This window comes from Macaca mulatta, chromosome 11 (assembly GCF_049350105.2).
Source record: "Macaca mulatta isolate MMU2019108-1 chromosome 11, T2T-MMU8v2.0, whole genome shotgun sequence".
NCBI lineage: Eukaryota > Metazoa > Chordata > Mammalia > Primates > Cercopithecidae > Macaca > Macaca mulatta.
The window spans coordinates 60,036,051-60,106,636 of NC_133416.1; the positions used below are offsets into that span (position 1 = coordinate 60,036,051).

At 50.2% G+C, this 70,586-nt stretch overlaps 2 protein-coding genes and 2 long non-coding RNA genes across 4 annotated transcripts; 2 read left to right on the plus strand and 2 right to left on the minus strand.

Moving 5' to 3' along the window:
• Positions 1-3,474: 3,474 nt before the first annotated feature.
• KRT8 (keratin 8) lies at positions 3,475-11,596 on the minus strand (the record flags this gene model as incomplete). Its single annotated transcript, NM_001260545.1, is given in 8 exon segments — positions 3,475-3,861; positions 4,682-4,740; positions 4,900-5,120; positions 5,681-5,971; positions 6,489-6,584; positions 7,054-7,114; positions 8,050-8,258; positions 11,217-11,596. Coding segments are annotated over 8 exon segments (1,452 nt in total). The 3' UTR covers positions 3,475-3,670.
• A 330-nt stretch (positions 11,597-11,926) lies between these two features.
• LOC144332921 (uncharacterized) lies at positions 11,927-28,561 on the plus strand. Its single transcript, XR_013401129.1, has 3 exons — positions 11,927-13,355; positions 21,035-22,508; positions 28,139-28,561. It is a non-coding gene; the product is annotated as an uncharacterized LOC144332921 (long non-coding RNA).
• On the minus strand, positions 18,997-19,792 carry LOC107000868 (uncharacterized). The gene is made up of 2 exons (XR_013401128.1): positions 19,460-19,792; positions 18,997-19,282 (listed from the first exon to the last, which is right to left on the minus strand). It is a non-coding gene; the product is annotated as an uncharacterized LOC107000868 (long non-coding RNA).
• A 24,657-nt stretch (positions 28,562-53,218) lies between the features above and the next one.
• Positions 53,219-57,371, plus strand: KRT18 (keratin 18). The gene is made up of 7 exons (XM_015151792.3): positions 53,219-53,923; positions 54,658-54,740; positions 55,386-55,542; positions 56,119-56,283; positions 56,371-56,496; positions 56,755-56,978; positions 57,192-57,371. The coding sequence occupies exons 1-7, from the start codon at positions 53,507-53,509 to the stop codon at positions 57,310-57,312; spliced, it is 1,293 nt and encodes a 430-aa protein (XP_015007278.1). The 5' UTR covers positions 53,219-53,506; the 3' UTR covers positions 57,313-57,371.
• The last annotated feature ends 13,215 nt before the right edge of the window (positions 57,372-70,586 follow it).

Below are 70,586 nucleotides of genomic sequence, written 5' to 3' on the forward strand. Positions count from 1 at the left end.
TCCCAGCTACTTGGGAGGCTGAGGCAGGAGAATCGCTTGAACCTGGGAGGTGGAGGTTGCAGTGAGCTGAGATCAAGCCACTGCACTCCAACCTGAGTGACAGAGCAAAACTCTGTCTCAAAAAAAAAAAAAAAATTCTTGACACTTTTTTTTTTTTTTTTTTTTTTGAGACAGAGTCTCGCTCTGTCGCCCAGGCTGGAGTGCAGTGGCCGGATCTCAGCTCACTGCAAGCTCCGCCTCCCGGGATTACGCCATTCTCCTGCCTCAGCCTCCCGAGTAGCTGGGACTACAGGCGCCCGCCACCGCGCCCGGCTAGTTTTTTGTATTTTTTAGTAGAGACGGGGTTTCACCGTTTTAGCCAGGATGGTCTCGATCTCCTGACCTCATGATCCGCCCGTCTCGGCCTCCCAAAGTGCTGGAATTACAGGCTTGAGCCACCGCGCCCGGCCTCTTGACACTTAAACGTGTTAAAAATCTAGTATTACTGGCCAGGCGCAGTGGCTCATGCCTCTAATCCCAGTGCTTTGGGAGGCCAACGTGGGCAGATTACTTGAGGCCAGGAGTTCAAGACCAGCCTGGCCAACATGGTGAAACTTCATCCCTACTAAAAATACAAAAATTAGCTGGGCATGGTTGTGGGCGCCTGTAATCCCAGACTCGGGAGGCTGAGGCAGGAGAATCGTTTGAACCCAGAAGGCGAAGGCTGCAGTGAGCCGAGATTGTGTCACTGCACTCCAGCCTGGGTGACAGAATGAGACTCTGTCTCTTAAAAAAGGCTGGGCACGGTGGCTCACACCTGTAATCCCAACATTTTGAGAGGCCGAGGTGGGCAGATCACCTGAGGTCAGGAGTTTGAGACCAGCCTGCCCAATATGGCGAAACCCTGTCTCTACTAAAAATACTAAAAAAATTAGCTGGGCGCGGTGGTGGGCACCTGTAATCCCAGCTACTTCGGAGGCTGAGGGAGGAGAATCTCTTGAACCTGGGAGGCGGAGGTTGCAGGGAGCCGAGATCACGCCACTGCACTCCAGCCTGGGTGACAAGAAACTCTGTCACTCAAAAAAAAAAAAAGCTAGGCACAGTGGCTCACACCTGTAATTCCAGCACTTTGTAAGGTCAGGAGATGGAGACTATCCGGTCTAACACAGTGAAACCCCGTCTCTACTAAAAATACAATAAATTAGCCGGGCGTGGTAGCAGGCGCCTATAGTCCCAGCTATTCAGGAGGCTGAGGCTGGAAAATCGCTTGAACCCAGGAGGCAGAGGTTGCAGTGAGCCGAGATTGCGCCACTGCACTCCAGCCTGGGCGACAGAGCAAGACTGTCTCAAAAAATAGAAAAAGAAGAAAGAAAAAAAAAACTAGTATTGTCAAGAGTCAGGACACCATTTACATAAGCTTAGACTGATTCTACCCCCATGAATGGGGTTTTAAGCCCTGCCTCACAGGATCGTTGGAGAGTTGAAATGAGATGACGCACAAGCAGGTGAAGTGGATATTTAAGAAATATCAGCTTCTGTTCTTCCTGAGTTTCCTCATCTAAATGACAGTTGGATTTCCAGCTCTTCTGTCTGTGTAGTTTCTGAAAGATAAATGGGAGGGATGGTGTCCCCTTAATGCTGGGTGACCTTGATCCCATGGTAGATGTACCAGAACCTGGAAGGAGCAAGCAGGGAGGAAGCTCCCTGGAGCCATCCTGCCTTTCCCTGAGCAAACACCCAGGGCGTGGAAACTATCCCTGGAGACTATCTGGCGGGTGGGGAGGGGAGCGGGGGAGCCCTGGCTGCCTCCAGCATGCCTACTTCTGGGAACAGGGGTTGATAAGACAAGTGACTGGCTTCAGGGAGGATTGGGTGGGGCACAATTGAAAATATTGACTTATGGCACCTATGGTAAGAGATCCTTCTCACTGGGTACTATGACTGCCCCGGGCTCTAACACCACCCACCTGATTCTTGCTGAGGGCCAGGCTACACGTGAGCAGAAGGCAGAAGGTTGGTATTGTTTCATGAATTGTTATTTCAGCTATATATATGTATAAATATTTGCAGGTGGTGATAAAATGAATTTCTTACTGTGGGCCTCTGCCAAAATAGAGCCCCTGCTCTGGATAATGGTGCCGTTAATGTGTACTACCAAAGAGTGAGATCCTCTAAGGTGACAGTGTACAGATCCCTGGGCCTGGCCCAGGGGCTGGGTGGGAGGTATTGGCGGTGGGGGGTTCCTGGGCTCAGTCTGGAAGCCCAGCTCCATCGATGTGGGTAGCTAGTGAGGTGCTGTGTGGTAGCTAGGGAGGTGCAGAGATGGGGCCCTCAGAGGGGAGCCCGGGGGCTGGGAAGCTGAGGGCCCAGGGACAGGAGCCCTTTAGAGAGACCCCACAGCAGAGCCAGACAGGAGCTTCCTGCACCAGCCTGTACCCACTCACAGTACCCTCTGCCTGTCTCTGTCTAATCTCCGTTGGTGTTTCAGAAAGTCTGGAAATGCCCCCATCTCAGTCATGCTAAGGGCTTGTGCACTTAGCCCAATGCCAAATGGACAGGGTGGCTGCCTGGAACTCTGTGCTGGTGGCAGTGGAGCAGGACTGTGGGGATGCACTGCTCCACCCAGCTGTGTCCTAACCCCTCCTGCCCTGAACCTTGGAGGTTGTCTCAAGAGTCAGGCAAACCCCTTCACACACTGTGCACACTCATGCACACACAGTATACCCTCCACATGCAAACACAGAATGCACACACACCCTTTATATCATACACACAGCATATAAAAACGATAGGAAAGGGGTGGTGGCTGTGACTGAGTGGAGCGGGGAAGAGCCCACATATCAAAGCCAAGTCCCATATAATCTTAGCTTCTAGAAATTGTGGGTGTGACACACCCAAAGGCTGAGAATAGACTCTGAACCTCTGAGGGGATGGAAAAGCCAGGATGCCTTAGTCCCTGACTGCAAAGATTGAAGGTGATAAAAAGACATGTCTGGCCACAAGGAAAGACCACGTGCCTGGCCGAGGAGGAGTACAAGCCTGAGAGCTGGACAGCTCTGGGTTCCAATGCCAGATCTGCTCGTTTCTAGGTGAACCAACTGCTTGGCTTTTCTGAGCCTGGCTTTCCTTATATGCAAATAGCCCGGATACCAAGGTGTAGGGAAGCACACTAAGCTCTCTGCTGCTAATGTCCTCAAAACTTGCTCTGCCTGCCTCTTAGGCCTTGCTACACAGATCAAATGAACCCTGGTATTTGAAAGCACACTGTAAACCAGAAAGCACTGTGCACAGGTCAGTGACTATTATACAGGTGTACACGTCTATGGCAACGAGCAAGGTTTCAACAAAGGAGCCTCTTTAGGAACAGTTGAGGGGGTCAGACTTTCCCGCTGTACACCCCCTGCTTCCTGGACCCCTCCCTCCCACCTCGGTCGACATCAGATGCACACACAGCAAGGACGGTTGGCAGAGCTAGCTGAGGTTTTATTTTGGACCAAAAAAAGAAGCAATTGAATTGTTTTATAGCTGGAGGCATGGGCAAGGGGGGTCCCCACGTAGTAAACTCCCCTGTGGGTGGGCTGAGGGCCCTCAGGTGGGTCTCCTGCTCCCAGTGGTACCCTACATAGCGGTCTCCCTCCCAGGCTCTGGGGCAGCACAAGAGGGGTAGGCCGGGAGGGGGTGCCGCAGCTGTTCACTTGGGCAGGACGTCAGAGGACTCGGACACCAGCTTCCCATCGCGTGTCTCGATCTTCTTCACAACCACGGCCCTGGAGGAGCTGGTGCGGCTGAAGGAGCTGGAGCCCGCGCCAGAGCCAAAGCTGGAGCCCAGGCCGTAGCTGAGGCCAGGGCTTGTGAGGCCCCCATAGGCCGAGCTCAGACCACCTGGTGAGGGACAGAGGTAGCCACATGAGTACAGAAGCCCACCCTTCGGCAGGTTCCATGCCCCTTCCCCCTGCTCACTCCCAACACATCCCAGGGATGGGAGGCTAGCCCAGCTCTGCCTGACCACTGATCGCATGGTCCACTACTCCAGCACTGTCAGGGAAAACCAGGAGCAGGGTGGGAAACAGCTGCCATATATATAGCTGTGTGACCTTGGACATTTAACTGGACCTCAGCTTCCTCAACTGAGGACATCTACAGGTGTTATATAAAAAATAAATGACAGCCAGGCCCAGTGTCCCATGCCTGTAATCCCAGCACCGATCACAAGGTCAGGAGTTCGACACCAGTCTGCCCTACATAGTGAAACCTTGTCTCTACTAAAAATACAAAAATTAGCCAGGCACGGTGGCATGCGCCTGTAGTCCCAGATACTTGGGAGGCCTGAGGCAGGAGAATTTCTTGGACCCAGGAGGTGGAGGTTACAGTGAGCTGAAATCACGCCACTGCACTCCAGCTTGGGTGACAGAGCAAGACTTCGTTTCAAAAAAAATTAAATTAAATTAAATTAATAAATCACATAAAGCATGTAGTATACTTAGCACAGTGCCCGGCACAGAGCTATCGTTTATTTGGATGCTTTCTAATAGTAACTCTATTACTGGGGTCCTGAGTGTGTGACCCCCACCCTAGGATTCCCCCAAGAACGTGAATGCTCAGGCTGAGGTCACTGTGAGCGACTGAGCACAGCCCCCTCCCTGGAGCTGAGGCCTCCCTGGGCCCTGCCTCCTGCCCTCATCCCAGGGCCCTGGACACCCACCTGCATAGCCGCTAGTGGTCTTCGTATGAATACTCATGTTCTGCATCCCGGACTCCAGCCTGTACCCAGACACAAGGGGTATCAGGACCAACTCCTAGCCCTTCTTGGCCCAGAACAACAGGATCCCAAGTCCCAAGGGGCTTCAGGGGGCTTCCACCCTCCCCACCCCAGGTCACAGGGATACGGAAGTGGGTCTGGTGAGAGGTCCCCACACCCACCGGCTCTCCTCGCCCTCCAGCAGCTTCCTGTAGGTGGCGATCTCAATGTCCAGGGCCAGCTTGACGTTCATCAGCTCCTGGTACTCACGCAGCTGCCGCGCCATGTCTTGCTTGGCCCGCTGCAGGGCGGCCTCCAGCTCGGACAACTTGGCATTGGCATCCTTAATGGCCAGCTCTCCACGCTGCTCGGCATCTGCAATGGCGGCCTCCAGGGAAGCCCTCTGTGGGGTAGGGGACAGGTAAGCAGGTCAGGTTGGGTATGCCTCCCCTGCTCCCACCCTCCCTTACGGTCCTCCCCACCACCACCTAGGCTGACTCCCCCCAGCTCAAATTAAATGAGACTAAGGAAGCAGATCAGAGAGACATGAGCAGCTTCCAGGTGCTTCCCCTCCACACCCTGCTCAGATCTGTGACACTGTAAGGTCCTCCCATCCTAACTGGACTAGATCCCTGGGTTCTAGACTTTCCTTAAAGCAGCAGAGCTCAACCTTACCCTGATACATATGACTGATTAAAAAAAGCAGACTTGGGAGCATGTATCCCGAGCCCCAACATACCTGCCCCAGCCTCCTTTCACCTCTGTCCTGGCCCAAGGGACCTTCCCTGCATCCCTTAGCTTCCCAGAAGCAGACTGAGAAGCTGAACTGTGGCTGCCCCTCCAACTCCCGAATCCTGGTCTAGGATTCCTTCCCCAACTCCCAGAACCCTCACTCTTCCCACATTATCTCCTCTCACCAGGATGTGTCTAAGGATCCCCTCCCACCCCCGGCCCAGCCCATACCTGGCCTTTGAGGCCCTCAATCTCAGCCTGAAGCCGGCTGATGTTCCGGTTCATCTCGGAGATCTCAGTCTTGGTGCGCCGCAGGTCATCCCCGTGCTTCCCAGCCAGGCTCTGCAGCTCCTCATACTTGATCTGGTACATGCTCTCAGCCTCAGCCCGGCTGCGGTTGGCGATCTCCTCGTACTGTGCCTTGACCTCAGCGATGATGCTGTCCATGTCCAGGGAGCGGCTGTTGTCCATGGACAGCACCACAGATGTGTCCGAGATCTGGGACTGCAGCTCCCGGATCTCCTGTGGGGAAGAGGGCAAGTGGTGAGGCCCTGTCTCTGCACACAGGGAGCCCTTTTCCACAACAGCCTTCCTTAGGGGATAAGACAGGGGCAGCAGAGGAGAGGAGCAGGTGGGAGTCAGGGTTAGGGAGAGGGCAAAGTTCCTGAAAAAGGAACTAGGTGCACCAATAGTAGGTGCACAGAGGGATCCAATGCAACTCAAAGATTAGGAACAAGGGCTTTGGGGACAGAGTTGCTGCTGAATCGCCACACCCTATGATGACCTTGGATATGTTATTTCACTTCTCTGAACCCACTTTCTCGTCTGTAAAATGGGGTTGATGACTCAACCCTCATGCGGGGGACAGAACATATAGACCAATACTAGCTGAGCAAATATTGGTGGCTGTAATTAGTCAGCAGTGGACCTTTGTCTTATTAGTGCGCTGGGGGCTGGGAGGAACCTCTCTGGCTGAGTCTCAGGGTGGAGGCGCTGACAAGGCTGGGGGACCCTCAGTCTCCTGCGACCAAGAACATACCTCTTCATACAGCTGCCTGAGGAAGTTGATCTCATCAGTCAGCCCTTCCAAGCGAGACTCCAGCTCTACCTTGTTCATGTAAGCTTCATCCACATCCTGGGGCATGAGACGAGGGGAGCCTGAGCTGGGTTTCCACACCCAACCCCAACCAAGGGGCTCCCAAGGTCCACCCAATGGCCTGGTCACAGGACTTTCTAATTGCCCACTTTGTGGTTTGATCCAGCCCAGCCTCTGCCCATCACTCATGCATTCTCAGCCCACACACCACCTCTGCTTCCTGCAACACACCCTCTTCCACCTCCTTCTCTAGGAAGGCTTCTAGGGTCAGATCTCCAGTTCTACTGCTCTGTTTTCTGAACCGTGTTCCAACATCACTGTCAAGAGTTCTGTCCAAATGCACCTACCACTCTATACTTGTCTACCTTTCTGTGCACCCAAATGTTGAAATAAATGAGTTTGTCCCACTACTTAGGAATATTTAGGCGCAGAACCCAGAAAGCCTCTTAGTCTGAGTCTCCGAGCCCCAGCCTCCAGTGTCCAGATGGGGGAAGGGAGACTCCCTCACCTTCTTGATGAGGACAAATTCATTCTCCATCTCTGTACGTTTATTGATCTCATCCTCATACCTGTGAGGAAAAGACTTAGAATTAGAGGATGAAGGCAAAAGGGAGGTTGCCCTTGGTCTTTTGGGAGACAGGGACGTTGTGAAAATCAGGAAAATTCGCCGGGCGCGGTGGCTCACGCCTGTAATCCCAGCACTTTGGGAGGCCGAGGCGGGCAGATCACAAGGTCAGGAGATCGAGACCACGGTGAAACCCCGTTTCTACTAAAAATACAAAAAATTAGCCGGGCGCGGTGGCGGGCGCCTGTAGTCCCAGCTACTCAGGAGGCTGAGGCAGGAGAATGGCGTGAACCCGGGAGGCGGAGCTTGCAGTGAGCCGAGATTGCGCCACTGCACTCCAGCCTGGGCGACAGAGCGAGACTCTGTCTCAAAAAAAAAAAAAAAGAAAATCAGGAAAATTCAGTTCGCAGAGATGCAGGATATGAGAGGGCTGGTCCTTCTGTCTTCCCCAGCTACCTTCTCACACCCTCACCCCTCCCTCAGCCTGTGGGAAGCAGGAAATCTCTCTCCAAATCCATGAATACACATCGCATTGGACACCTTAAGAGTGTTAACAGCAGGACCTGACATGAGACCTCAAACAGAACTTGCTGGAGTTTGCTAGAGGTCAAGGGTCAAGACTAAAGAGGGGCCAGAATGTACAACAGTGAGGCCCGTAGGCTATCTCTCCCATCTCAGGTTTACCACATAAACGTTGACACATAATTTGTTCTCCAAATCCAGATAGTTGAGACTGAAAGGGGGTGGGTACTATCAACAATTACGCTAGGACCCCGGACATAAATACAGACTGTTCCGAGCAAACCTCATCATGTGGTCACCCTAATTAGATAGGACTGCAATGCCCACAACAGAGGGCCATGGGGACTTGGTCCCAAGGTCCCAAGGGGTGGAGGAGAGACGGTGACTTCAGTTGGGTGGAGAGTGGGAGTTGCTCACTTGTTCTTGAAGTCCTCCACCAGCCCCTGCATGTTGCCAAGCTCTGCCTCCAGCTTCAGCTTCTCCTGGCCCAGAGTCTCCAGCTGCCGCCTAAGGTTGTTGATATAACTCTCGAACATGTTGTCCATGTTGCTCCGAGCCGTCTTCTGCTGCTGCAGGAGGCTCCACTTGGTCTCCAGCATCTTGTTCTGCTGCTCCAGGAACCGTACCTGTATGAAGTAGGAGAGAGCAAAAAGGTGCACATCAGGCCAGGGCTCAAAGTCTGGAGGGAAGCAAGCAGTCTTTTCTCTTAATCCACTCCCCAAGCAGTAACGTCTCCAGGCCCCAGGAACCTGGTTAGCTGTTCTGGAAGGATCACCTATATCCAGGGGTAGAAAGCAAGGCATGATGGTGAGTGAGGTGGGGAGCAATGTCCCTTAGCACTGGGTGGGGGAAAGAGTTAGAAGGAGCCGGTGAGGGAGTTATGCTAAAACTGCATTTGCAAACTAATAGGTCTAATTTCATTTACATAGATTGTATATTACAGATCAATAAAAATGGCCAAGTTTTCTTTCTTTTTTTTTTTTTTTTTTTTTTGAGATGGAGTCTCCCTCTGTTTCCCAGGCTGGAGTGCTGTGGTGCAATCTCGGCTCAATGCAAGCTCCACCTCCCGGGTTCACGCCATTCTCCTGCCTCAGCCTCCCAGGTAGCTGGGACTACAGGCGCCGGTGACCACACCCTGTTAATTTTTTTTTTTGTATTTTTAATAGAGACAGGGTTTCACCGTGTTAGGCAGGATGGTCTCGAACTCCTGACCTTGTGATCTGCCCGCATCAGCCTCCCAAAGTGCTGGGATTACAGATGTGAGCCACCGAGCCCGGTCAAAAATAGCAAACTTTTCTAAAGATGTTAAGATTGATGCCGGGCACGGTGGCTCAAGCCTGTAATCCCAGCACTTTGGGAGGCCGAGACGGGTGGATCACGAGGTCAGGAGATCGAGACCATCCTGGCTAACACAGTGAAACCCCGTCTCTACTAAGAAATACAAAAAACTAGCCGGGCGAGGTGGCGGGCGCCTGTAGTCCCAGCTACTTGGGAGGCTGAGGCAGGAGAATGGCGTGAACCCGGGAGGCGGAGCTTGCAGTGAGCTGAGATCCGGCCACTGCACTCCAGCCTGGGCTACAGAGTGAGACTCCGTCTCAAAAAAAAAAAAAAAAAAAAAAGATTGAAAAATGGGCCAGGCGTGGTGGCTCACGCTTGTAATCCCAGCACTTTGGGTGGCCACAGCATGCTGATTTCTTGAGTTCAAGAGTTCAAGACCAGACTGGCCAACATAGTGAAGCCCTGTCTCTACTAATAATACAAAAATTAACTGGGCGTGGTGGCGCACACCTGTAGTCCCAGCTACTCGGGAGGCTGAGGCAGGAGAATCACTTGAACTAGGGAAGTGGAGTTTGCAGTGAGCTGAGATCATGCCACTGCACTCCAGCCTGGGTGACAGAGTGAGACTCTGTCTCAAAAAAAAACACACACACACACTTTGTAACTCTTTGTAAACTGGAAGGTATTCTTGGAAGACAGAAATCTTTTAAGAGTACAGCCTAGTTCCCTCCACCACTCTCTGCAAATCGCTTTCTTCCCCAGGTCATTCTGTCCCAAAATTATTTAAAAAAAAAAAATAGTGATTATAACATCTTATCCTAATGTAATGTGGGCCAAGCACTGCTGAACTCTTTACATACGTAAGTTTGAATAGGCAAAAACTCTTGGATTTAGGGGCTCTCGTGTTCATTTTATAGATGAGGAAATAAGACTTGGCAAGGGAGTCCATCACCAGGAACCGGCAGAGCATTGCGAACCAAGAATTCAGATTCCAAAGCCTATGCTTAGCTGCTCTCTATAAGGACCCCAGGGCTAGCAAAACGCAGTCAACAAGTCAAGTCCAGGCACTTGGAGCGCCAAGGGCCCCCGACCACAGGGTTCCTGGGGCTCCGGTTCCTCCTGGCTCACTCTGCCCCAGGATTTCCCTCCTCCCGTTCCCACAATGCCTCCCAGGAGCCAGTCAGCGTGAAGGACCCAATCCTCGGGGCCGCCGGGGGCCGGGGGCCCCTAAGGCAGCGGAGTCCCAGGGCTGCAAAACCCGGCCTGGCTCCTGCTGTGTGAACGTGGAGCCAGGCCGCTGGGGCGGAGCAGGGACAAGACGCGAGAAAGGGACACGGGCTGAATGGGCGAGGGGTGTAGGTGGGCGACTGCGTTATCTGAAGCCATAAACTTAACAGGACGTGAACCCCGGGCGGGGCGTCCCACACCCACAGACTTTGAATCCTGGATGGGCTTTCCGAGGCCAGGCCCTGGCGCCTCCTCCACCCCACCCCAGCCCAGCCCAGCCCAGGCCAACACAGCCCAGCCCAGCCCACCCCACCCCAGCCCACTCCCGACGCCGAGCTCCGCCAGGTGGAGTAGCGCATCCCGAGACGGCTGCCAGCAGCCCCTCACCCCGCCCGCGGCCCCGCCCACGCTGCCGGCGCAGAGGTCAGGGTATGACTCATTCTGTGACCCCCGCACTCAAGCCTCCGGGCGCCAAAGGCCTCAATCAATATTTGCCGGTTTGAACCGAGACATCCACTTCCTTCTCCTAGAATGCTAGAATCCCACCAAACGCCTATGGAAAAAAATTTTTAAAAAATCACAAGGCACCACTGGGCAGCCCTTGGGGTAGTGCCGGGTAAAAGGCGAACCTGGAGGAGGGTAGTCCCAGAACAGCTGGGACTGCCGCAGGGTGATAGCTTAAAAGACGGTCAGAACTCGGGTTGGGGTGAGAACAATAACTGCTATTATTTTCTATAATTTAGGGACAGAATGACCTGGGGAAGAACGGGATTTGTAGAGAGGGGTGGTGGGAACTAGGCTGTACCCTTAAGTTGTCTCTCTCTTCCAAGACCCTCCAGTTTAAAAGGGAAGGAGGAAGACCCAGGATTCATCCCGGCTGTCCAGACCCTCTCCCCACCCTCACCCAGCCCAAACCAACGTGCACGGGAGGGGTGAGTCGGAGGCTGGAAGGGAGAGTGTCGCCAGGGCAAGTGAGGCCCAGCAGGACGCCAGTTGGGGGCTGGAGATGTGCACAGGGACCGGGATTACCAGGAGAAAGGGGGCGCGGGCACAATCCGCCACGCAGGGGGGACCCTCACCTTGTCTATGAAGGAGGCAAACTTGTTGTTGAGGGTCTTGATCTGCTCCTTCTCCTGGGTGCGCACGGCCTGGATGTTGGGGTCCACCTCCAGGTTAAGGGGACTCAGCAGGCTCTGGTTGACCGTGACTGCGGTGATGCCTCCCATGCCGCTGGCCCCACCATAGCCGCCGCCCAGGCCACCCCGAAAGCTGCTGCTTCCCACTCGGGAGAAGCTCGAGGAGCTGATGCGAGCACCGGGCCCACTCGTGTAGGAGCGGCTGCTGAAGGCCCGGGGGCCAGAGGTGGACACCTTGTAGGACTTCTGGGTCACCCTGATGGACATGGTGGAGGCAGGAGAGGAGGCAGGCGGGCCAACCAGGAGGAGATCCTAGAAGGAGCGGAGATGAGGAAAGCTCTCAGGAATGGCCTTTTATAAAAGAAAGCCCAGCCCCGGGGGATGGGGGGGAAAGGCCTCGTACCTGAGTGGCTAGGCCCAGAGGGGGCTGGGCCTAACCCGTCACCTGCCACCTCCCGGCAGGACTCAGGTGGGGGCAGCAGAGAGCTGCTGCCACCCAAGGGCCCGCTCCAACCCTGGAGCCCACTCCAGCACCACCCCCAGAAACCCAGGAAAAGGCAATTCAGTGAATATGAAACTGGAAGAAATCCTGTCCTGGCACAAGCGCCTGTAACAGGGAGACTTGCCTGGGCGGCCCAGCCACTACAACCCTGACTCCTGGGTCTTGTCTCCCTCCCTCCTGGGGGAAATAAACTGGAGGACTGCGAAGTATGGCAAAAAGGGGTTTCCTAGCATTTGGGTCTCCTCTGAGCTGCGGACACCCCAAAGAAACTCTCCTGTGTTCTCCCGGATTGAAGCGATTACCAGGGCCTGCCTGGGCTGGATGACAGAACAGCTGGAGTCCAAAGCCTTGAATCTGAAATCAACCATTTGCTTCATCTCTCCAGGTTACTGTTCTACCCCTAGCACCTGTTGCAATGCCAAGAGGGTCTGGGTAGATATTTGTGGAATGAATGAATGAATAAATAAACATCACACACACACACACACACACACACACACACGCATGCACACAGAGTGGCTGTCATCCCTCTGCATCTGAAGGTGCAAGATAAAAAGAGATCCAAGGCCAGGCGCGGTGGCTCATGCCTACAATCCCAGCACTTTGGGAGGCTGAGGCGGGCGGATCACGAGGTCAGGAGTTCAAGACCAGCCTGACCAACATGGTGAAACCCCATCTCTACTAAAAATACAAAAATTGGCCAGATGTGGTGTAATCCCAGCTACTCAGGAGGCTGAGGGAGGAGAATCACTTGAACCGGGGAGGTGGAGGTTGCAGTCAACTGAGATGGTGCCACTGCACTCCAGCCTGGACAACAGAGCAAGATTCAGTCTCAAAGAAAAAAAAAAGAGAGATCCAACACAGCTCTTTTCCTGAACATAACCCAGGAGCCTCCTCTCCTCCCAAGATCCTAGGATTCCCTGGGCCAGGTGAACACTGTAGGCCTCACTGAAGGGCCTAGAGAATGATGAGCAAGACTAGAAGGCAGAGAACACAGGGGTGGGGGGTGCCAGAGGAGATGGGAGCTATGTCAGGGACTTCATAGTTCTTACTGCTCTTTGCGGGAGTCACTCCCATTTCTCTCAGTGGTGAATAATGGGAAGTGAGACAGGACGGCAGGGGTACAGTAGAGTGACGTGGCACTGGTGGTGCTACCTAGACCCTCCTGCTTTTCCCAGTCTCCCAATGGGCCAGAGGAAATAGAGGAAGAATCCCTGCACCTGTCTCTCTGATCCCATTATCAAAGTGAGTCAGGAGGGCAGGTTGGGACGTAGCATGTACCTGTGGGAGGTTGGAGACTGGGGAGCTGAGCAAGGCACCCCAGGCCTGGGTGGGGCCGGGCGGGGCACGCTGTGGGTGGAAGGCAGGAGGTTTAGGTCCCCAAGGCAGAGATTCCACCTGCAATTACCTGATGGCTGGGGCTGGGTTCTCTGGAAGATACTGCAGGGTGTGTTGTGGGGCCTGGATGAGACTGAACTAGGAGGACCAACAGATGACAGCCAGATCCCCTTGAGGAGAGGGACAAGTGACACACAGCCCTGACCCAGCGAAGGGGATGACCACCTACTAGGAGGACAGAGGTACAGTTTCCTCCCCATCCTTCTCTAGGAGAGACACCCAGGCTCACAGAAAGATAGGCATATAGGACCCCTACCCAGAAGGACAGAGAGACCCAGAAGCCCCCTCCTTGGAGGACAGACATAAACCTAAAAAGACAGACACACAGACAAGCTCTCTTCACAATGCATGCATGCATACACACACACACACACACACACACACACACACACACACCCCACATTGAAGTCCCTTCCGGAAAAATGCACAGATCCCCAGAGTGAGCACAGAGAGTGGCTCCTTCTCCTCCCCTTCCTCCCCTCCCCAGGCCCTGCCCCCTGCTGTGCTGAATGGAGCAAGGGAAATTCAGTTAGCACCTGTTTACACTAGGCCTTCTCCCAGCTCCTTTAAATGATGCCTACTTTTCCGATGCCTACTTTTCCGAAGACTGATTGGAATGCATGCTACCCCCTCCCCAATAAACACCCTCACCCACCAGGGCTGAGAAACTTTTTCCAGAAGACCAAAGGCAGAAAGGCTGGGCCCAGTGCCAAACCTGGGACAGGGAAGGCGGAAGGAGGGAGGGAGGGGCTGGTCAGACGGGTATGGCAGGCCTGGAAAGGGAGGACAGGCGCTCTCCCTATCTTCCCTCCCCCACGCTGCTGTTAGAGGGAGCAGGAGGCACTCAGGTCCTGCTCCTAGGCAGCACAAGGAGCAAAAAAACAGCACTCCAAAGCCCTTCCTGACGTTTCAGTCCCCTCCACCCCACCTTTCTGGATCCCTGGTTCTAGGAGTGTCTCTTGTTTAAGGTGAGGACAAAGGGGGTTTCCAGGGACCCTGCAGTATGCAGGCTGGAGGGCTGACCCAGACCATACCCAGTCAGGGAAAGCCCATTTTTTCTGGGGCAGCCCAGAACAGTCCAGGGCCAGAAGTGTTTGTGTCTCATTTGTCAGCTCTCTATTGCCCAGAGACCCCAGCCAAACCCTCCCCCAGATGCTCCAAGCCCAGCCTGAGTGCAGGAGAAGAGGCCAGAGTTGGCCTCTCTGATGGCCCCTGCCTGGGACTTTGGGGTTAAAGGCAGAAGGGGAAGGCCCCTGGGACTAGGGCCAAGTGGTGAGGGAAGAGAGAACCAGACTGGGGCGGGCCCACAGGTACAACTCCTTGTAAGGCATTGTGGTCTACACACAGCTGCCTGCCCAACAAAAGGGAACAACATGTTTGCGGTGCCTGCCCTACCCAGACAACTCTGCCTCAAACCGCCTTTCCTGGAGAGTGAACCAGGGAAGGAGGAGACACTCCCTGTGGGCCAGGAGTGAGGGTCAGCCCCCCTACTTGTCATGGTGCAGGATAACTCAGAGAAGGACCCGAGACCCTGAGCAGTGGCATTAAGTCTTGGGGCCAGTGGGGTAGGCAGGTAGCTGTTATCATCACTCATGATCATGGGAAGAGATGGTCTGAACAAGTTTTGCTTGGTGTTCAGGACTGATGATCTCATTCGCTGCAGCATTGTTCATAATAGCCAAAGAGTGGGAACAAAACAAATGTCCACCAAATGATGAATGGATTTTTTTAATGTGGCATATCCATACAATCTAATGTTACAGTTAAAAGGAATGAATTACTGATGCATGTTGGGTGTAGATGAGCCTTGAAACCCGTATGCTCAGTGAAAGGAGACAGTCATAGAAGATCAGGTACCCTCTGATTCCATTTGTATCACATGTGCACAACAGACAAAGCATAGAGACAGGAAGTAGATTAGTGGTTGCCTAGGGTGGGGAGGAATGGAGGTGAATGCTAAAGAGCGTGGGGTTTCTTTTTGGGGAGATGAGAATATTCTAAATTTGATGGTGATGGGCAGGCACAATGGCTCTACCTATAATCCCAGCACTTTGGGAGGCCAAGGCAGGAGGATTATTTTAGCCCAGGAGTTTGAGACCAGCCTGAGCAACATAATGAGACCCCCGTCTCTACAAAAAATACAAAACTTAGCTGGGCATGGCGGCACACACCTGTAGTCCCATCTGCTCTGGAGGCTGAGTTGTGACGATCACCTGAGCCCGGAAAGTTGAGGCTGTATGCATTGAGTCAAGATTGTGCCTCTGCACACTAGCCTGCCTGGGAGACAGAGTAAGACTGTGTCTCAAAAATAAATAAATAAATAAATAAACAAATGAATTAGATGATGGTGAAGCTGCACAAGTCTGTGAACATACTAAAAACCACTGAACTGCAAGCTTCAGATTGTTGAATTATATTGTATGTGAATTACAGCTCAACAAAGCTGTAACAAAAAGATAACCGCAAACGCATAAATGAGCTACACATAAAAAGCAGGGCCTTTGTGCCCAGCATAAGGGTCAGGGGAAAGAAGGAAAGAGTTTGTTTTAAGATGCCCCAGGTAGAGGCTTTTTGCCTCTGGGTTAAGGCAGTGACCCAAAAGTACCCGAAATCCCTTTAAACGATGGAGCATTTTAAAATGTTATTGTTGGCATAGAAGTAGCTGCATTTAGCATTGAGACAGCAGAATAATTTGTTTAAATAGGAAGCCACAGGTGGTGGATACACCCCTCAACAAGCAGCATCATGAATAATAGAGTCAATTCGGGTGCTAATTTTATGTTGTGTGCCTCAAGGCTAAAATTTTTCATTGTCAAAGCTTAGCAAATGGTGACTTTTTTGCTCTTGATCAGTGGTGGATCTGATGATTAAAGCCAGCCAGGATGGAAATGGACTGCCTAGAGAGGGAACAAGCTCCTGTCCCTGAAGACATGGAGAGGGACCTTGCTCACCAGCTGTCCATTGGCTCAGTGGGAGGGGGCGTCTCACATTTGCTAGGGTTTGAATTAGAATGTCCAAGTCCCACCAACTCTGAAAGCCTTTGATCCACTTCCACTACCGCAGAGCTTTACATACTGAAGATGAAAATCTGCAAATGTTCTCTGGTTTGAAATTTTGGTTGTGAGAAGAGATACAATTAGAAATTATTAGAACAAGAATGAGGGAGGACAGCACAGCCTTGTTGTGGAGGAAGGAGACACAAGTCCAACAGCCTGGAGATGATGAGGTCTCCCACACTTTTTTTTCTTTTTTTTTAGAAACAAAATCTCGCTATGTTGCCCAGCCTGTCTCGAACTCCTGGATGCAAGCAATTCTTCTGCCTCAGCCTCCCATAGTGCTGGGGTTACAGGCGTTAGCCACTGCACACAGCCTGTCTCTCACACTTTCAACATCCTGTCACCCTCCTCTCCACTGACACCAAACCAAGAAGATCATCCCACTGGGTGAGCATGAAGCCTAGGTGGAAGGTCCCAGCTATGGCTCAGTCCACAGAGTCCTTCCCCTTAACTCTGGTTCTCCATCACATCAAGATTGCCCGTGGGAGATTATAAAAGTACACATGCTCAGGCCACACCCTGTCTGCATTTTCAAGGCTTCCTCTGTGCAGTCAAGAGTCAGGCCTCATGCTTTAGCTCTGGTCCCACCACCAAGACCCTTAGGAACACAATTCCTTCCTCTTCCCAGAGGAAATAGGCCAGAGCTCAAATCCAGAGCACTGCAGCGTTCCTGCTTATAAAGGGTGATATACTCTGTCCCTCAGAAAGGAAAACAGAGTGGTTCAGTCCCCAGAACCTGACACTCCACCACCGTTGGCCAGGGCCACAGAGACAGAGACTGTGAGAGGACAGACACAAATGGGTCCCATGCCTGACAGTGAGGACAGCAGTGCCGGAGACTTGAGTGACAGGAAGTGGATGTTATTGAGAGGATTTCAAGGATTTCAAGGAAACTTCAGAAGCTGACATTGAGATAGGGGAAGCCCTCATGGTGTTCAGGCAACTGGACAGGAGTGCAGGAGAGGAAGGACAAACAGGAAGGACCTGGGGCTCAGCTATAGGCATCCTGCCCACCCCTACCCCAGCCCTGAGGATTCCCCTGGCCTGAGTGCTTAGCACTGGAGCTGATATCCAGAGGCCCACTGTTCTGATTTTCCTGCTGGGCAACCTGAGGACAAAGGTGAGAGTGGCAGGCAGGGACTAGAGGCCTTTATTCCTTCCTGTATTCACCCATTCATTTATCCACATATTTGCTTATCAGACACTAGTCTAAAACATTTCAGGAGATGAGCTATTTGGGTCCTCTCAAACCAAAGGAGGCAGGAGCCTCCTTTAGCCAAAGCGAGGTATTTCCTGAAAGTCCCTGTTGAGAAGTGACCATCAGGCCAGACGTGGTGGCTCACACCTATAATCCCAGCACTTTGGGAGGCCGAGGCGGGCGGAACACCTGAGTTCAGCAGGTGTTCACCCGATTCTGGTATTCCCCGCTTCACCACCACCATCAACAAAAGGTTTATGATTCTATGTACCTTTCAAGGACTCTAAAAAATTTGGCGTCAGTCTGAAAACAATGAGGATTTTCAGGATGGTAGAGGTGAATGATGATAAGCAGGTGTTTTTGAGCAGGTGTCTTTACGTGCGTGTATCCATATAAATCCAAAGCACACATGTTTGATGGTTATCTCCCAGAACAAACAGCCCCCTTAACAGGCCCGTCTCCCACCCTGTGGGCACACAACCTCAGTCTATAGCACACACGCCCTCTTGTCCCTCACACACTCTCTCAGGTTCACATACACCCCACCTGCCCTCTCACTTGCATGGCCTGACACACAGGCCAAGGTGCAGTACCACCTCAGATCCTCATCTCAGGCACAAGCATATGTGTGTACCACCCATCAGAGTTCCGTGCATACCACCTTCCTACGAACATCACACACACACCTGTGCACACACAGCCGTATATAACACACATCCAAACCCAAACACACAGTTGCACGTTTGTTTGTTTTTTCTTTTACACAGACAGAGGTTTCACTATGTTGCCCAGGCTGGTCTCAAAATCCTGGCCTCAGGCTGAGAAAGGGGGCTCACGCCTGTAATACTAGCACTTTAGGAGGCCAAGGCCAGTTGATTACCTGAAGTCAGGAGTTCAAGACCAGCCTGACCAACGTGGTGAAACCCCATCCCTACTAACAATACAAAAATTAGCTGGGCATGGTGGCGGGCACCTGTAATCCCAACTACTCAGGAGGCTGAGGCTGAAGAATCGCTTGAACCAGGGAGACAAAGATTGCAGTGAGCCAAGATCGCCCATTGCACTCCAGCCTTGGTGACAGAGCAAGACTCTATCTCAAAAACAAAACAAACAAAACAAAACAAATCCACCAGGTGCAGTGGCTCACACCTGTAATCCCAGCACTTTGGGAGGCCAAGGCAGGCAGATCACCTGAGGTTGGGAGTTCGAGACCAGCCTGACCAACATGGAGAAAATGTCTTTACTAAAAATACAAAAAAATTAGCCTGGCATGGTGGCGCATGCCTGTAATCCCAGCTACTCTGGAGGCTGAGGCAGGAGAATCGCTTGAAGCCGGGAGGCGGAGGTTGCAGTGAGTTGAGATCAAGCCATTGCACTCCAGCCTGGGCAACAAGAGTGAAACTCTGTCTCAAAAACAAACAAACAAAAAATCCTTGCCTCAAGTGATCCTCCCACCTTGGCCTCCCAAAGTGCTATAACTCCCAAAGTTACAAGCGTGTGCCCCAGCTCCCAGCCAATGGATACACATTCTTGATTGCATATGACTAAAACCCAACTCAAACAGACTTAAGCATAAAAAGATCATTTATTTGCTCTTATAATTGAGAAGTTCAAGGGTGCATTTGGCTTTCAGCCTAGCCAGATAAGGGGCTCAGTGATATCATCAGGCAAAGCTCTTCCTCCCCATCTCTTGGCTGTTTTCCTCCATGTTAGCTTCGTCCTCGGGCAGGCCATCTCCCGGCTGCAAGAAGGGCGACCAGTAAGGGAGAACCTCTTTCCGATGCTTCCTGCTGAAGTTCCAGGGCTGACTCTCACGAGGCTGATGTAGGTCACATGCTCATCTCTGAACCAATCCCTGTGGCCAGGGGAATACAATACTATTATGTATTCTAGACTAGACTAGATCACGTAACAAGACCCTGCAGAGGGATGATCAGCCCCGCCCAACCTATAGAGAAAGGGGGCAAAAAAATGTGATTCGCCAAAAGACCAGGAAGAAATGCTGAACAGGGCCGGGCACCATGGCTCACACCTGTAATCCTAGCACTTTGGGAGGCTGAGGTGGGCGGATCACCTGAGGTTAGGAGGTTGAGACCAGCCCGGTCAACATGGTGAAACCCTGTCTCTACTAAAAATACAAAAAAATCAGCCAGGCATGGTGGTGCATGCCTGTAGTCCCAGCTACTCGGAAGGCTGAGACAGGAGAATCGCTTGAACCCAGGAGGCGGAGGCTGCAGTGAACCAAGATCGCAGCACTGAACTCCAGTCCAGCCTGGGCAACAGAGCAAGACTCCGTCTCAAAAAAAAAAAAAAACAAGAAAGAAAGTAAAAGAAATGCTGGACGGGCAGAAACAACAGATGTTCACTACATACACTAACCAAAATGTACACCAATAAAGAGGTGGAACCAGAGAGGCCAGTTATAAAGATATCCGTGTACACACTGAGCCCTTGTATAAATACAAATACTACCTGGCCAAAGTCTACCTTCTGTACCTTATCAACGGAATATTGATTTCAGATAAATAAATGATTCAGATGTATGCTATAGGACTTCAGGTGAAGGAGAGGGCCCTTAGAACAAGCTGAGCTTAGAAAAGTAAGATATGGGCCGGGCGCGGTGGCTCAAGCCTGTAATCCCAGCACTTTGGGAGGCCGAGACGGGCGGATCACGAGGTCAGGAGATCGAGACCATCCTGGGTAACACAGTGAAACCCCGTCTCTAATAAAAATACAAAAAAACTTAGCCGGGCGAGGTGGCAGGCGCCTGTAGTCCCAGCTACTCGGGAGGCTGAGGCAGGAGAATGGCGTGAACCCGGGAGGCGGAGCTTGCAGTGAGCTGAGATCCGGCCACTGCACTCCAGCCTGGGCGACAGAGCGAGACTCCGTCTCAAAAAAAAAAAAAAAGAAAAGAAAGATATGGATGGAAAGATCTGGAAATGTGATAAACCATTGGACAGGAGCAGGATTCCTACGGAAGAGTAGAAAGGCTAGATACTGGGGAGGAGGGTGGGACTAGGGGTTTCGGAGACCAGACAGAGCTTTCTTCTGCAGGCTGCAGGAAGGGAGGAGCAGGGTGATGAGCTTAAAGCAGTGCTTTAGGAAAATTAAGCTGGCTGGGGTGTTCAGGGTAGATGGTAGGGGCAAAAACTAGGGGCAGGAGACTATAAAGGAGGCTACTGCAGAAAGCAAGTCTGGAGGCCTGTGGTGTGGTAGGAGCAGGAAGATAGGGATAGACTCAAGCTAGAACCAACAGGATGTGGCAGTTGACTGCATGGGCATGAGTCCAAGGTCACTCAGCTGCACTTCCAGCAGCTCCCTGCTGAACCCTAGCACCTTCTGTTCCAGCTAGACTGTTCCATGCACTTGCTATGAGCCACTGGGCTTACTATCATGTCATCCAATCAGTTTTAGACACAGCTCCTTGGAGACAGAGCAGGTTCCTGCAGAGTCTGTGTCAGGTTCCTGTCTCAGTGCCAGCATCTGCCTGGCATGGCACTGGCCCAGAGTAGATGCTGCAGAGTAAATGTGTAGACCTTCCCCTGAACATGCAGTTTACACTTGCCTTCTTAGCTTGGTTCATCCCACACATACCTCTTCCTTCCAGTAACAGCACGATGAGGCTATCTCAAAACCCACCACGGTCCTCAGCAGCAGAAGCAAGTGTGGACAAGCCCGCCTTCTTGCATGCTGACCATTCTGGAGCAGGGTTTGGCTCTTATCTGACTCCTAGGACTGACCGATGCAAGGAGGTGCCTGGGATAGTGAGGAGAAAGGGAACCATATTCCAGTGAGACACAGCACAGGAGTTGGGAGTGCCAGCCCTGGAGAAGAGGTTCCCAACATGTGTTAAACCTCAGGACTGCCTGGAGGAAGAGGGGACGTTCATCTGTGTGACCCAAGGGATATAACCAGCACCAATAGGAAGGATTCCGCCAGAGAGAGACTTCTGCTCCCTGTAATCAATGACTTCCCAAAAGTTGGAGCTTTGTGAAAAGAGAGTCAGCGGCCAGGCACAGTGGCTCATGCCTGTAATCCCGGTACTTTGGGAGGCTGAGGCGGGCAGATCACCTGAGGTCAGGAGTTCAAGGCCAGCCTGGCCAATATGGCGAAACCCTGTCTCTACTAAAAATATAAAAAATTAGCTGGGCGTGGTGGCACACGCCTGTAATCCCAGCTACTCAGGAGGCTGAGGCAGGGAGAAATGCTTGAACTCGGGAAGGTAGGTTGCCGTGAGCCGAGATCGCGCCACTGCACTCAGCCTGGGTGACAAAGCAAGACTCCATCTCAAAAAAAAAAAAAAAAAGGAAGAAGAAAAAGAAGAAGAAGAAGAAAATAAGCCGGGCGCGGTGGCTCAAGCCTGTAATCCCAGCACTTTGGGAGGTCAAGGCAGGTGGATCATGAGGTCAGGAGATCGAGACCATCCTGGCTAACACGGTGAAACCCCATCGCTACTAAAAATACAAAAAACTAGCCAGGCGTGGTGGCAGGCACCTGTAGTCCCAGCTACTCGGAGGCTGAGGCAGGAGAATGGCGTGAACCCGGGAGGCGGAGCTTGCAGTGAGCCGAGATGGCGCCACTGCACTCCAGACTGGGCGACACAGTGAGACTCTGTCTCAAAAAAAAAAAAAAAAAAAGAAGAAGAAGAAGAAGAAGAAGAAGAAAATAGAGTCTGCATCAACTGGGAAGTTCATGAGGAGGGTTCAGGCAGAAGGTCAAGGGGCCTCTACTGTATCAGCTGGGTTGTTGGAGCCTCAGAAACATGTGGGCCTACTGTATGCGCTGCATGCATCACCCCGTTTAAATTCATGAAGATCCCACCAGGCAGAGATGGAAATGTGTCCACATTCACACAGCCGTGAACTGGCGTCTGAGCCCTGCCAGACGCCGCACAGGTGGAACTGCCCCAAGCCTGCCCATGCACGTTCTGCTGCCCCACAGCCATGTGTGACCAAAACCCAAAGGACAGTGGGTGCAACCAAAAGAATTTCGCAGCCACTTCCTAATGGTGTAAAGAGTTACTTCACCAGCTGAAAATGCAGATAGTAACAACTACCTCAGAAGACTGATATGATCATCAGGTAAGGAACAGTGCCTAAAATAGCAGGTTTTCAAGACATGTTAGTTTGACTCTCACCAACTTTCCCTGCTTGTACCCCAGCCTTTCCCAAAGCCTTTCTCCACACAATTTCTCCCATCCCCTCACCACCTTCAGACCACCCTCACCCATGGAACTTGTGTTCACATCACTTTGATACATTTGCCCTGTGAGAGTTTAAGCCTTGTGTTTCCCTGCATGAAATAACCTCCTTGCAGCCGGGCGCGGTGGCTCAAGCCTGTAATCCCAGCACTTTGGGAGGCCGAGACGGGTGGATCACGAGGTCAGGAGATCGAGACCATCCTGGCTAACACGGTGAAACCCCGTCTCCACTAAAAAATACAAAAAACTAGCCGGGCGCGGTGGCGGGCGCCTGTAGTCCCAGCTACTCCGGAGGCTGAGGCAGGAGAATGGCGGGAACCCGGGAGGCGGAGCTTGCAGTGAGCCGAGATCTGGTCACTGCGCTCCAGCCTGGGCGACAGAGCAAGACTCCGTCTCAAAAAAAAAAAAAAAAAGAAATAACCTCCTTGCAGAACGGAACAGTGTCTAATGCCTCTTCCCAGGGTAGGTGGTCAGGTGGAAGGTAACTAGAAGGAGGTGGCAACTGGGTCTATAAGGAGAAGCTTACAGGGTAGCAATAAAGAAATGGCATGTAAAAATCCTCTGTTATGCAAAACAGAAGCTTGCAAATCCAATTCCTAGGGAGCTAGCCATGCAAACGGAGCCCTGCCTACTGACGCCCACTTGCTTTCCCCAACTCTCAACCCACGGCTCCTTTCCTTGCCAGTGATGGTGGCAGTGGTAGTGATTAGGATTGGGAACCATGGTGATCATGATGGCTTTCTTTTCTTTTTTTTTTTTTTTTTTTTTTTTTGGAGACAGAGTCTCACTCTGTCACCCCGGCTGGAGTGCATGTAGTGGCACGATCTCGGCTCACTGCAACCTTCACCTCCTGGGTTCAAGTGATTCTCCTGCCTCAGCCTCCCAAGTAGCTGGGATTACAGGCACGAACCATCACTCTCTGCTAAGTTTTTGTATTTTTAGTAGAGACAGGGTTTTACCATGTTGACCAGGCTGGCCTCGAACTGTTGGCCTCAAGTGATCCGCCTGCCTCAGTCTCCCAAAGAGCTGGGATTACAGGGGTGAGCCACTGCACCTATTATTTATAATCCTAAACTAATCCATGAGGAAGGTAACATTGTTCCCATTTTACAGACAAGGAAACTAAAGCCCAAGGTCCTTCAGTTAGTGTGACAGAGACAGGAATTGAACCCAAGTCTGAAGTAATTTTAGAGCTTGAACATTCTCTTTTCAATTATGCTGTTTTATAGTTAGGATCCAATTATCTCCATTAAGAGATGCAATAATGTCAATAACTCAAAAGGGAGGATTCAAAACATGTTTATTATTTTATTTAGCAATCCAAAAGAGCTATACTACATTTATTTATTGAGCATCTGTACTACCTCTCCTACAGTAGGGATTCTGGCAGACTTGGGAGACTCTCCCCATCAAAATGGACAGCCCCAGCCTGGGCACAGTGGCTCACATCTGTAATTCCAGCATTTTGGGAGGCCAAGGCAGGCAGATCACCTGAGGTGGAGAGTTCGAGACCAGCCTGACCAACATGGAGAAACCCTGTCTCTACTAAAAATACAAGATTAGGCCGGGAGCAGTAGTCATGCCTGTAATCCCAGCATTTTGGGAGGCCAAGACGGGCAGATCACGAGGTCAGGAGATCGAGACCATCCTGGCTAACACGGTGAAACCCCATCTCTACTAAAAATACAAAAAATTAGCCAGGCGTGGTTGTGGGCACCTGTAGTCCCAGCTACTTGGAAGGCTGAGGTAAGAGAATGGTGTGAACCTGGGAGGCGGAGCTTGCAACGAGCCCAGATCATGCCACTGCACTCCAGCCTGGGTGACAGAGCGAGACTCTGTCTCAAAAAAAAAAAAAAAAAAAATTAGCCAGGCATGGTGGCGCATGCCTGTAATCCCAGCTACTTGAGAGACTGAGGCAGGCAAATCACTTGAACCCAGGAGGCAGAGGTTGTGGTGAGCTGAGATAGTGCCATTGCATTCCAACCTGGGCAACAAGAGCGAAACTCCATCTGAAAAAAAAAAAAAAAAAAAAGGACAGCCCCATGAGGGCAGAGACCTTGACTATGTTGTTGACCGTCAGATCCACAGCATTAGATAGGCATCTAACAGGCACTCCACCAATATATGATGAACGAATTCACAAATGGCTGAACCAGCCTGCCAGGTCAGCCTGTGCCCAACCAGGCACAGTGGCTCACACCTGTAGTCCCAGTACTTTGGAAGGCCAAGGGAGGATCACTTGAGGCCAGGAGTTCAAGACCAGCTTGGACAACACAGCAACATAGCAAGACCCTGCATGTGTGCGTATGTGTCTGCAAGAGAGAAAATGAGACAGAGAGACTTAGAGAGCACGCAGCTCAGCTAAAGGAAAGACCTGCTACCCATCACTCTATAACCAACCTGCCCCCCTCCCCATTCCCTGGTCTCTAAGGACTAAGATAACCCCAACCCAGATACAATGACCCATTCATAGGCCATAAGGAAAATCTGCTGACCTGGATGGTGGGAATGGGCTAAGCCTGGGCCAGCCCAGGCCAGTTTAGCCTCAGGGACCTGTTAGTCAAGCTCCCATGGCAACACAACTAATTGTGTGTTTACGCATTCCCTACAGAACTCCAGGCAGAGGCCATCTATTCCCCAAGGCCACATTCTACCTTCTCTCTCCTTCCTTGCCTCCCCAAGTTTCCTGGGTGACCATCCAGGGAACATTAAGAGAAGCTTGAGTAGCAAAAGCAGCCTCCAGAACATGGAAGGCAGAGGAGGGAAAGCCTCTCCGAGGGAGAGGACCAGTACTTTTTGCTCACAATTGTCCAGCTGCAAAAGTCAAACTCCCTAGTCCTCCTCCTGGACCCACAGCCTCATGGCTTCGGTGGTTCCTACATGTCACCACACTAACCATCCATCCCCAGGCCCCCATGGCCTGACCCTATCCTACTTGACTGCCAGGTCCTGCCCTCTTCACTTATGCAGCGCACAGGCCCAGGGTCCCTCCTTCCTCTCTCTCTGTGTCCCTCTAGCCTGGCTCTACCCCCAAGGACTTCCTTCAGGAAGCCCTCCCAGATGGACTATTCCTCCCAGGCTTCTCCCTCCAGCCCTCTAGCCTGGAGCCTCTGATTGTGCATCCCCAGCTCTGGCCTGATCTCCCAGAGCTGGGCATGGGTTCAGCTATTCCCCCATGGCCTAGGAGTTTCCCTAAGGTGGTAAAGCTTTTAATTCTTACAGAAACTATAAAATAAGCATTATCTGCATTTTAGAGTGGAGAAAACTGAGCCTCAGGATTAAAAGCAATGTGTGCTGCTTGGCACAGTGGCTCACACCTATAATCCCAGCACTTTGGGAGACCAAAGTGGGAGAATGGCTTGAGGCCAGGAGTTCAAGACCAGCCTGGATAACATAGCAAGACCCTGTCTCTACCCTCCTCCTCCACAAAAAAAAATTGTTCTAATTACCCAAGCAGAGTGGTGCACACCTGTAGTTCCAGCTACTTGGGAGGCTAAGCGGGAGGATAACTGGAGCCCAAGAGTTTGAGGCTGTAGTGTACCATAATTGCACCTGTAACAATGGCACTGGATGACAGAGTGAGACCCTGTTTCAAAAAAAAAAAAAAAATGTAGCAAATGGGAGAACCAGAACTGGACCCTGTCTGCCTCCAAAGCCATATCTCTCCTCCCTACCTTATACCTCCCTCTTTCCCTGAAGACAGTACCATATGCCAGGCACTCCCTGTACCATAGGTTTTTATAACCGCATTTACTCCTCACAATTAAATCTATCAGGAGGCCGGGCGCGGTGGCTCACACCTGTAATCCTAACACTTTGGGAGGCTGAGGTGGGTGGATCACTTGAGTTCAGAAGTTCAAGAACAACCTTGCCAACATGACTGAACTCCGTCTCTACTAAAAATACAAAAATTAGCCAGGTGTGGTGGCACATGCCTGTAATCCCAGCTACTCGGGAGGCTGAGGCAGGAGAATTGCTTGAACCCAGGAGGCAGACATTGCAGTGAGCCGAATTTGCATCACTGCACTCCAGCCTGGGTGACAGAGCAAGACTCCGTCTCAAAATAAATAAGAAAACAAACCTATGAGGAAAGTACAAATAGCCTCATTTTACAGATGAGAATATGAAAGCTCAGAAACTTTCTATCCACTTCTTAAGTCATGTAGCATGCAAGGGCGAGGGTCAGAATTCAACCCAGTTCTTCTGGCTCCAAAACCCAAAGTTTAGTTTCCCAGTCCCCTGGATCTAGGCAGACAGGCTGGGAGATGCAGGAGGCAGGAAGGCAGATTCTGCAGCAGGCATGAGAGCTTGAACGGATCGGCCAGCACCTCCGATAAAGGAAGGTGCCTTCCAGAAGACCTTCAGGAGCTTCCTCGCTGATCTGGGGAGACTCAGGAGGCCCAGGACAGCTGAGTGAGGGCTCGGTAGCCAGGCTCCCAGCTCTCTGCCCTCCCACTCACCCTGTGAGCTGAGCCTCCCTCACATCACTGCACTTCTGCAAATTCCTACCACTACCTCCAAAGTGCTCTAGGATGTGTGATTAAAATCAGAGTGTTCTAAGGTTTATGATGAAAATTAAATGAAATTAAGTTAAATTTTTGTTTTGAGAATTGTTTTAGACAATTCCTAGAACAATGTGCAGTAGGAGGAAAACATAAGTTTGGAAATAAAATAGCCTATGTCTCAACTCTGTCGCTTAATTGCTGTGTGACATTGGACAAGTTACCGCTCCTCTCTGAACTACAGCGGCCTCATCTATATAATGAAGGGGCAGGACCATTTATTTCTAAATTATTTTTATTATTAATTATTAATTTTTGAAATTATTTTAAAAGTATCTGTATTATTACATTTAAATTAATATGGATTTTAGAGCTTTGAATTGCCTAAAGTGCTTGCAGTGTAGTGAGAAAAGCATTATACTTTTTTTTTTTTTTGAGACGGAGCCTCGCTCTGTTGCCCAGGCTGGAGTGCAGTGGCATGATCACGGCTTGCTGCTACCTCTGCCTCCTGGGTTCAAGCGATTCTCCTGCCTCAGCCTCCCAAGTAGCTGGGATTACAGGTGCCCACCACCACGCTTGGCTAATGTTTGTATTTTTTCAGTGCAGTTGGGATTTTACCATGTTGGCCAAGCTGGCCTCAAACTCCTGACCTCGGGTGATCCGCCTGCCTCAGCCTGAGCCGAGGTGTGAGCCACCCACCGCACCTGGCCAAAAGCATTATACTTAAAATCATACTTGATTTGGGCTCTCAGCTTTTGTTCTCTCATCTGTAAAATAAATTAGATTGAGGCTGCAGTGAACTATGACAGGCCACTGCATTCCAGCTTGAGTGACAGAGCCAGACCCCGTCTCGAAAAAATAAATAAATAAAAATTTAAAAATAAAATTAATTATATGATGATGTTTGTAAAGCTAATTGTTGTATAGGACTCTACTGTGATGGGAAAAGACCATGCACTCTTCTCTAAGAATTCACCCTTCCTTCTCTCTTTTGCCTTCCTCCTCTCAGCTGAAGGGCTCCTGGAGTGAAGCGGATCCTCAGCTGTACTCTCTGGTCTGAGGCAACAGCCAATGCACAGAGGAGCATCCTCTCCTTAACTAAGCACTGAAAGGAAGTGAAAGGGTAGACCGAAGGAAGGACTTGCTAATTCAAGGAGTCATTGGAGCAGAAGTGAGTGACCAGGAATGGGGAGGGTGCTTCTGTGGAAAAGGAACAGGGCTAGGCCCCCTTGTCACTGGTCCTAGACCAGATCAGGCCTGCCCAGAAGCCAAGAAAAAGATGGGGTATAGACCTCCATGGGGCAAGGCCAGGATGATGGAGGGGATACCTTCAGGGGAGGAGGTGCTAGGCAAGTTTCTGAAAATGGTGCGTTCAGACAGCTCACTACTTCCTGTGGTAATTCCTGGAAAAGACTGAGTAAGACAAGGTCAGGCGCGGGAGGAATGCAGCTGGAGGAGGTGTGTATGCACAGTCTCCCCAGAGTGAGCCTGTCCAGAGCCTTAAACCTTATCTCCTTCCTCTGAAGAGCTGGGATCGCTATCTCTGGCTCCCAGGGGCTCCGGCTGAGTCAGGGCTGGAGGCTGGGAGAGATTGTGGGCCCCGAAGCATACCTAAAACTGTGGGACCATTCAGCACTTAGGTATGAATGGAATCATATAGGTCTGAAATGCTCACCATTTTCGGAAACCTGTTCAACACCTCCTCCCCTGCAGATATCCCCCTGCATCATCCTGGCCTTGCCCCATTGAGACCTGAAGTGTGGTACATTCAGGAATGAGATTGGAGCAAAAGGGATCTCTTTGGCAGAGGTGGGGTCAAAGAGATAGTTTAGGATGATTCATCTCCACAAAGGTAGATTCCTACCAGCCAGCCCCAGGCCAGAAATTTCCCCTTTCAGGAAAGCTGGGCTCCAGGGCTGGGTAATTCTATCACCTCAATTATCCCTCTGTTCCTGTTTTAGGGGTTATGCACAGTTCTTAATGGGGCCTAACAGCTTCTTTGTCTCTTCCAGCCCTCTATCTTAGAGGACAGGAGGTGGAACCTGCCAACAGAGGGACCCAGGTTCACATTCCAGGGCTGCCTTTCTCTCCCCCTCCGGGCCCAGTACTCTGAGCTGGGCCGCGGGTAGGGGACGAAGGAGGAGAAAGGAGGCAGTGTTCTCATGTTCTCTGTGTCCCTGAGAAATTCCCCACCTCCCTGCCAAGCTCCCTCCTAGCAGGCTGGTGAGACCTGCCCTGGAGACAGGCTGGTGCGAGAGGCCCCCTCTGCAGAGTGGAAGGGGGTGACATCATTGCCTGTCCTGAGCCTCCTAGACATATACACACTCTCCCTCTGCCTGGTGTGTCCCTGCCCCCTAGCACCTCTCCTGCTCGCTCAGGTGTCCTCTCCCATGCCCAGCCAGATTGATCTTCTACAAACATTGCTTTGATCCTGTCACTCCCCAGCTCAGAGCTTCCCGTTGCCTTCAGAATAAAGGTCAAATTCCTCATCTGGTGGCTGAGGCTCAGCCTTCCCCACCTGGCACTAGCTGCCTTCCCCACCCCACCCCAGGACTGTGCCCTCCTCTCTTGAAGCACCTCCTTGTCACCTGCACCTGTTGAAACCTTACCCTTCCTGCAGGTCCTGGCTCCAGTTCACCCCATTCATTCCGCAAACATTTGCTGAATGAAAATCATGCATCAGGCACCTCCCCACAAAGTCTGCCCCAGTCACCTCTGCCAGAAGTGGCCACTCCTATAGAGACCCCAAGAACAGGGCTTTGTTACACTCCTGGACTGGATTACACTTGCTGTGGGCATGTCTGAACTCCCCTCCCTGATTGCAAACCTGATCCACAGTCATTTAGCATGCATTGAACATCCACTATTAATGAGGCATTTTCCATATTTATCTCATTTGACCCTCACAAGGACCTTGGGAGTTCAGTCTTCTTATTGTTATTTACAGATGACGAATCCAAGGCTCCGAGAAGTAATGTGCCCAGCAAGTAGTAGTCAGGGCTCAAACCGGAGTCCTGGACCCTAAGTCCAGGGCCTGCACATCAGCATTAAGGCACCTTCCTCAAAAGTAGGGGCACGTCTTATACATGTTTCTGCTTCCCTCCACACCCAGCACAGGAACTTGTTTGATTCACTGAATGAATGAATGAATGAATGAATGAATGAATGAATGAATGATTCAGTTCTACCCCATGAGTCCTCTTCTCTACTCTGACCCTATCTCCTCTCTCTCACATTGCTTTTCTCCTATCTTCTGTCCTTTACCCTGGACCCCAAGGATTCCCACCAAGGGAGGAAAGAAGCTGTGATTGTTTCATGGATAGCAGAGATGGGAGCTAAGCCTCAGAAGGGGGTCCACAGCCTGGACACACCCCAGGGAGGAGATTCAGGACAGGAAGACCCCTTCCCCTTCACCACCACTCGGTTTGATAGACCCAGGAGAGTCCTAGTCCTTCTCTCCAACCCTCCCCAATTCCAGCAGGAAATAGGTGGGCCCGAGGGAGCAGCAGGACAAGCCAGAGAACAGTGAGAGGGTGAAGAGGGGCCCAGATTCAGTGACTCACCACCCTCGGGCCTCCCCGGGGGAAAGGGCGGGGAGTCTGGACACTTGGAATTCCTGCCTGTCCCTAGGGAGACCCTTGGGTGTTAGGAGGCTGAACAGGAGGAGGAAGAGCTCTGTTTGTCCCAAACTAAGGGGTGGCCATGGCAACAAGGCCGGAGCCATCGGGGCTGGGAGCAAAGGTCCTAGCCAGGGGTGGAGTCGTGAGGGCCCTGCTGCCTGCCTGCCAACTGGGCCACTGTCCACACCATGCCAGCCAGGACTTCTCTGACTGAGCACCCCCTTGTGGGCAGAGCTGAACCTGAAATCTGGGGAGGGGTAGTCCTGAGGGGGAAGCTACCTGCTTTACAGATAACACATATTCTTGTCCTCTCCCAGTCCCTCCATGTGTCTTCTCAACTGCGACCAGAGACAGACTCTAGAATAGGGAGCGCTCGGCCAGGCACAGTGGTTCATGCCCGTAATCCCAACACTTTGGGAGGCTGAGATGGGTGGATCACCTGAGGTCAGGAGTTCGAAATCAGCCTGGCCAACATGGTGAAACCCGTCTCTACTAAAAATACAAAAATTAGCCAGGCTTGGTGGCCGGCACCTGTAATCCGGCTGCTTGGGAGGCTGAGGCAGGAGAATCACCTGAGAGGTGGGAGGCTCAGGTTGCGGTGAGCCAAGATTGCGCCGTTGCACTCCAGCCTGGGCAACAAGACCGAGACTCCGTCTCAAAAACAAAAACAAAACCAGGGAGCGCTCTTGGCCTCTGTGCCGCGGAAAAGAAGGCATGGAGAACTGAGTCTGCTGCTGGGAAGAGGGTAGGTTGGAGGTGTCAGTCTGGGAAGGCTTCCTGAAGAAGGATGTCTCAGGCTAAGGAAAAGACAGTAGAGGCTTCAGAGCAGAAGTGTGTCTCCTCCGCTGGTGTGAGAGACCAAAGCAATGTGGCTGGAGTCACAGATGGTACCATCCCTCCTCTTCTGCTAGTCACCAGAATCTTCGTGTCCCAAGGAGCCCCCAAGGCTGCCACCACCATCCTTAACAATGCCCCTTACCATTATGCATGTACATTCCCACCCTCACCTCCCCTTGGAGGTGGAGATAGCACTTCCTCTGCCCAGGGCCAGGCCTCCACCTGTGCTCTGATCCACACACCCCTCCCTTCACACACAGAACCTTGTCTCATCAAATAGTATCTCTCCCTTGCCATACTCCTCCCACCCCCATCCTAGGCTGAATTTTATTCCTCTTTACTTGTAGTCATGCTCATGTCACTTCCACCTTTAAAAAAAGAAAGAGAGGGGCTGGGCGCAGTGGCTCACGCCTGTAATCCCGGCATTTTGGGAGTACGAGGAGGGCGGATCACCTGACGACAGGAGTTTGAGACGAGCCTGGCTAACATGGTGAAACCCCATCTCTACTAAAAATACAAAAAATTAGTGGGGCATGGTGGCTGTAATCCCAGTTACTTGGGAGGCTGAAGCGAGAGAATCGCTTGAACCTGGGAGGCGGAGGTTGCAGTGAGACAAGATCGTGCCATTGCACTCCAGCCTGTGCAACAAGAGTGAAACTCCATCTCAAAAAACAAAAATAGAAAAGGAATCATCCTTGATCCGTGTCCTGCACTCACTACAGCCTTCTCTCCTTGCCTCTACAGTCAAGCTTCCCAAGAGGGGAGACCATACTCATTCTCAATTTTCACCTCCTACATCCCCAACCCTAGCCACCATCCATGGAAATAGCTAAACCAATGATCAACTCCTAGCCAAATTTGATGGACTCTTTTCTTTTTCTTTTTTTTTTTTTTTTTGAGACGGAGTCTCACTCTGTCACCCAGGCGGGAGTGCAGTGGCGCGATCTCAGCTCACTGCAGGCTCCGCCTCCTGGGCTCACGCCATTCTCCTGCCTCAGCCTCCCAAGCAGCTGGGACTACAGGAGCCTGCCACCACGCCTGGCTAATTTTTTTGTATTTTTAGTAGACACGGGGTTTCACCGTGTTCGCCAGGATGGTCTCAATCTCCTGACCTCGTGATCCGCCCGCCTCGGCCTCCCAAAGTGCTGGGATTACAGGCGTGAGCCACCACGCCCGGCCTGATGGACTCTTTTCAAACCTTTTCTTCTCTGCCTCCCTGGAATAGTGGATACCACTGACCACTACCTCTTTCTTTCTCTTTCATTCATTCTTTCTTTCTTTCTTCCTTCTTTTTTTTTTTTTTTTTTTTTTTTTGACAGATTCTCGCTCAGTCGCCCAGGCTGGAGTGCAGTGGCACGATCTCCGCCTCCCAGGCTCAAGCCATTCTCTTGCCTCAACCTCCCGAGTAGCTGGGATTACAGGTGCCCACCACCACGCCTGGCTAATTTTTTTGTATTTTTAGTAGAGGCAGGGTTTCACCATGTTGTCCAGGCTGGTCTTGAACTCCTGACCTCAGGTGATCCGCCCACCTCAGTCTCCCAAAGTGCTGGGATTATAGGCATGAGCCACCGCATCTGACCCCCTTTCTTAAAAGACAATTCCTTTGGCCTCCTGACATTGCCTTCTGCATTTCTTGCTATCTCTCTGGCCACTTCTTTCCAGTCTTCTTCCTTGAATCCTTTTTATTTTCTCACCACTTACACCTGTCATCCTTAATCTTCTTGGTGGGCCATGCTCCCCTTTAAGACTCTAATGCACTATCACAGATTGCAAGCATCTCCCGTACAGCTCAAGGGGCACATGCACTTGTGAAAGCCACCCACAGAGGCCAGATTAAGAGCTTTGCTCTTCAGTGTTAGGATTCCCACCTCCCTGCCTCCACCTCTTCAGGCCAATTCCCATCCACTCTCAGGGATGATGACTCCCAGATCAATACCTCCAGACTCTCCTCGGAGCTACAGACCCATGTTTCTAATTGCTGCCTGGATGTCCCACCCAAGCCTCAAACTCACAGGTTCCAAACTCAAGTCGTTATCCAACGCCATCCTCCAGGCCTCACTTCCTCTCATAATTCCTCTCTGGTGGACATCACTGCCTCCAAAGCAAGAAGCCTGGAGTCAGCAAAAATGCTGAGGATGGCACTAGAACCCCTCTCACAGGATTTCTATGTTAAATAATGTGATACATGTAAAGCACATAGAATGGTGCCTGATGCCTCATAGATGCTCAGTGTTAGTTATTATTGTTATTATTATTGCTGCTTATTTCCCCTTACATCCAATTAGACACAAAGTCCTGCCAATTCTATCATCTTTATTTATTTATTTATTTTCTTGAGATGGAGTTTCGCTCTTGTTGCCCAGGCTGGAGTGCAATGATGCGATCGAGGCTCACTACAACCTCTGCCTCCCAGGTTCAAGCGATTCTCCTGCCTCAGCCTCCTGAGTAGCTGGGATTACAGGCATGCGCCACCACGCCCGGCTAATTTTGTATTTTTAGTAGAGATGAGGTTTCTCCACGTTGGTCAGGCTGGTCTCAAACTCCCGACCTCAGGCTATCCGCCCACCTCGGCCTCTCAAAGTGCTGGCATTACAGGCATGAGCCACCACTCCCGGCCACCAATTCTGTCTTCCAAACTTCCCTTTTTTTTTTCTCTTTTTCCTCTTTTTGAGACAAAGTCTAACTCTGTCACCCAGGCTGAAGTGCAGTGGCACAATCACAGCTCACTGCAACCTAGACCTCCTGGGCTCAAGCGATCCTCCCACCTCAGCCTCCTGAGTAGCTGAGACCACAGGCATGCACCACCACACCTGGCTAATATTTTTATTTTTTGCAGAGACAGAGTCTTGCTATGTTGCCAAGCTGGTCTTGAGCTCCTGGGCTCAAGCAATCCTCCCACGCTGGCCTCCCAAAGTGCTGGCATTACAGGCAGGAACCTCTGCACCCAGCCCCTAAATTTCCTTTGAATCTATTTTCTTCTGTATATTTCCACTGATTCTGTCTTAGTTTAAGCCATCATTACTACTAAGCTAGATGATTGCAGTAATCTCCACTCTTGTCTTTTCAAATCTTTCCATGACATCCGGCTAGAATGTTGTCAAAATGCAGTTCTGATCATGATGCTTCCCCACTTCAAGCTTTAGTGTCTCTCCAGATTCTAAAATAGTTTTCCTCAGTTCTTGGTACTTTCCTAGGGAACTTGTTATAGAGATCCAGTCCCAATCCCAGAGAGTATTATTCTGCAGGTCTGGGATGATATTGGGCACCTGCATTCATGACATGTTCCCAATCATAGCTGGTACAAAACAAAGTTGAAAAGCAAGGCAGTGCAAACTCTTCAAGGTCTACGAGGCTCTTCTTGACCTGGTCTTCATTAACCTTTCCCACTTCATCTCCCACCTCTTCCTTTTTCCACTACTCACTGGCTCCCCATATATTGCATATATATATTTGAGATGACGTTCCACTCTTGTTGCCCAGGCTGGAGTGCAGTGACATGATCTCGGTTCACAGCAAACTCTACCTTCCATTTTCAAGCAATTCTCCTGCATCAGCCTCCCAAGTAGCTGGGATTACAGGCACCTGCCACTATGTCCAGCTAATTTTTGTAATTTTAGTAGAGATTGGGTTTCACCATGTTGGCCAGGCTGGTCGCAAACTCCTGACCTCAAGTGATCCACCTGCCTCGGCCTCCCAAAGTGCTGGGATTACAGGTATGAACCACCGCGCTTGGCCATATTTTTATTTTTTGTAGAGACAGGGTTTTGCCATGTTGCCCAGGCTGCTCTTGAACTCCTCCTAGACTCAAGCAATCTGCCCGCCTCTGCTTCCCAAATTGTTGGGATTATAGGCGTGAGCTACTGCACCTGGTAAATAATTTTTTTTTTTTTTTTTGAGATGGAGTCTCACTCTCTCACCCAGGCTAGAGTGCAGTGGCGCGATCTCGGCTCACTGCAACCTGCGCCCCCTGGGTTCAAGTGCCTGCCTCAGCCTCCCATGTAGCTGGGATTACAGGCACCTGCAACCTCACCCAGCTAATTGTATTTCTAGTAGAGACAGGGTGTTACCATCTCGGCTAGGCTGGTGTTGAACTCCTGATCTTGTGATCCACCCTCCTCGGCCTCCCAAAGTGCGGGGATTACAGGTGTGAGCCATCACGCCCAGCAAATCATTCTTAATAGTGAAAGAATGACTACTTTCTCCACAAGATCAGGAACAAAGCAAAGACATTTGCTCTCCCCACTTCTTCTTTTTTTTTTTTTTTTTGTACTTTAAGTTCTACGGTACATGTGCACAATGTGCAGGTTTGTTACATATGTATAAGTGTGCCATGTTAGTGTGCTATACCCATTAACTCGTCATTTACATTAGGTATATCTCCTAATGCTATCCCTCCCCCTCTCCCCCCACCCCACAATAGGCCCCGGTGCGCGATGTTCCCCTTCCCGTGTCCAAGTGATCTCATTGTTCAATTCCCACCTATGAGTGAGAACATGCGGTGTTTGATTTTCTGTTCTTGCGAAAGTTTGCTGAGAATGATGGTTTCCAGCTGCATCCATGTCCCTACAAAGGACATGAATTCATCCTTTTTTATGGCTGCATAGTATTCCATGGTGCATATGTGCCACATTTTCTTAATCCCGTCTGTCATTGATGGACACTTGGGTTGGTTCCAAGTCTTTGCTATTGTGAATAGCGCCGCAATAAACATACCTGTGCCTGTGTCTTTATAGTGCTCTCGCCACTTCTTTGTATTTGTTTTTTTCTTTCTGGCCTCTTCCCTGTAGGTATGTTCTCATCACTTTTATTCAACATTGTACTGAACGTGCTAGCCAGTGCAATAAGTCAGGAAAAAGAAATAAAAGGCATACAGATGGGAAAAGAAGAAATAAAACTATTTTTATTCACAGATAAAATGACTATCTGTTTAGAAAATCCCAGCCATGGGCAGTATGCACACCTGTACTCCCAGCTACTTGGGAGGCTAAGGCAGGAGGAGAACTTGTGCCCAGGAGTTCAAGGCTTCAGTGAGCTATGATCACCACTGCACTCCAGCCTGGGCAGCAGAGTGAGGCTGTGTCTATAACAACAACAACAACAACAAAAATCCTGAAGAACCTACCTACTAAAAAGCCACTAGAACTAATAAGAGAATTTAGCAAGATTGCAGGATAAATGATAAGTGATCAATACACAAAATTACATTTTGTGTGTGTTTTTTGGTTTTGTTTTTGTTTAAAGACAGTCTTGCCCTGTCACCCAGGCTGGAGTGCAGTAGTACAATCTCAGCTCACTGCAACCTCTGCCTCCCAGGTTCAAGCAATTCTCCTGCCTCAGCCTCCCAAGTAGCTGGGATGACAGGCACCCACCACCACACCAAGCTAATTTTTTTGTATTTTTAGTAGAGACAGGGTTGCACCATGTTGGCCAGACTGGTCTCGAATTCCTGACCTTAGGCAATTCGCCCACCTCAGCCTCCCAGAGTGCTGGCTTTACAGGCGTGAGCCACCACACTGGCCTCACAAAATTACATTTCTATATACTAGCAATGAGCAATTGGAAATTCAAACTGAAAAAGCAATATTATTTACAATCAGATTTAAAACATAAAATATCTTCTAATCAAACTAACAAAATATGTGCAAGATTTGTATGCTGAAAAGTACAAAACATTAATGAGAGAAATTAAAGATGTATATGAATGGAGAGATATATTAAGTTCATGGATTGGAAGACTCAATGTTGTTAAGATGATCTTGGAATTGATCTGCAAGCTTAATGCCATCCCAATAAATCTAGGTTTTTATATAGAAAGTAACAAATTGATCCTAATAATGTGTACAAAAAAGCAAAGGGCCTAGAATAACCAAAACAATTTATTTTTTTATTTTATTTTTTATTTTTTTGAGACGAAGTTCTGCTCTTGTTGCCCAGGCTGAAACTCAATGGCACAGTCTCAGCTCACTGCAAACCCCGCCTCCCGGGTTCAAGCGATTCTCTTGCCTCAACCTCCTGAGTAACTGGGATTACAGGCGCCCGCGACCATGCCCAGCTGATGTTTGTATTTTTAGGAGAGACGGAGTTTTACCATGTTGGCCAGGCTGGTCTACAAACTCATGACCTCAGGTGATTCACCCATCTCAGCCTCCCAAAGTGCCAGGATTTTAGGCCTGAGCCACCGCACCCAGCTTCAAAACAATTTTTAAAAAGAATAGGCCGGGCGCGGTGGCTCAAGCCTGTAATCCCAGCACTTTGGGAGGCCGAGACGGGCGGATCACGAGGTCAGGAGATCGAGACCATCCTGGTTAACATGGTGAAACCCCGTCTCTACTAAAAAAAAAAATACAAAAAACTAGCCGGGCGAGGTGGCGGGCGCCTGTAGTCCCAGCTACTCGGGAGGCTGAGGCAGGAGAATGGCGTGAACCCGGGAGGCAGAGCTTGCAGTGAGCTGAGATCCGGCCACTGCACTCCAGCCTGGGTGACAGCGCGAGACTCCGTCTCAAAAAAAAAAAAAAAAAAAAAAAAAGAATAACCGGGAACGGTGGCTCACGCCTGTAATCTCAGCACTCTGGGAGGCCGAGGTGGGTGGATCACAAGGTCAGGAGTTCAAGACCAGCCTGGCCAGTATGGTGAAACCCAGTCTTTGCTCAAAATACAAAAATTAGCCAGGCATGGTGACATGCGTCTGTAGTCCCAGCCACTCAGGAGGCTGAGGCAGGAGAATTGCTCGAACCCAGAAGGTGGAGGTTGCAGTGAGCCGAGAGTGTGCCACTGCACTCCAGCCTGGGTGACAGAGTAAGACTTCATCTCAAGAAAAAGAAGAAGAAGAATATGCATGGCACAGTGGCTTACGCCTCTAATCCTAGCACTTTGGTGGGGTGAGGTGGGTGGATCACTTGGTGTCTGAGTTCAAAACCAGCCTGGCCAATATAGTGAAACCCCGTCTCTACTAAAAAATACAAAAAATAGCCAGGGTGGTGGCACACACCTGTAGTCCCAGATACTCGGAAGGTTGAGGCAGGAAAATCGCTTGAACCCAGTAGGCAGAGGTTGGAGTGAGACGAGATCAAACCATTGAACTCCAATCTGGTGACAGAGCCAGATTCTGTCTCAAAAATAATAATAAACCAAAAGAAAAATGAAAAGAATAAAGTTGGAGAACTCCTATTATCTGGTTTCAAGACTTGCCATAAAGCTGCAGTAATCAAGACAGTGAAGTATACAGCATAAAGATAGATAGGTACAGGTCGGGCGTGGTGGCTCACGCCTGTAATTGCAGCACTTTGGGAAGCCAAGGCAGGCGGATCACCTGAGGTCAGGAGTTCGAGACCAGCCTGGCCAACAGGGCAAAATCCTGTCTCCACTAAAAATACAAAAAATTAGCTGGGGGCAGGGGGCAGGTGCCTGTAATCCCAGCTACTCGGGTGACTGAGGCAGGAGAACACTCGAACCCGGGAGGCATAGGTTGCAATGAGTCGAGATCGTGCCATTGCACTCCAGCCTGGGCACACAGAGCGAGACTCTGTCAAAGGAAGGAAGGAAGGAAGGAAGGCAGGGAGGGAGGGACGGAGGGAGGGAAAAGAAAACCCTTCATGACCTTGAGTTAGGCGAAGGTTTCTGAAATAGGACACAAAAAATGCAAACCATACAAAAAATTTCATAATGAAATTTTTTTTTTTTTTTAGAGACACATTCTTGTTCTATCACCCAGGCTAGGGTACAGTGGTGTGATCATAGCTCCATGTAACCTTCAACTCCTGGCCTCAAGCAATCCTCCTTCTTCTGCCTCCCAACAGCTGGAATTACGGGTGTGAACCACCAAGCCCAGCCCATCAGGAATTTTATCAAAATTAAAACTTCGTCTCTTCTAACAACATTGTTAAGAAAATACAAAGATAGGCCGGGCGCGGGGGCTCACGCCTGTAATCCCAGCACTTTGGGAGGCCGAGGCGGGCGGATCACAAGGTCAGGAGATCGAGACCACGGTGAAACCCCGTCTCTACTAAAAATACAAAAAATTAGCCGGGCGCGGTTGTGGGCGCCTGTAGTCGCAGCTACTCGGGAGGCTGAGGCAGGAGAATGGCGTGAACCCGGGAGGCGGAGCTTGCAGTGAGCCGAGATCGCGCCACTGCACTCCAGCCTGGGCTACAGAGCGAGACTCCGTCTCAAAAAAAAAAAAAAAAAAAAAAAAAGAAAATACAAAGATAAGCCACATACTGGTCAAAAATATTTGCAAAACACATTAACTCAAATGAATCATAGGCCAAAATGTGAAACTGAAAACCATAAACATTCTAGATAAGGCTGGACGCGGTGGTTCATGCCTGTAATCCCAGCACTTTGGGAGGCCGAGGCAGGTAGATCACGAGGTCAGGAGTTCAAGACCAGCTGGGTGAACATGGTGAAACCTCGTCTCCACTCAAAATACAAAAATTAGCCAGGCGTGGTGGCACACACTTGTAATCCCAGCTACTTGGGAGGCTAAGGCAGGAGAATGGCTTGAACCCGGGAGGCGAAGATTGTGGCGAGCTGAGATCATGCCACTGCACTCCAGCCTGGGAGATAGAGCAAGATTCCATCTTAAAAAAAAAAAAAAAAAAAAATTCTAGGTAAAAACAGAAAATCTTTGTGACCTTGAGATAGGCAAAGATTTCTTGTGATCATAGCTCATTGCAACCTTGATCTTCTGGGCTCAAGTAATCCCACTGCCTCAGCCCCCCATGCCTTTAATCCCAGCACTTTTGAAGCTGAGACTACATGTGCATACCATCACACCAGGCTATTATTTTATGTTTTGTGGAAAAGGGGTCTCACTATGTTGCGGAGCTAGATTTCTTGTTGTTGTTGTTGTTGTTGTTGTTGTTGTTGTTGTTGTTACGGAGTTTTGCTCTTGTTGCCCAGGCTGGAGTGCAATGGCACAATCTCTGCTCACTGCAACCTCTGCCTCCCGGGTTCAAGCGATTCTCCTGCCTCAGCCTCCTGAGTAGCTGGGATTACAAGCATGAGCCACCATGTCTGGCTAATTTTTTCTGTATTTTTAGTAGAGATGGGGTTTCTCCATGTTGATTAGGGTGGTCTTGAACTCCCAACCTCAGATGATCCGTCCGCCTCGGCCTCCCAAAGTGCTCGGATTACAGGCATGAGGCACTGCACCCGGCTGCTAAATTTATTAAATACAGCATCAAAGCATAATCCACAAAATAAAAACTTGATAAACTGGGCTTTGCCACTGTTAACTTCTCTTCAAAAGACATTAAGAGAATGAAAAGATAACCACAGACTGGGAGAAAATAGTTGCAAATTTCATGAGGAAGAACTTGAATCTAGGCATATTTTCAAAACTCTCAACATTCAATAATAAAAAAGAGATAACCAAATTTTTTAAATGGGCAAAAGATCTGAACACGTATTTCATCAAAAAAGAGATACAGGCTGGGCGTAGTGGCTCACACCTATAATCCTAGCACTTTGGGAGGCTGAGGCTGGTGAATTGCCTGAGCTCAGGAGTTTGAGACCAACCTGGGCAACACGGTGAAACCCTGTTTCTACTAAAATACAAAAAATTAGCCTGGCGTGGTGGCGTGCACCTGTAATCCCAGCTACTCGGGAGGCTGAGGCAGGAGAATTGCTAGAACTCGGGAGGCTGAGGCAGGAGAATTGCTAGAACTCGGGAGGCGGAGGTTGCAGTGAGCTGAAACTGTGCCACTGCACACTCCAGCCTGGGTGACAGACAGAGACTCAGTCTCTAAAAGAAAAAAAAAAAAGAGAGATACAGATGGGGCAGGGTGCAGTGGCTCACGCCTGTAATCCCAGCACTTTGGGAGGCTGAGGCAGGAGTATTGCTTGAGCTCAGGAGTTTGAGACCAGCCTGGGAAACATGGCAAAACCCTGTCTCTACAAAATATACAAAAATTAGCCAGGTATGGTGGCATGTGCCTATAATCCCAACTACTCTGGAGGCTGAGGCTCAAGAATCACTTGAATCCGGGAGGCAGAGGTTGCAGTGAGCCAAGATCCCGCCACTGTACTCCAGCCTGGGTGAGGCAGTGAAACTGTCTCAAAAGGAGAAGGAGAAGGAGAAGGAGAAGGAGAAAACAGGCCAGTCATGGTGGTTCATGCCTGTAATCCCAGCACTTTGGGAAGCCAAGGCAAGTGGATCACCTGAGGTCAGGAGTTTGAGACCAGCCTGGCCAACATGGAGAAATCCCGTCTCTATTGAAAATACAAAAAAAAGTAGCCAGGCATGGTGGCACACACCTGTAGTCCCAGCTACTCGGGAGACCGAGGCAAGAGAATTGCTTAAGCCCAGGACACAGAGGCTGCAGTGAGCTGAGATCATGCCATTGCACTCCAGCCTGGGCAAAAAGAGCAAAACTCCATCTCAAAATAAATAAATAAATAATAAAAGTTGCAAAAAATAAAAAGATACAGATGGTAAATAAGCACATGAAAAGATGCCCAGGATCATTAGTCATTAGGAAAATACACGTTAAAACCACAGGATACCATTACACACCCACTAGAAAGTGGTGTGTGTGTGTGTGTGTGTGTATATATATATATACATATATATATATATTTTTTTTTTTTTTTTTTTGACAAGGTCTTGCTCTGTCGCCCAGGCTGGAGTACAGGGCCGTGATCTCAGCTCAGTGCAACCTCTGCCTCCTGAGTTCAAGTGATTCTCGTGCCTTGGCCTCCTGAGTAGCTGGGATTACAGGCATGTACCACCATGCTAATTTTTTTGTATTTTTAATAGAGCTGGGATTTTGCTGTGTTGCCTAGACTGGTGTTGAACTCCTGGCCTCAAGTGAGCCGCCTGCCTCGGCCTCCCAAAGTGCTGGGATTACAAGTGTGAGACTCCACATCCGGCCTAACTTTTTTTTTTTTTTCTTTTTAATAACAGGCCAAGCACAGTGGCTCAGGCATGTAATCCCAGCATTTTTGGGGGCCGAGGCAGAAGGATCACTTGAGCCCAATAGTTCGAGACAAGCCTCGGTAACAAAGGAAGATTCCCCTCTCTACAAAAGAATTTTTTTTTTTTGAGACGGAGTCTTGCTCTGTTGCCCAGGCTGGAGTGCAGTGGCACGATCTCGGATCACTGCAAACTCTGCCTCCCAGGTTCATGCCATTCTCCTGTGTCAGCCTCCCGAGTAGCTGGGACTACAGGTGCCCACCACCATGCCTGGTTAATTTTTTTTATTTTTAGTAGAGATGGTGTTTCACAGTGTTAACCAGGATGGTCTCAATCTCCTGACCTCGTGATCCTCCCACCTCGGCCTCCCAAAGTGCTGGGATTACAGGCTTGAACCACCACGCCTGGCCTACAAAAGAAGTTTTAAAACCAGCCAGGTGTAGTGGTATGGGCCTGTAGTCCTAGCTCCTGAGGAGGATGAGGCAGGAGTATCACTTGGTCGCAGGAGTTCCAGGCTATAGTAAGCTATGACGGAACCACTATACTCCAACCTGGGTGACAGAGCAAGACCCTGTCTCTAAAAAAAAGTAAAATAAAAAATAAAAATAAAAAAGGACAGAAAATATAGAGTGTTGGTGAGGATATACAGCATCATGTTACTGAGGGGGTGCAAAATGGTACAGCTACTTTGGCAGTTTCTTAGAAGAATAAACTTGGCCAGGCGTGGTGGTTCATGCCTGTACTCCCAGCACTTTGGGAGACTGAGGCAGGCAGATCACTTGAGGTCAGGAGTTCGAAACCAGCCTGGCCAACATGGTGAAACTGTCTCTACTAAAAACAGAAAAATCAGCCGGGTATGGTGGCACGTGCCTGTAGTCCCAGCTACTTGGGAGGCTGAGACAGGAGAATCACTGGAACCTGGGAGGCGGAGGGTGCAGTGAGCCAAGATCACCCCTCCAATCCCAGCGCTTTGGGAGGCTGAGGCAGGCAGATGGCTTGAGCCCAGGAGTTTGAGACCAGCCTGGCTAACATGGCAAAACCCCATCTCTACTAAAAAATACAAAAATTAGCAAGGCATGGTGGCTCAGTTCTAGCTACTTGGGAGGCTGATGCGTGAGAATCACTTGAACCCTGGAGGCAGAGGTTGCAGTGAGCCAAAATCAGGCCATGGAACTCCAGCCTGATTGACAGAGGGAGACTCCCTCTCAAAAAAAAAAAAAAAGAAAAAAGAAAAAAAGGAAGAAAACATATATCCACACAAAGATAAACAGCTTTATTCATAATTGCTGAAAACTGGAGCTGAGCACTATGGCTCATGCCTGTAATCCCAGCACTTTGGAAGACCAAGGTGGGAGGATCACTTGGGGTCAAGAGTTCAGGCCGGGAATTTAAGACCAGCCATATTGAGACCCTCATCTCTACCAAAAAAAAAAAAAAAGAGAGAAAGAAAAGAAAAGAAAAAACTAAGAACAAAATAAATATTCATCTACTGGTGAATGGATAAACAAATTATGGTAACTCTATGCAATGGAATATTATGCTGCCATTAAAAGGAAGGAAAAATACTAATACCCTGCAACAACATAGATGAATCACGAAAGCATCATGTTAAGTAAAAGAAATCAAAGACAAAAAGCTACACACTGGGCCAGGTGTGGTGGGTCATGCCTGTAATCCCAGCACTTTGGGAGGCCGAGGTGGATGGATTACCAAGCTCAGGTGTTTAACACCAGCCTGGCCAACATGGTGAAATCCCGTCTCTACTAAAAATACAAAAAATTAGCCAGACATAGTATCTTATGCTTGTAGTCCCAGCCGCTCGGGAGGCTAAGGCAGGAGAATCACTTGAACCTGGGAAGTGGAGGTTGCAGTGAACCGAGATCATGCCACTGCACTCCAGCCTGGGCAACAGAACAAGACTCAGTCTCAAAAGAAAAGAAAAGAAAAGAAAAGAAAAGAAAAAAGCTACACAAAAAACTACACATTGTGTAGTGTATTTTATACAACATTATGGAAAAGGAAAAGCTATAAGGACAGAGAACAGATCAGTGGTTACCATAGCTGGGGGTATCGGGGAGGAGGTGTAGGGGTGAGCAATGAACTTGACTATAAAATAACACAATGGAACTCTTTTTTTTTTTAAAAACAAAGTCTCACTTTGTGGCCCAGGCTGGAGTGCAGTTGTGCCATCTCAGCTCACTGCAACCTCCACCTCCCAGGTTCAAGCAATTCTCTTGCCTCAGCCTCCTGAGTAGCTGGAACTACATGTGCCCACCACCACGCCCCACTAATTTTTTTGTATTTTTAGTAGATACGGGGTTTCACCATCTTGGCCAGGTTGGTCTGGAACTCCTGAACTCGTGATCTACCCGCCTCACCCTCCCAAAGTGCTGGGATTACAGGCGTGAGCCACCATGCCCGGCCTGAAACTTTTTGAGGGGATAAAAATTATGTATTTTGATTATGGTGGCAGTTCCACAGTTGCATCCATTTGTCAACACCCATCAAACTATATACCTAAAAAGGGTGAATGTTACTGTAGGCAAATTGTGCATCAATAAATCTAAATTTTTTTTTTTTTTTTTTTGAGATGGAGTTTCACTGTTGTTGCCTAAGCTGGAGTGCAATGGCGCAATCTTGGCTTACCACAACCTCCGCCTCCTGGGTTCAAGCGATTCTCCTGCCTCAGCCTACTGAGTAGTTGGTATTACAGGCATGTGCCACCACGCCCATCTATAAATCTAAATATTTTAAAACAAGAAAACCCACAGATGCGGGAAGATCATAGGCTCAGCCTCATATGTGAAAAGCGTAAGGTTTCCTTGAAACCTCCAATTAGGGATAATATCCAGCATATTGACCAGCAGGAGATATGGTTTTGAATCTCAGAGGAGAGAATTCTGGTGGATGCTATAAAAAGCCACGGTGCCAAGTGTTCTATTTGGAAAACCTTACCTAGCAAGTTTTTGCTTTTTTTTTGAGACAGTGTTTTGCTCTTGTTGCCCAGGCTGGAGTGCAATGGCGTGATCTCAGCCCACCGCAACCTCCATGTCCCGGGTTCAAGCGATTCTCCTTCCTCAGCCTCTGGAGTAGCTGGAATTACAGGCATGCGCCACCACGCCCGGCTAATTTTTGTATTTTTAGTGGAGACAGGGTTTCTCCATGTTGGTCAGGCTGGTCTCAAACTCCCAACCTCAGGTGATCCGCCTGCCTCAGCCTCCCAAAATGCTGGGATTACAGGTGTGAGTCACCGTGCCCGGGCTTTTACTCATTTTTTGACGCCCTGTCTGAGCATTCATTTGACCTCCATGAGGTTCTCCATGACCCCAGTCCCTCCATGACCCCAGTCCCCAGTAGAACGCAAGCTCCAGGAAAGCAGCAACCTTGTGGCTTTTCTGTGCTGTATTCTCAGATCCTAGACCATGCTGGCATTAGGTGCCTTACAAAGCATTAATGAATTAATGAATTCTTCCTTTCTCTGACAGTCCTCTGGAGTTTTCATAGCATCAATCACACTGTATTTTGGTTTTGTTTTGTTTTGTTTTTTGAGACGGAGTCTCGCTCTGTCGCCCAGGCTGGAGTGCAGTGGCCGGATCTCAGCTCACTGCAAGCTCCGCCTCCCGGGTTTACCCCATTCTCCTGCCTCAGCCTCCCAAGTAGCTGGGACTACAGGCACCCGCCACCACGCCCGGCTAGTTTTTTGTATTTTTTTTAGTAGAGACGGGGTTTCACCGTGTTAGCCAGGATGGTCTCCATCTCCTGACCTCGTGATCCGCCCGTCTCGGCCTCCCAAAGTGGTGGGATTACAGGCTTGAGCCACCGCACCCAGCCTCACACTGTATTTTTTTTGCCCAATGATCTGTTCCCTCTAATAATAATCTCCTTGATTATTATTGTCTAGTTTTATTTACCTTTGTATTCCCAGGTCACTGTTGGTGGAAATTAACTAAACCGACAGCCTTAAACCTCCATGTTTATGATTCTTCCAGGAGGAGGAGGCAGGGAGCACACTTAACAAGCACCTGCTCCGCCCCAGGCCCTATCATACACTCTTAATCTCTGCAACAAACCGATAAGGAAGCTGGAGATCAGAGAAGCCCGCTGACTTGGGCACCCAACTTGACCAAGGTCACCTAGCAAGGAAACAAGCAAAGCTGGGATTCAAACTGAGATCTGTCCAACTCCAAAATTTTGTTTCTCCATCCTCTCTTTACCCCAATATTCTTAACCCCATGATTTTCAGTGCCTTCAGCACCCTGAAATGACATCACCAGCTGCTCTGACCCCAGATTCTGATACCCCCCTCTCACCTTCCCCATCTCACGATCCTGTGTTTTCTCTGCAGCTTCCAACTGCCATGCCACATCAGTTCTGGGCTTCTTCCTTTTCCACTAAACTCTTCTGTTTGCCTTTGCTTCCCCACCCAAGGCCCAGCCCTTTCAGCCATGTTTTAAGGCTAGACTTCTTTGTCCCTGAGCTTCTACCACTCCTGCCTTCTCATCCCTCAGTGAAGCCCACCATTTTTTCTCTCCCACCCCCAGGATACACAGTGTTTCTTGTATGGCTGATCTCATCATGAAGCCATGTTGTGTAACTACTGTTGGGATCTCAAGACCACTGACTCACCCTCTTATGCCTCATGGTTAGACCACAGAGTTCACCTCATGTGCCACGGTGTCCTCCTGCCTCTGCCCCACGCTTCTGATTGGAGAGGCAGGAGCCTACAGAGGTTGCATACAATACATCCCAGTTCTGCCACCTACTAGGATATCACTTTTCAGGTTGCAGCTTAAATGTCACTCCACTCCCTCAGAATCTCAAGCAAGATTAGTGTTTACTGCTTTCGGCTTCCATTGTTCGCCGGACTCACCCAGGCATAGCACCAACCACACTTTAGTGCTATTGCTTGTTTAATTGTTGATCAGCCTTACTAAACTGTCTCATCCTAAGGCAACCTTCCATCAACTCTGCGACCTAACAACAGCATGGCCTCCTGATTTCTCCTGTCCTTTGCTGATAGACTGCTTGAAAGAAAAGTCTGTATTTTGCCTCCACTTGGTCCTCTCACTCCTCCCTCTTGGTCCACACCCCTGGCTCCATCGCTCTACTGAAAGTGCTCTTTTTGTCCTCAGCCTCCTTGATCCCTTTGTGCACCTGGCCTGTGGACTGCCCTTCCTTGAACCTCATTCTTCTTGGCTTTCATAACACCCTCTCTCCTGGTATCTTCCTGGAAGCTTAGAGATCTAGGCCTTTTCCTCTTTCTCCTCTTCTCCCTCTGTCTCTTCCTCTTCTTCTTGCCTCAAGTCCCTCTGTGCTGACTCTGCTCCTTCTTTCCCCTGATCCTTTCCTTAGGCCACCTCACCCGCAACTGGGTTCTACCCAAATCCTTGAGGGGGATGCTCCAGGTGAGCCCACTGCATGTGGCCGTGCAGTGTTCAGTGCACAGGTACACCCTGCCAGGAGACAAGGAGGAGGCTGCCTCTCTGCAATTTGTTTAAAGGCCCCGCAGGTTAGCTGTGACCCTGGCATCCATACCTCCTGCCCCATGCCTCTCCCAAGCTCCAGCCCTGCTCTCCTAGCTGCTCGCAGGATAGTTCCCTAAACACTGCTGGCGAACCTGCCCAGCCTAGGCCAGGAAAGAGGCTGACCGAAACAGGGCCGGTTGACTGGATGATCTGGAGATAGGTTCTTGGCCACTCTGCTCTTCCATTTCAGCCCCCTTTTCAAAGACTCAGTCTTAGCCACCCTGCCTTGAGCACAGGTTAGATGGAAAAAAATAGTGGTGAGCAGGGAGCAGAAGGATGGAAAGTAGTGAGGGCAAAAGAACAAGGGGGCTGGGAAGAAAAGGAAAAAATGGGGCATAGCAGAAGGAGGGGAGGTCAGTTGGCTTCTCAGCTGCCAAAGCTCTTCCAGGCATGTGATCTCATTTGGTTCTCATGAAAACTCTCGAAGTGGATGTTACTCTTATTCTCATTCTACATCTGAGGAGAGACCAGGCTAGTAAAGGCTGCTGAAGATCACTAAGCCAGAAGGGGGGAATATTATGAAATATTGAAATATTTCATTATTTCATAGAGACAGGGTCTCGTTATACTGCCCAGGCTGGTCTCAAATTCCTGGCTTAAGCAATTCTCCCACCTCAACCTCCCAAAGTGCTGGGATTACAGGCATGAGCCACCTGGCCGAATCTAGGTCTTTTGACACCAAATGCCCTGTTCATCCCTTTGCCCTCCCCTAATCTCTGGGTGGATTTGAGTGAAGTGATAGGCTGGGGGGTATGGCATTGGGATACTGGGGTTGCACCTGGGGAGAAGCCAACAGCACCAGGGTCAGAAGGGGCAAAAGACATAAGCACAGGCAAGGCCATTCCTGGTGGGAGCTGGGCCAGGGAGCTGAGGGGCTCCTAGAAGGGCCAAGTTCCCCGACTTCTCTGAGCTTCAGTGCCTGGAGGTTCCTGGGCAGCCACATGCTTCTCAGAGCTGACCGTTCCTCTTCCTTTATCGTTGGAGAATAATCGGTTGGGTTCGAAGCAATGATACTAAGTGTCAGAGCATTCCTCGACTGTCCCACCCCTGGGGGAGAGGGCCTGGCCCAAGCCCTGAGAATCTCTCCCCACCTCCACAGGCAGTGCCAGGGACTCCAAATAGGGTGCTGAAATTCCAGAAGTCTTGATATCAGACTGGGTCCTGCACCCAGCTGCCACCCGCATCTTCCACCTGCCCCACAGCTGCCTCTGAAGCCTGTACCCTTGCCCCTACCTCCTGTCTCTCTGCAGGTTACCTGACTGCACATTCTGATGACCCCCACTGACCTCTCCTAGCACCCCGTGTTTATTAATTACTTAAACCTAAAGTATTTACAGAGCTCCACCCATATGCCAGATGTAGGGCTAGGCACAAGGATTCCCATTCTGCCCCAGATTCCTTTTCCTTTGACTTCCACCCCAGATCTCCCTGTCTCAACAGCTCTGCCCCTAACTCAGCAGTCCTGGGATTTCTCCTGTGGGAGGCCCCCCTGCATGGGTGCACCCTCCACTGACAGTAGCTGAAGGGAGCCCAGGGGAGCCTCCGAGGCGATCCCCTCCTCCCTCCAGCCCACCCCACCACAGGGCCTTCTCATTGTCTCCAACACAGTGGAGTCACCCTCAGTCTTTGAAGAAGAGGATGGGAATCGGTCTCTCCCTATTTTGTGTATAGACCCCATCCTTACACCTCGGTTGCTGGTCCAAACACCTCCCTCCTCCAGGCTGAGCAAGGCATTTCCAGCTTAAACGTTAAAGCAAAGGCGGAAGGACTGCAGGCCTTCCAATCCTCCCTAATCCTCTCATCTCCCCACCACCTAGTTTCCCCAGAGCCATCAGCTCTAGCCCTTTGTGGGAGAATGTGGAGGGGGCGGAAAGAGCTGACCCACCCCTATCAGGTCATCTCTGAGTCTAGTCTGAAATTAAACCTGCCTCGCAGGTTCCCACTCCCCTTCTGCTCGACGAAGGAATGCAGGACTGATGGTGGGTGGAGAACCATTTCCCCTCCTTCCGGATTCCCCCGTCGAGGCTCATTACTCTTCGTGTCTGTTCTGGGAGCTTCTCACCCTCTCCCGGGACTGTCCTCACAATCACACCATCCTGCTTTCCACCTTGCTTCCCACCCCCACCCCAGAACCCTAGTAGTGCTGGGAATCTGGGGGCCGAGACTTTCACCCCAGGTCTCTGAGAGACTCTGTGACAAAGTGAAAAAGCCCTGAGCCACAGAGGAATCTGGAAGTGATGGGAAGGGGCAGGCTGGTGCTGGAAGCCCGAGGTCGGTATTTGCCCCATGCTGCAAGAAGTCAGGAATGCGGCCATCGACATCAGTAGGAGAGATAAGGTCTAGCTGGCAGCTCTCCCTCTCCAGCCCCCACACTGCACCTCCACAGGTCCCAGAAGCTTCCTAGCAGTTGGGGTGGGGCAGGGATCAAACAAGGACCTGGGAATGAGCTTGGAAAAAAATTCTAGAATCTGGTTTGATTGCTGGTAGAACTCAAAGTGCCCCAGGGTTTTTAAGTGACTCAGAGAGATAGACTTCAAACCCCTTGAGCCCGTCTTTCTAATTAAATTGACCCCTCTATCTGCCCTCCTGGATGTACTGAAGCCTTCCTTACTTTGAAGGAAGGCTCCAATACAAATAATTAGTATTTGTTTGATGAATGAGTGAGTGATAATTTACATTTACATCCACTGCCACCCGAGGAAATAGACTGGACAGGTCTTACTATTTTCCTTGTACAAGTGAAGAAACTGAAGTTCAGAGTTAGGTGATTTCCCCAAGGTTACACAGCTAGCAAAGTACCCGGGCTGTCTGACTTAAATCTTAGCAATAACAGTAAAAGGTAGTACGTTGCTTGTTGAATCTACATACTTTATTATAAAATTCTGCACAACTTGACAATTCTGGAATTCAGTGGGGGAATGTAAAGGTGAAAGCAAGAGAGACCCCTCTGACTGGAACCTCTTACCTCCCAGAAGCCTTGTATGCAAAACCAGTGGGTATTCATTTGTACATTATTTTGCATCCCGTTTGCCTCCCAGCCATCAGTAGGCCCTGGCCCTCCCTGGCCAGCTTCCACCATGACCCATCCCCTGGCTGGCTCCCATTGAGCACTGTGGGGCTCTCCCCACCATTAGGTGACAGATTAGGAACAATCCAGGGTCAGGCTCTTTATCTGTGCTGTGCCTCCCACCTGGCAGGTCCACTGGCCAGGCTCTGCCAGAGTCCCTTCTCTCCCAGGCCTACCCTACTGTTTGTCCTCCCCTTCCCCCTCAGCTGACAGCCAGATAAGAATCAACAGGTCCACTCCAGAGCAAAGAACAGAGCCAAACGTGTCATACCAGGACCTGCCAGAAAAACGAGCTGCTGGAGCTGACGATCTTGAAGGCCCGACACCTAGGGGTTCCCCCCAACACTTCATTCAGTAGAGATGGTCATTCAGCATCAGGGGGCAGGCAGCATGAAAGCCTCCCTACCTCCATCCTTCTCACGCAGAGGCTGGGGAGAGCGTCCTGGAGGATGCAGTCGCCTGGGGACAGGCTTCAAATCCACACAGCCTTACAAGAGGGGACAGGGAAAGGAATGGTCAGGATAAAAGTCCTAGTAAAGAGGGAAGGGGCACTGGCCACCAGGGCTGGGTCGCTGCTGTGGTGGTCCTAGGAGTGCCTGCCTGTCCTCTCAGGCTCCGTGCATGTGGAACACATTACTTTTATTTTATTATTTATTTATTTATTCATTTTGAGTCAGAGTTTCACTCCTGGTTGCCCAGGCTGGAGTGCAGTGGCACGATCTTGGCTCACTGCAACCTCTGCCTCCTGGGTTCAAGCGATTCTCCTGCCTCAGCCTCCTGAGTAGCTGGGATTACTGGCACGCGCCACTGTGCCTGGCTAATTTTTGTATTTTTGGTAGAGACAGGGTTTCATCATGTTAGCCAGGCTGGTCTCAAACTTTTTTTTTTTCCTCTCTGTTTTGAGACAGAGTCTCGCTCTGTTGTCTAGGCTGGAGTGCAGTGGCATCGAACTCTTGACCTCAGGTGATCCACCCGCCCCGGCCTCCCAAAGTGCTGGGATTACAGTCGTGAGCCACCATGCCCGACGATGTGGAACACATTAACATCTCCGTGAGAGATTTTTGGTCTCTTTTGTCACCGCCCTTCTCTCCCAGCTCCTAGAACTGGGCCTGGCTCACAGTAGGTGCTAAATGCATACTGGTTGAATTGTAAATGCTCAGGATTTTTTTAACTAAGGATGCAGGAAAGGTGATATACGGGTGTGCAGAAGTCAGGACGCATTCCCTGTCCAAATCACGGTGTTCCACTGAGGCAAGGCCCCTGGGAGTGAGGTCGGGAGAGGGGAGGGAGATGGAGGGGGCTCAGAGACTGGGTTTGTTTTGGGGAGTCTGCACCTATTTGCTGAGTGAATGTATGTGTGTGTGCATTTGAGAGCACACCTCTGTGTGATTCGGGTGTGAGTGTGTGTGAGGAAACGTGGGCAGGCCGGGGAGTGTTTGGGAGCCAGGTGCAGCTGGGGTGTGAGTGTGTAAACCAGCAGCTGTGAGGCTCGGCATTGCTTCTCCTCCTCTTCTCCAGCTCCCAGCCTTTCTTCCCCGGGACTCCTGGAGTTCCAGGATGCCCCCAAGATCCCCTCCGCAGGTGGATAATTTGGGCTGCAGGTTGAGGACAGCTAGAGGGACTCACAGGCCATTCCACCTGCACATCACCAGACCCGCAACTGAGGACAGCTAGAGGGACTCACAGGTCATTCCATCCGCATATCACCAGATCCCCAAATTTCTTTTTCTTTTTCTTTTTTTTTTTTTTTTTTTTTTGAGACGGAGTCTCACTCTGTCGCCAGGCTGGAGTGCAGTGGCGCGATCTCGGCTGACTGCAACCTCCGTCTCCCGGGTTCAAGCGATTCCCCTTCCTCAGCCTCTCAAGTAGCTGGAACTACAGGCGTGCACCATCACGTCCGGCTAATTTTTTGTATTTTAGTAGAGAGGGGGTTTCACCATGTTGGCTAGGATGGTCTCGATCTCCTGACCTCGTGATCCGCCCGCCTCGGCCTCCCAAAGTGCGAGGATTACAGGCATGAGCCACTGCGCCCGGCCAAGACTCCCAAATTTCAAACTCGCCAGCACCTCCTCCACCTGGGGGAGAAGGGCATAATAACGTCATTTCCTGCCCTGAAAACAGCCTCGAGGTCCAGCAACACCTGCTGCCCGTGTCCGTGCCCTGTTGGCCACCCCGTTTCTGGGGCATGAGCGGAGCTTGGCAGGGCTGCGCGGAGGGCGCAGGGGTGGGGCCTGGGGCGGGGCGGCCCGGGGCGGAGGGCGCGGGCTCGGCGCGGTCCACCTGTGGCTCCGGCTTCCGAAGCGGCTCCAGGGCGGGGGCGGGGCCTCACTCTGCGATATAACTCGGGTCGCGCGGGCCGCCACCTTCGTCGGCAAAGCCTGAGTCCTGTCGTCTCGCCTTCCTCCCATACAGCATGAGCTTCACCACTCGCTCCACCTTCTCTACCAACTACCGGTCCCTGGGCTCTGTCCAGGCGCCCAGCTACGGCGCCCGGCCGGTCAGCAGCGCGGCCAGTGTCTATGCAGGCGCCGGAGGTTCTGGTTCCCGGATCTCCGTGTCCCGCTCCACCAGCTTCCGGGGCGGCATGGGGTCCGGGGGCCTGGCCTCAGGGATGGCCGGGGGTCTGGCAGGAATGGGAGGCATCCAGAATGAGAAGGAGACCATGCAAAGCCTGAACGACCGCCTGGCCTCTTACCTGGACAGAGTGAGGAGCCTGGAGACCGAGAACCGGAGGCTGGAGAGCAAAATCCGGGAGCACTTGGAGAAGAAGGGACCCCAGGTCAGAGACTGGAGCCATTACTTCAAGATCATCGAGGACCTGAGGGCTCAGGTAAGGGGTGGGAGGGACCTCAATTCCCAGTCTTGTCTGATCCTCAAATTACACACTCCTTTGCCTCTTTCCCTCATTCCGTATCCATCCCAACCCCTACTCCACCGGTAGGGGGTTGGGCATACGTGGATTTCCATCCACTCTCCTAGCCACATTGTACCCTAGAGCAGCAGCTAGGCATGGGAGGGCTCTTTCCCAGGAGAGAGGGGGAAGGGGACAGGGTTGAGAGCTTTACAGAAGAAGTGGACAGCATGGAGGGAGGTGAGGAAAGTCCCGTAAAGAGGAGACACTGGCTCTGGCGGAGTGGGGACTATTGGAGGGTTAAGCGGATGTGGCTAAAGCTGAGTCATCTCGGAGTAAACAGAAGGCCTGCCTTTGGGAGGAGCCAATCCAGGGTGTAGGGGGCCCAGAGTGACCAGGTGCTCTAGGGAAAAAATGCCAGGAGAGGGCCAGAAAGAAGACTTGTGAGTAGCGGCTCACTTCTGGGCAGGCAGGCCAGCCAGCTAGCCAGCCTGCTGAGGCTTCCCAAGAAGGGCAGAGTGGTGGGATCTGGGAATCCAGAAAAGGAGGGAATGGGTGGGGCTAGATGAAAAGGGATAGGTGTCCAGGGAGAGTCTCTGGCTATTCCTGGGACCAGGAAGTTTTCACTAGGATACATAACACTTTCTACACACTCAGCCCACCCATCCCTGACTTTCTATTCATGGAGCAACCTCTCTCGACAATCCCCTTAGATCTTCGCAAATACTGTGGACAATGCCCGCATCGTTCTGCAGATTGACAATGCCCGTCTTGCTGCTGATGACTTTAGAGTCAAGTAAGTTGAGGGGGCTAGGGAGCTGGGGGTCCAGGGGTGGAGCTAAGAAGGGTCTGCTCCCCAGGCTGGGTCAGGTAGGGGCTCACAGTGGGATCCTGTTTAGGTGTGGGTGGATGAGAATCGGCATCCATCAGTGTATTCATTTATTCATTTGTATAACCTCGTTTAAGAATACTGTCCTCATGGCTGGGCACAGTGGCTCACGCCTGTAATCCCAGCACTTTGAGAGGCTGAGGTAGGCAGATCACCTGAGGTCGGGAGTTTGAGACCAGCCTGACCAACATGGAGAAACCCCGTCTCTACTAAAAATACAAAATTAGCCGGGCGTGGTAGTGCATGCCTGTAATCCCAGCTACTTGGGAGGCTGAGGCAGGAGAATCGCTTGGACCCGGGAGGCGGAGGTTGCAGTGAACCAAGATTGTGCCGTTGCACTCGAGCCTGGGCGACAAGAGCAAAACTCCATCTCAAAAAAAAAAAGAATACTGTCCTCCAAGTGCCAAGAATGGTGCTCAGGGGATTACCACCTAATTGCTGACTCAAGTTGCTGGTTCGCAATGAGCATAGAACTGCTCTTAGTAGGTGGCACGAGTTGAGAAGGTTCTGGATCAGAGATAGTGGCCCCTCTGATCACCTCCACTCCTACAGGTATGAGACAGAGCTGGCCATGCGCCAGTCTGTAGAGAATGACATCCATGGGCTCCGCAAGGTCATTGATGACACCAATGTCACTCGACTGCAGCTGGAGACAGAGATCGAGGCTCTCAAGGAGGAGCTGCTCTTCATGAAGAAGAACCACGAAGAGGCAAGCAGGGGCCAGTGGCCAGGCCAGGGATTGAGGGGCCATGACAAGTCTGGGTGGGAGAATAGACAGGACAAGCCACCTGCAAGTAGCCTTGCTAAGAAGTTTAGAAATAGCAGCCTGGGCTCTTCTTAATGAGACCATTCTGATGAAGAGCATTCTCAGGGGGTCAAGTACACCCTGGCTCACCTGAATTACAGGTCAAAATGATGTGGGTTAGAGAATGAGATGAGAACGGAAGTAGAAGCAGCTAACACTAGGAGCTGGGGGTGATAGAGGAATGAGAGCAGGTAGAATTGGCAGTGCTTCCTAAAAGATGGTAGAAGGAGCAGGTTTGTGAAGAGAAGGGTGAATGAAGGGACAGGGTGAAGTTAGGAGAGAGAAACCGTCAGTGAGTAGATGACATTTCTACCCACTGGAGTAGAAAGGCCAGAACTGGCATTGCCCTGAGTGCAAGCCAAGGGGTTCCTCCTGTCTTTTCTCCAACTGTAGGCCTCCTAGGAGAGGCAATCACAGATGAAGGACCTTGTTGGAGCTCTGACCCTGAACCCTCCTCACTTTTGCCCCTGTCACCTTTAGGAAGTAAAAGGCCTACAAGCCCAGATTGCCAGCTCTGGGTTGACCGTGGAGGTAGATGCCCCCAAATCTCAGGACCTCGCCAAGATCATGGCAGACATCCGGGCCCAATATGACGAGCTGGCTCGGAAGAACCGAGAGGAACTAGACAAGTACTGGTCTCAGCAGGTGCGTGAGGGGAAAGGATGGCTGCCAAGGTGTGGGAGGGAGGCAGACAGGGAATGAGGGGCCTGATGGACTGTCCCCACCCTGCAGATTGAGGAGAGCACCACAGTGGTCACCACACAGTCCGCCGAGGTTGGAGCTGCTGAGACGACGCTCACAGAGCTGAGACGTACAGTCCAGTCCTTGGAGATCGACCTGGACTCCATGAGAAATCTGGTGAGTCCCTTCACATCACCCGCTCAGCTCCTCCTTCACTTGGCCTCAGGCTCAACCCTGTCTCAACCCAAATCCTATCCCTCCCATCATGAGTTCCTTTAGCTCAGAGTCAGTTTCCTCTTTGCATTTCCCACCACTTCTACCCCTTACGCCAGTACTTGGCACACAGCACATGCCCAAAAAAGTTTCCAAAAGTGAAGGGATGAGCAGTCCTGGGACTCTGAGTGCACCCTGCCCCTCCTCCTTGTGCCCCTGCAGAAGGCCAGCTTGGAGAACAGCCTGAGGGAGGTGGAGGCCCGCTATGCCCTACAGATGGAGCAGCTCAATGGGATCCTGCTGCACCTGGAGTCAGAGCTGGCACAGACCCGGGCAGAGGGACAGCGACAGGCCCAGGAGTATGAGGCCCTGTTGAACATCAAGGTCAAGCTGGAAGCTGAGATCGCCACCTACCGCCGCCTGCTGGAAGATGGCGAGGAATTCAAGTGAGTGGGGCTCTCCTACCCACACATGCTGGGATCAAGAGATCACTTCTCTCAGAGCAAATGAAGTTTGGCCTTGGGTTTCCCTTTTCTGGAGGAAGAGGCTGAGGGGGATTTGGAGATAAAGGTAGAGGTCAGGAGGCTTTTTCCCTCTACCTTTCTTGTCTCCCTTCTCCGCGGGACTGTTTATAACTTGGGCTTGGTGTTCTGTTACAGTCTTGGTGATGCCTTGGACAGCAGCAACTCCATGCAAACCATCCAAAAGACCACCACCCGCCGGATAGTGGATGGCAAAGTGGTGTCTGAGACCAACGACACCAAAGTTCTGAGGCATTAAGCCAGCAGAAGCAGGGTACCCTTTGGGGAGCAGGAGGCCAATAAAAAGTTCAGAGTTCATTGGATGTCACTTTTTCTTCTTTTGGCTGTTTTCATTGCGCACAAATGCCCTAACCCAACAGTCCCATCTGATCCCAGCAGAAACCACCTCTGACCCCTGAGGGTTTCATATAGATTGGGGTGTAGAAGGAAGAGGGCTCTGTATTCTTGGAAACACTTCTCAGAGACAGAGGAGGGAGCGGTAGATGTGATGGGTCACAGGCAGTGGGGATCCCTCCAAGGGAATTGTGGAATCTTTGCCTTGAAGCAGTCTGGTGTTCATAAGGTCCCTGACTGATCATTAGCAGAAGTCTGAACCAAAGGAGGAAATTAGGCCAAAGACAGAGGACAGAGGAGACAGACACATCTGGCCCTACCCTACCCTGCTGCTTTGCATCCTTGGCCCACTGCCTAGGGCTTCCCACCCACAGTTTTTTCCTCCAACCCCAGGCCATACTCATTCTCCAAACCTATGGTGCCCTAAACTCTGTTCATTCACTCAATGGAGATAAGATTTTTAGGGTGCTAGAGGTCTGGCTAGAAGTTGAGTAAATGATCATGGAAGTTCCCATCTAGGAAAGAGGTGCCCCTGAGTAAGCACCCATAGGTAAGGATGGGCATCTTAAAGCTAACCGAGGCTGGGCATGGTGGCTCACACCCATAATCCCAGCAGTGCCACCACACCCGGCTAATTTTTGAATTTTTCATAGAGTTGGGATTTCACTATGTTGCCCAGGCTAGTCTGGAACTCCTGGCCTCAAGTGATCCTCCCGCTTGTACCCTTTGGAGTGACTAGATGTCACCTTGTGTCTTCCTTGGCTGCTTTCATATTTGTGTGCAAATGCCCTAACCCAACATGATTACATGTAGATGTTAATTGTAGCAGTTTTGCCAAAACAAAACTACTAAAGATCAAGTCATCAATCACTCAAAGACCTAGGTTAGGTTAATTTTTTTTTTTTTTTTTTTTTTTTTTGAGGCAGAGTCTTGCTCTGTCACCCAGGCTGGAGTGCAATAACGTGATCTGGGCTCACTAGAACTGCCTCCTGGGTTCAAGGGATTCTCCTGCCTCAGCATCCCGAGTAGCTGGGATTTCAGGGGCCTGCCACCATGCCTGGCTACTTTTCGTATTTTTAGTAGAGACGGGGTGTCACCATATTAGCCAGGCTGGTCTTGAACTCCTGACCTCGTGATCCGCCCGCCTCAGCCTCCCAAAATGCTGGATTACAGGCGTGAGTCACCGTGCCCAGCCTAGGTTAATTTTTAAAATGTTGGGTTAAGGCAAAAGGAATTTTTTTAATTTAAAAATTAGCCGGGCATGGTGGCATGCACCTGTAGTCCCACTTACTCAGGAGGCTGAGGTGGAAGGATTGCTTGAGTCCAGAAGGTCAAGGTTGCAGTGAGTTGTGATTGTGCCACTGCATTTCAGCCTAGGTAACAGAGTACCACTGTTTCCAAAAACAAAAAAAGTTGGCTGGGTACGGTGGCTGAGGCCTGTAATCCCAGCACTTTGGGAGGCCGAGGCAGGCGGATCACGAAGACAGGAGATCGAGATCATCCTGGCTAACACAGTGAAACCCCGTCTACTAAAAATACAAAAAATTTAGCCAGGCATGGTGGCGGGCGCCTGTAGTCCCAGCTGCTCCGGAGTTCAATGGCACGAACCCGAGAGGCAGAGCTTGCAGTGGGCCGAGATAGCACCACTGCACTCCAGCCTGGGCGACAGAGCAAGACTCGTCTCAAAAAAAAAAAAAAAGCTAACTGAAATGTCATCGTTCTGTGCTTTTAATTGGAATTGTGTCACGTAGCAGTGAAAACAATTGATGTCTAAAACCGGTTATATGCTTTAATTGGGGGATAACGTATCTTCTTCTTCTTTTTTTTTTTTTTTTTTTTTGAGATGGAGTCTCGCTCTGTCGCCCAGGCTGGAGTGCAGTGGCGCAATCTCGGCTCACTGCAAGCTCCGCCCCCTGGGTTCACCCCCATTCTCCTGACTCAGCCTCCGGAGTAGCTGGGACTACAGGCACCCGGCACCACGCCTAGCTAATTTTTTGTATTTTTAGTAGAGACGGGGTTTCACCGTGTTAACCAGGATGGTCTCAATCTCCTGACCTCGTGGTCCGTCCGCCTCGGCCTCCCAAAGTGCTGGGATAACAGGCGTGAGCCACCGCGCCCGGCCAACATATCTTCTTTTACAGAAAAATGTATATGTATCGGCTGGGTGTGGTGGCTCATGCCTGTGATCCCAACACTTTGGGAGGCCAAGGTGGGTGGATCACTTGAGGTCAGGAGTTTGAGACCAGCCTGACCAACACGGTGAAACCCTGTCTCTACTAAAAATACAAAATTAGCTGGGTGTTGTGGCACATGCCTAAAATCTCAGCTACTTGGGAAACTGAGGCAGGAGAATCGCTTGAACCCAGGAAGTGGAGATTGCAATAATCCGAGATCGCGCCAATGCACTCCAGCCTGGGAAACAAGAGCGAAACTCTGTCTCAAAAATATATATATATTATGTGTATATATATGTATATATATGTTTTTATATATGTGTGTGTATGTGTATATGTGTGTGTGTATATACGTGTGTATGTGTGTGTGTGTGTGTGTGTATATATATGAAATAAAATTTAAAATCTTGCTGGGCGCGGTGGCTCACGCCTGTAATCCCAGCACTTTGGGAGGCTGAGGCGGGCGGATCACAATGTCAGGAGATTGAGACCATCCTGGGTAACACGGTGAAACCCTGTCTCTACTAGAAATACAAAAAATTAGCCAGGTGGCTGGGCACGGTGACTCACACCTGTAATCCCAGCACTTTGGGAGGCCGAGGTGGGCAGGTCATGAGGTCAGGAGTTCGAGACCAGCCTGGCCAACATGAAGAAACCCCATCTCTACTAAAAATACAAAATTAGCCAGGCATGGTGGCACATGATTGTAATCCCATCTACTTGGGAGGCTGAGGCAGGAGAATCGCTTGAACCAGGGAGTTGGAGGTTGTAGTGAGCCGAGATTGTGCCACTGCACTCCAGCCTGGCAAAAGAGCAAGACTCTGTCTCAAAAAAAAAAAAAAAAAAAATTAGCCAGGCGTGGTGGCACACACCTGTAGTCCCAGTTACTTGGGAGGCTGAGGCAGGACATTTGCTTGAACCCAGCAGGCGGAGGTTGTAGTGAGTCAAGATCGCACCACTGCACTCCAGCCTGGGTGACAGAGCAACACTCCTAAAATAAAATAGAATAGAATAGAATAGAATAGAATAGAATAGAATAGAATAGAATAGAATAGAATAGAATCTCCCCACTCCACTCCCTAGAGGTAACCACTGTTATATACTTTTAAAACTTAGACATATACAAGCATATTTCATTTTGTTTTATATATGTAAAATTAACCAGCTCTGCATCTTGATTTCTTTTTTTTTTTATTATTGAGATGGAGTCTCGCTCTGTCGCCCAGGCTGGAGTGCAGTGGCGTGATCACAGCTCACTGCAACCTCTGCTTCCCGGGTTCAAGCAATTCTCCTGCCTCAGCCTCCTGAGTAGCTGGGATTACAGGCGCCCACCACCATGGCTGGCTAATTTTTGTGTTTTTAGTAGAGATAGGGTTTCACCATGTTGATCAGGCTGGTCTCGAACTCCTGACTCCGTGATGCACCTGTCATGGCCTCCCAAAGTGCTGGGATTACAGGTGTGAGCCACCATGCTTGGCCTTGATTTCTTAAATTCTACTTTCTTCATTTAACAATACGTCTTGGGGCTGGGCATGGTGGCTCACGCCTGTAATCCCAGCACTTTGGGAGGCTGAGGCGGGTGGATCACGAGGTCAGGAGATTGAGACCATCCTGGCTGACACGGTGAAACCCTGTCTCTACTAAAAATGCAAAAAATTAGCCAGGCGTGGTGGCGGGTGCCTGTAGTCCCAGCTACTCGGGAGGCTGAAGCAGGAGAATGGCGTGAACTCGGGAGGTGGAGCTTGCAGTGAGCTGAGATCACGCCACTGCACTCCAGCCTGGGCGACAGAGCGAGACTCCGTCTCAAAAAAAAAAAAAAAGTTATGTCTTGGACACCTTTCTGAATCAGTATGCATAGACCTGCCCCATTCATTTGAGTAGCTGCTTAGTACTCTACTGCGTGGAGTACAAATTAATTAACCTAACCTAGGTCTTCAAGTGATGCATATCTTCATTTTTTTTTTTTTCTTTTTGAGACAGAATCTCGCTCTGTCACCCAGGCTGGAGTACAGTGGCACAATCTTGGCTCACTGCAACCTCCGCCTCCCGGGTTCAAGTGATTCTCCTGCCTCAGCCTCCCGAGTATCTGGGATTACAGGCACCCGCCACCATGCCCGGCTAATTTTTTGTATCTTTTAGTAGAGATGGGGTTTCACATGTAGGTTAGGCTGGTCTTGAACTCCTGACCTCGTGATCCACCCGCCTCGGCCTCCCAAAGTGCTGGGATTATAGGTGTGAGCCACCACCCCCAGCCATCTTGATCTTTGGTAGTTTTGTTTTTGCAAAAAACAGACACCAGCCAACGTTATAGGATGCGCAGCTGATTGAAGGTAAAACAGGAAGTCTCTTGGGAGCCTGAGCAGTACTTGCAGCTGAGTCAAGCTGATCAGAGTAATCCAAGACGATGCACCTGATACGATTAGCCCTCCCATTCGACAAAGTCTCACAGTTCCCAGGGCGCTTATGCATTTGATCCTCATTACAATCCTGTGAGGTATGCAAGGCAGTGGGTATTATTGGCTCTGGCTCTGAGAGTTGGACACTGAGGTCCACAGGCATCATGCGACTTGTCTGAGGTCACAGAGCTGGAAGCTTAAAGCAGGAACCGTATCTTCAGGTTCCCAGTCTGTAGGTCTTTCCTCTGTGTGCTATAACTTAACTGCACAGGCTGCACATTAGACTCCCTGGGAAGCTTTACAAACAATACTGAGGCCCGGGTTCCAGCACCAGAGATTCTGATTCAGGTGTTTGGAGGGCAGGACTCGGCAAATGTTTGAAAAGCTCCCTAGGTGACTCCAATAGGCAGGCAAGGTTGGGGACCAGACCCAAGCTGTACCTGGGATTTGCAGCACGACATTCCTTCCTGATTCAGATCATGGTTGTGTCTGATTTATTTATTTATTTATTTATTTGTTTGTTTGTTTGTTTGTTTACTTTTTTTTTTTTTTTTGAGACAGAGTTTCACTCTGTCGCCCAGGCTGGAGTGCAGTGACCGGATCTCAGCTCACTGCAAGCTCCGCTTCCCGGGTTTACGCCATTCTCCTGCCTCAGCCTCCCGAGTAGCTGGGACTACAGGCGCCCGCCACCTCGCCCGGCTAGTTTTTTGTATTTTTTAGTAGAGACGGAGTTTCACTGTGTTAGCCAGGATGGTCTCGATCTCCTGACTTCGTGATCCTCCCGTCTCGGCCTCCCAAAGTGCTGGGATTACAGGCTTGAGCCACCGCGCCCGGCCTATTTATTTACTTATTTACTTATTTATTTAACAGAGTCTCACTCTGTCACCCAGGCTGGAGTGCAGTGGTGCAATCTTTGCTCACTGCAACCTCCGCCTCCTGGGTTCCAGTGATTCTCCTGCCTCAGCCTCCTGAGTAGCTGGGATTACAGGCGCACACCACCACGCCTGGCTAATTTTTGTATTTTCAGTAGAGACAGGGTTTCACCATGTTGGTCAGGCTGGTCTCGAACTCCTGACCTCATGATCCGCCCACCTCGGCCTCCCAAAGTGCTGGGATTACAGGCGTGAGCCACTGTGCCAGGCTGGCTGTGCCTATTTTAAACAGCGCACTGCTGGAAAATCCCGAGGCCTCTGGAACAATCCTACTCATTCCCCAGCATGGGAAGATGACTGAGGGGCAGCCTATTTTGTCCCCCAAGCACCAAAGGAAAAAATTATCAATCCCAAGGTTATAATATGAAGTCATCTGTTCTTTATTATATCAGTCCTATTTTATCCATTCCCTATCTAAGTGCAACCCAGCCCAGATGATAAAATTAATAAATGGTACTGGAAGACACGGAATAGTATATAGTGCCATTTATGGGAAAAAAACAACTCATATGTATATACCCTTGTACATGCAAAGATCTCTACAAGGAGACATAGGAAATTGGAATTCGTGATTGCCTCTGGGGAGGGAAATTGGTAGAGGGGAAGCAAGAGGGGAAGGGAGACTTACTTTATATTATCCTTTTATACCTTCTGAATTACTTATTACTAATTACAGAGAAAGCAAGAAAGGATTGTTAACTTTTCAATGGTACAGGAATCTACAGACTTCCAGGGAAGGAAATGTTGCTGCTGTCTTTGTTCCATTCTTTTTTCTTTTTCTTTTTCTTTCTTTTTTTTTTTTTTTTTTTTTTTTTTTTTTTTTTTTTTTTTGAGACAAGTCTTGCTCTGTCACCCAGGCTAGAGTACAATGACATGATCTCAGCTCACTGCAACCTCCGCCTGCCGATTCTCATGCCTCAGCCTCCCAAGTAGCTGGGATTACAGGTGCATGCTACGCCTGGCTAATTATTTGTATTTTTAGTAGAGGTGTCACGCCTGGCTCCACCATATTCTTTCAGTCATTCAACAAGTATTTCTTGAGCACCTACTGTGTACTAAGAACTGTTCTAAGTCCAGAGAATATAGTGGTGAATAAAACAGACCAAAAACCTCCCTGTTCTTGTGGAGTTTACATTCTAGCAGATAGAGACATAATAAATGATAATGTGGCAAGTAAATTATAGAGTACGTTAGAAAGAGTAAGTGTTATGGGAAAAGATAGAGCAAGGTATGAGGACTCAGCAGTTGGTGGGGTGGGGGCATATTAATTGCCTATTACTGCTCTAACAAATTACCATAACCTTAGCAACTTAAAACAACATACGGCCGGGTGCGGTGGCTCACACCTGTAATCCCAGCACTTTGGGAGGCCGAGGCGGGCAGATCATGAGGTCAGGAGATCGAGACCATGCTGGCTAACACGGTGAAACCCCGTCTCTACCAAAAAAAGTATGAAAAATTAGCCGGGCTTGGTGGCAAGCGCCTGTAGTCCCAGCTACTCGGGAGGCTGAGGCAGGAGAATGGCATGAACCCGGGACGGGGAGCTTGCAGTGAACCAAGATCACGCCACTGCACTCCAGCCTGGGCGACAGAGTGAGACTCCATCTCAAAAAAAAAAAAAAAAAAAAAAAAACATGTTATCGGCCAGGTGTGGTGGCACACGCCTGTAATCCCAGCACTTTGGGAGGCTGAGGTGGGAGGATCACAAGGTCAGGAGTTCGAGACTATCCTAACACGGTGAAACCCCATCTCTACTAAAAATACAAAAAAATTAGCCAGGCATGGCAGCAGACACCTGTAGTCCCAACTGCTCAGGAGACTGAGGCAGGAGAATGGCATGAACCGGGGAGGTGGAGCTTGCAGTGAGTAGAGATTGCGCCACTGCACTCCAGCCTGGGCGACAGAGCAAGACTCCATCTCAAAAAAAAGAAAACAACAACAACAACAAAAACAACATACACGTCATCTTACAGTTTGGTATATCAGAAGCCCTATCAGGTTGTCTGCAGAGCTATTTTCCTTCTGGAGGTTGTAGGTGAAACTGGTTTCCTTGACTTTTCCAGCTTCTAGAGGTCACCTGCATTCCTTGACTTGGTCCCATCTGCCATCTTTAAAGCCAGCATCTTCAAATCTCTCCTCACTTCCCTCTCTCCCAACTTCTGCTTCCACTATCCTCACATCTCCTTTCTCTGATCCTTCTGCCTCCCTCTTATAAGGATCCTTTGATGACATTAGATTTACCCAGACAATGAGCATAATCTCCCCAACTTAAGATCCTTGATTTACATGGCAAGGTCCCTGTTGCTGTGTAAGGAAATATTCACAGGCAAAGAGAGGGGCGGTTAGGATATGGACATCTTGGGATGGGAGGGGACCATTATTCAGCCTACCATAGGAAGGGGGCAGCAGATTGCAAGGTTTTTTGTTTTTGTTTTTCTTTTGAGATGGAGTTTCATTCTTGTTGCCCAGGCTGGAGTGCAATGGCTCGATCTCGGCTCAGGGCAACCTCCACCTCCTGGGTTCAAGCAATTCTCATGCCTCCCCCTCCCGAGTAGCTGGGATTACAGGCATGCGCATACCCGGCTAATTTTGGTGGTTTTTTTTGGTTTTTTTTTGTTTTTTTTTTTTTTTTTTTGAGACGGAGTCTCGCTCTGTCCCCCAGGCTGGAGTGCAGTGGCACCATCTCGGCTCACTGCAAGCTCCACCTCCTGGGTTCAGCCATTCCCCTGCCTCAGCCTCCCAAGTAGCTGGGACTACAGGCGCCCGCCACCACGCCGGGCTAATTTTTTGTATTTTTAGTAGAGACGAGGTTTCATCGTGTTAGCCAGCATGGTCTCGATCTCGGTGACCTGGTGATCTGCCCACCTAGGCCTCCCAAAGTGCTGGGATTACAGGCGTGAGCCACCACACCTGGCCAGCAGATTGCAGTTTTAAGTAGGGCAGCCTGGGCAGGAAGCGACATTGGGCCAAGACTAAAGGAGGTGAGGGACCTAGCCTGGCAGCAGTAGGGACAGGTCCTGGGTTTATGAGCAGCATCTCTCAGCCCCCCACCTGCCCATTCAGGTTTGCCCTTGTTTGTGCCCTTAGGTCTCCTCGGGGCCCACAGGGCATTGGGGAAAGCGTAGACTGCCAACATACTTTACCCCAAAGCTCCTCCTCATCCCCCCTTCACACTGCCACTGAAGCCCCTCACAGGCCACCAGTCGGAGTCCAGCAGCCTCCTCTGTCTCTTCATCTTTTTCAGCTTCTGCAGCACTTGACCCTGACGCCCTTCTGCTCTTGGCCTGCACACCACTGTGCTCCACAGTCCTCTCACCTCTGCTTGCTGTGCTTCGTCCATTTGCCCTTTAAACACAGGCTTTGCAGGCTGTCATCAGCTTTTTCTCTTCCTGGGCCATTTTTGTTGTTGTTGTTTTGAGATGGAGTCTCACTCTGTCGCCCAGGCTGGAGTGCAGTGGCACGATCTCAGCTCACTGCAACCTCCACCTTTGGGGTTCAAGCGAGTCTTCTACCTCAGCCTCCCAAGCAGCTGGCATTACAGGCGCCCACCACCACGCCCAGCTAATTTTTTGTATTTTTAGTAGAGATGGGGATTCACCATATTGGCCAGGTTGGTCTTTGACTCTTGACCTCAAGTGATCCACCCACCTCAGCCTCCCAAAGTGCTGGAATTACAAGTGTGAGCCACTGTGCCTGGCCATGGACAATCTTATTTTTATTCCCTGACTCTATTGCTACCTCTGAGCTGGTATCTCAATGTTTATCTCCAAACCTGGCCTCTCTTGAGCCTCAGAACCGTGCCATATTTTCCAACTGCCTTTGTTTCATTTCATCATGTGGCATACTCATGTGGCATACTTAGCTATTTATGTCATCTTTCCCATGAGACTGGAAATGCCTTGAAGACAGGTATCGTATTATTTTGTTTGTTTGGTTTGTGTTATTGTTTTTTGTTTGTTTGTTTGGTTTGTTTTGACACAGAGTTTCACTCTTGTTGCCAAAGCTGGAGTGCAATGGCGTGATCTCAGCTCACTGCAACCTCCACCTACTGGGTTCAAGTGATTCTCCTGCCTCAGTCTCCCAAGTAGCTGGACTACAGGCATGCGCCACCACGCCCAACCATTTTTGTATTTTTAGTAGAGATGGGGGTTTCACCATGTTGGCCAGGCTGGTCTCAAACTCCTGACCTCAGGTGGTCCGCCCACCTCGGCCTCTGAAAGGGTTGGGATTCGAGGTGTGAGCCACCGCACCTGGCCTACCCTGTTTTATTCATTCTGGTGTCATCCTGGATTGGTCATATAACAATGGCAATTATCATAACAACCAGTATTTTTTTTTTTTTTTTTTTGAGACAGAGTTTCACTCTTGTCACCCAGGCTGGAGTGCAATGGCATGATCTTGGCTCACTGCAACCTCCGCCTCCCAGGTTCAAGCGATTCTCCTGCTTCAGCCTCCCAAGTAGCTGGGATTACAGGAATGCACCACCATGCCTGGCTAATTTTTGTATTTTTAGTAGAAATGGGGTTTCACCATGTTGGCCAAACTAGTCTCAAACTCCTGACCTCAGATGATCCACCCGCCTTGGCCTCCCAAAGTGCTGGGATTACAGGTGTGAGCCATTGCACCCGGCCAGTAACCAGTATTTACTGAGCACTTTCTATGTGTTAGGCACTGTGCTAAGCACATTACATATATTAATTCACTTAATCCTAACAACAACCCTATGAGACGGATAGTATTACAATTCTCATTTTACAGGTGAAGAAACTGAGGCTCAGAAAGGTAAACTACCTTCCTTAAGGTCTCACAGCTAAATAAATGGCAAAGCCAGAATTCAAACCCTGGTAGTCTGGCTGCAAAATCCAAAGTCAGTAGTTGGAATGGATTGGCATTCAGCTCCATTCCAAGTTGGTACCTTTCTGCTTCAGAAACCAAGGAGCTAAAAAGTGCATTTTCCAGATGCCCTTGCAGCTAGGAAGTGAATTATGTTGCACTAATTAGATGCAGATGCATACGATTTGGAAAGTGGAAGTGAGGTGAAGACCCTCCTCTGCTGCTTTGATTGTTCCTGCTGGCACGTCTGGTCATGAGGCTGTGGGATTTTTCTGGAGCACTGTACAGAGTCCAGTCATTTGCTTTGTAGGTATTGAGTACTGGGAGGCAGTTGAACCATGAGGAGCAGTAGTAGTTTCCTGATCCATGGATCACAGCTGCAATTGTGTGCTCATGGGGTCAGTCAGCTCCAGGATCCCCACCAGCTAGAGTGGTTTGTTTCCTGCAACTAGAATTCACGATGATACCTTCAAGGAAGGGATCTGAGAGTGGATATCTGAAGTAATGACAAAATGAATAACTTAATTTACCACCTGGGGTCACCAGGAATGACTGACCTGTTGAAGGTAAGGCTTTGGCAGGCTACACACCGTTGAGATTAAATCATTATGGTGGGGAAAGGAAATCAAAGGCTCTGGTATGGTCTGGCTGCTTAACTGCACTGGTGAGCTTAAAGAAGAAGGAAAAAAAGGGCCGAGCGCAGTGGCTCACGTCTGTAATCCCAGCACTTTGGGAGGCTGAGGTGACCGGATCACCAGGTCAAGAGTTTGAGACCAGCCTGGCCAACCTGCTGAAGCCCCGTCTCTACTAAAAATACAAAAATTAGCTGGGCATGGTGGCACGTGCTTGTAGTCCCAGCTACTTGGGAAGCTGAGGCAGAAGGATCACTTGAACCCGGGAGGCAGAGGTTTCAGTGAGCTGAGATCGTGCTACTGCACTCCAGCCTGGGCAATAGAGTGAGACTCTGTCTCAAAAAAAAAAAAAAAAAAAAAAAAGCCAGGTGCGGTGGCTCACACCTGTAATACCAGCACTTTGGGAGGTGGAGGCGGGCAGACCACAAGGTCAGGATGTTGAGACCATCCTGGATGACACGGTGAAACCCCGTCTCTACTAAAAATACAAAAAATTAGCCAGGCGTGGTGGTGGACGCCTGTAGTCCCAGCTATTCGGGAGGCTGAGTCAGGAGAATGACATGAACCCGGGAAGCAGAGTTTGCAGTGAGCTGAGTTCGCGCCACTGCACTCCAGCCTGGGGGACAGAGCAAGACTCCGTCTCAAAAAAAAAAAAAAAAAAAAAGAAGAAGAAGAAAAAAATGGCCAGGTCCGGTGGCTCATGCCTGTAATCCCAGCACTTTGGGAGACGAAGGTGGGCAGGTCACGAGGTCAGGAGCTCAAGACCAGCCTGGCCAACATAGTGAGACCCCCATCTCTACTAAAAATACAAAAATAAATTAGCCAGGCGTGGTGGCAGGGGCCTGTAGTCCCAGCTACTCAGGAGGTTGAGGAAGGAGAATGGCGTGAACCCGGGAGGTGGAGCTTGCAGTGAGCCAAGTTCACGCTACTGTACCCCAGCCTGGGCAACAGAGCGAGACTCTGCTCAAAAAAAAAAAAAAATTTCATTGGCACATAATAATTGTATAGTTACTGGAACATTATTGTTCCTTCTACTGGGCTGAAATCTGCCTCCTACTAACCTTCTAAACTCAGCTCTGCCCACTAGAGTTATGAAGAATTCCCTCTGCCATTAGGTTTCAGGCATAAGTGATTATTCTTCCCCTAACCCATATAAAAGCAGCCCCAGTCATGGTGTAAGGATTTAGCTGTACTGCTGGCCTCAACCTCGCCTGCCTGAATGAGCTGGAAAATAATTATCTACAAAGAAACAGCCCAAGGAATTAGAATGACAGTGATGCTCAGATCCGGGGAGGCTGTGTCCCCCTGAAGGCCCTGGTCAGATCCTGGTGAAGTGGATGGCGCTGCCACAGGAGGGATGTAGGGTAAACTTCTCAGAGACTCAGGGCACGCCAGTGATCTGGGCCCAAAGCACACAGTTCCTCTTCCTCTCCCCACAATCCACGCTGGAGCAGCAGGCTCTAGTGGGCCCCTCCCAGGCTGGCAGAACTTTCCCTATCACCCACTCCTCAGAAGCAAAAAAAGTTTAAGAAGCACCAGCCTAAGGCTGGGCGCAGTGGCTCATGCCTGTAATCCCAGCGCATTGGGAGGCTGAGGCAGGCAGATCACAAGATCAGGAGTTCAAGATGTGCCTGACCAACATGGTAAAACCCCGTCTTCACTGAAAATACAAAAATTAGCCAGGCATGGTGGTGCATGCCTGTAATCCCAGCTACTCGGGAGGCTGAGGCAGGGGAATTGCTTGAACCCGAGAGGCAGAGGTTGCAGTGAGCCAAGATCATGCCATTGCACTCCAGCTTGGGCAACAGAGCAAGACTCCATCTCAAACAAAACAAAACAAAACATTATTATACATTTAAAAATAAGTAAAAGATAACTGGATTGTTTGTAACATAAAGGATAAATGCTTGAGGTGATGGATGCCCTGACGAGATTATTATGCATTGTATGCCTGTATCAAAATATCTCATGTACCCTAAATTAGACACACAAACTATGTACCCACAAAAATTTTTTAAAAAAATTTTGAGACAGAGTTTCACTCTTGTTGCCCAGGCTGGAGTACACTGGCTCGATCTCGGCTCACTGCAACCTCTGCCTCCCAGGTTCAAGTGATTCTGCTGCCTCAGCCTTCTGAGTAGTTGTGATTATAGGCGCCCACCACCACACTCGGTTAAATTTTTTTTTTTTTTTTTTTGTATTTTTAGTAGAG

Bases quoted from the DNA above. Each gene is read 5' to 3' on its own strand.
- KRT18 (XM_015151792.3), top strand. From the start codon at position 53,507: ATGAGCTTCACCACTCGCTCCACCTTCTCTACCAACTACCGGTCCCTG. The intron at 56,497-56,754 runs GTGAGTCCCTTC...GTGCCCCTGCAG, and splicing joins TGGACTCCATGAGAAATCTG to AAGGCCAGCTTGGAGAACAG. The intron at 56,979-57,191 runs GTGAGTGGGGCT...GTTCTGTTACAG, and splicing joins GAAGATGGCGAGGAATTCAA to TCTTGGTGATGCCTTGGACA.